General features: G+C 35.6%; 1 protein-coding gene and 1 long non-coding RNA gene across 2 annotated transcripts; one reads left to right on the top strand and one right to left on the bottom strand.

The window, feature by feature from the left end:
* The first annotated feature begins 30,719 nt into the window (after positions 1 to 30,719).
* On the top strand, positions 30,720 to 62,335 carry PI15 (peptidase inhibitor 15). The gene is made up of 6 exons (XM_045454844.1): positions 30,720 to 30,877; positions 31,434 to 31,738; positions 51,633 to 51,751; positions 52,780 to 52,912; positions 53,033 to 53,148; positions 56,302 to 62,335. The coding sequence occupies exons 2-6, from the start codon at positions 31,466 to 31,468 to the stop codon at positions 56,435 to 56,437; spliced, it is 777 nt and encodes a 258-aa protein (XP_045310800.1). The 5' UTR covers positions 30,720 to 30,877; positions 31,434 to 31,465; the 3' UTR covers positions 56,438 to 62,335.
* Positions 40,823 to 61,885, bottom strand: LOC123586035. Its single transcript, XR_006706560.1, has 2 exons — positions 61,783 to 61,885; positions 40,823 to 44,484 (listed from the first exon to the last, which is right to left on the bottom strand). It is a non-coding gene; the product is annotated as an uncharacterized LOC123586035 (long non-coding RNA).
* Positions 62,336 to 72,089: the final 9,754 nt, after the last annotated feature.

Genomic DNA, 72,089 nt, shown 5'->3' with positions numbered 1-72,089 from the left:
CAAGGGAAAAAAATCTTACATCTCCGTATTTAATCTTTGTGTTGATTGGCTATAGGCCATTAGAATAGACTCAGAGAAGCATGTGATTTCTAGGTACAAATTTTGAGCTTGTACACTGAATTTAAATTACGGAGATTACAGAGAGAACAAAAGCCATCACCTCGAAAATAATGAGAGATTCAGGTCTCCAAAGCATAGATGAAATATAGAACGTTAGAAAAATTCATAAAGAGGCTTATAATACAAAGCAAACATGGAGATATCAATTTTCTTGGCAAATATTTTACTTTGTTTATGGGCCAACCCTTATCAAACCATTCCACAAGTCTTGGGGAAAAAAAAAAAAAAAACAAACCTGTGCCAACATAGTCCTTTCAAATGTGGAAAGCTGAACAAAACCTTTAACCCTTTGTTACTAAAATGACAAGGAGCTTTCACACTTCCTGGATGATGCAGTGTGTTCTAAAACTGAAACAGACCAGATCAAATTCCTGTTGAAAAAGATAATTCCTAAATGACATTTGCACTGCTACTAGAGGTTAGTGGCCAGCTCATAACCTTTATCCAAATCCCATCTTGGTGATGTTACCATCACACTAATTACTTAAAATCAAATCACTATTGTGGACACTTAAATCATGATTCCATGACAAACTAGTGAAGAAAATAGTTCTTCATACTTGTTAAATAAAAGAATACAGTTTTTGTTTTGACAGAAAATAGCAGAGAGATTCACTATAATTGAGCAACACAAATTGTATTATTACAATCTAATTGATTGGTCCAGTGGGAGAGAAAAAAGACAATTTCACAAAGCAATAGAATTGATGGTTTTAAAATGCAACTGACTTGCTTATTAATAGATTAACTAAATAAACTTTTTTTCCTCTTTCATGGTAAGAATGGTGTGTAAAACTAAAGACTGTGATATAGGGAGAAACAAGGAACAACGTTAAGAAAAAAACAGCACTTAACCAATGAAATAATGCTGTTCTTCTGGTATCCAGCTGATCAACCACCTTTTGCTTTGGAATCATACTAGTGGTGAGCATATTGAAGTCATGACAGGGGTTGGGAAAGAAATAAAAATGCTCATGTGGAAACTACCAGGAAAGTTTTTGTATCTTTTTGGGTTATTTTAACCAGGATAACCCTTACAGTTATCTCTTTAGATAAATCTGGGACAGTTAACAAAAACAACATCAATAATAATATTGAGCTCCTGCTTTGAACTTAGTTTCCTGCTAGGTGGTTTACACATTAAATTTTATCCTAATAATAATTTAGGTGAGCACCATTACCCAAATTTTACAGATGAGGAAGGTAAGGCTAAGAAGCTTAAATAGTTTGCTCAAGGTCAACAATTAGTAAGTAATGGAGCTAAGTCTCTCAATACCAGATCATCTCATGATGCAAACTACACTACCTTGTATATATATACATACAGTTTTATGAACATAATGTTCTAAAGACAGGTGAACACTGTAGCTCTGATGCTAACTTACCACACAATCTTTTATATCTTTGGCTTTTGATTCCTTCAAGTTCTCAAAATTGGAACAACTTGTCACCAAATAATATTCAAACTATTTGAGATTGTTGGCTTAGAATAGCTGTCAAATCAGAGGACAAATCAAGGCCAATGGAAAAACATTCCTCAAGAGGAAGACCAATTTCTAAAAGCTGAGAAAAGTAGTCAAGGAGCATGTGCATGCGTCTCTATCCATGGCAGAAATTTTTGAATAGTGACAAAAAAGATATCTATGTTTCATTTGCTTTGCTCTTCATTGTTTAGTATAAACAAAGTGGAGCTTGATGACAAAGGTCTTTCTGGCTCTACCCTTTTTCCCTTTCTCTGCCAAATTTTTAGAGAAACCCATATCTTGGAAACCATTCAGTGAAACTCAGGGGTCCTACATGAAAATAAATGGACAGTCACTAAATGTATTCAAGGAAGGTCCTTGAATGTATTTACTTACGATAATGCTTTCTAAAGCATTAGAAACGAACTCTTTACACCGAGACCACCAAGGCACTCTGTTTTCTAAAGGCAAGCAGTCTTGACATTTGTCTTTATTTCCCTATTCTCAGTTGAGATGAGATCCAGACACTCGGGGGCTTGGGAAAATACCATGTGTGGTTTGTTTAAATACATTCTCCTCCAGGATTCTGTTGCCAGCCTGTAGAGCTGCCCCCTTTCTTCCCCCCAGCTCTACCCCTTCCCATGCATGCACCCTGTGGCCAGAGAGCCAAACACTATGAGCCAAAAGTATTTCAATAGAAATACCAGGAAAATGTTGTTGCTAGTGGCATGGAAAGAGCAAACAGAATGAAGGCCAACTTTATGGTAATCTCAAATCTAGACCTCTGAAGAAGGAAGGTGTAAGCACAGCTGAGTACAGTAGGAAGAACATTCCTGCTTTCCAACAGGAAAAGTGTAAGGTAATGTCTCTTTTCACATTTTTAAAATGAAATATGTCACATTTCATATTTTTAAAATGAATACTTCTGAAGCAACATATCAGAAATTATATTGTCATGAATAAGTACATGAACATTTTAAATTTTGTCCAAAAAATAGTTACTATTTGCCTGTTTATATGTGAGGTATTATTATATATATAAAGAGGCCACTTCTTTGTTTCTACTGTATAGAGATATTATAGTGTCTCTGAGTACACATGTGACTTTTCTATTAGATACAGCCTGATTTGAAACAAGGGAGGGCCCATTCCACTTGTTGTTTCCATAACCCAAAACATTTTCATCAGTTTACAAAGCCTCAGATTCCAGGGACTTACGATCAAGTAGGAGAATTATATATTTGTGCTGCTAAGCATGAAACTGGTTATGAAATATTGGACCATGTTAGTGGTGTGGCTCGTCTGTGATGTAACAGTTCATGTGTGGCTGCTCTGTTGCGGGTGATGGGGGATCAGGAAATGTTCAGAAGGAAGTCATGCTTACTTGGGCACTCAGAGAAACAGCTGAGATGTCCACAGTTACAGGAAACAAGAATAAGAGCCTGAAATAAGGAGGGAGTACAGGAAATGGAAAATGAACACTGTTCTGTGAGATGAATCGTCATGAAGTTCGATTCTGAGCATGATTTGAAGTAGCATGATAGAGTGGAAAACAACAAACAATAAATCAGTGTAAGAGTCAGATGGATATAGTTTCTGAGCCTGGCATTGATTCTTACCAGGAGGGTACTATCTTAGGTATGTTGCTTACCCTTTGTGCGATTGACATCTCTGGCTGTATATGAGCCGATTTACTCCGTTAATTTATTATATCCCCACTGCCTTCACTATTGCTTCTCATTGAGAAAGAAAGCCAAACAAATATTTGGTGAATGGACTGTCTTCAAAGGAACAAAAATTAAATAAAAGAACACAGAAATTCCAAGTATATAATATGCCCTCAATAAATATTCCTTCTGTAGCTTTCTCTTTTCTTTTTCCTGTTCAGAAAACTTTATTGTTTTAGCATGGCATAATCTAGCTTTCTTTACCTTTCCAAATGCATTTCCCATATTTTTATATAAAAAGCTTACATTTCCACTAAGTATATCAGGTATGTTTACACTTACCTGTATATTATCCATGCTTGAATTAATTTAAACTATTCCCTTTTCCCATATTTTCTTTGCCCTCATCTCCATATGTCTAAAAACTTGCTCATCTTTCAAGGTCCAGCCAGCTGAGACGTTAGCATCACAAAGAATTTCCTGATCCTTGAGAACCAGATCGGTCCTTTCTTTCTCTGAAATTCCTTAACAATGTAAATTTTCCTTTGTGGTGTGTAATATTTACGAACCTAAAATATAAAGAAAACACTGGCTAATTCTGGTGGAAGATTTTAGAATGTATAGGAAAACTTTGGTTTGCGAGCATAATTCATTCCAGAAACAAGCTTGTAACCCAAAGCACTTGTATATCAAAGCAAATTTCACCATAACAGAAACTCAGATGATTTGTTCCACAACCCAAAAATATTCATATAAAAATGGTTACCATACTGTAATATAATACAAAATAGTAAAGAAAATACAAAATATAAGGAAAAATAAACAAATTAACCTGCGCTTACCTTTGAAAACCTTCGTGGCTGGTGTGAGGGAGATAAGAGAGAGGAGGGGTATTGTGTAGGATGACTTGCACTATCACTAATGGATGGAATCACTGCTATCTATTGGCCCAATGGAATCCTTTTTTCATGCAACTTTAACAAGGAACCTATGAAGGGACCTAGAATGAAGCAAAGCATTCCTAAATCTTACTCTTGTATGGAAAAGCAAAGGACTGTCCATAGGTGCTTTGAAGTGACAAAAAAAACCACTAGTGCCAGTTATGGGCACCTTCCAACATTCTGAGAAATCACTGATTTTTGCCAAACACCGCTGCCTGAGACCGAGCATCTGAGCATGGGAGATGATCACCCACAATCTCACAGCAAGAGAGAGAGAGAGAGAGAGAAGAACCATCATTGAAGAACATTCGATGTCACATACTATTCATATTGCAAGATATCACCCATTTATCAAGTTGAAATTTATTATAAATGTTTGCTCATTTTGCAGAACTCAGAAAAATTACTCACAATCCAAGATTTTACTGTATTCTCAATCTACTATGGATCAAGGAGCCGAAATTGACATAAAATCAATCCGGTCTACTGGGGTAGGAGGCTAGCAAACCCAATAACCACCAGGGCCCAAGGTGTCTTCACTTCCTAAGGAGAATGAGCTTGTTAAGAGCACAAGACAGGAACTGTGCCCTGTGTCACAAGCGGAGTGGAAAGAAGTCATCCAGAATCCCAAGATTCAGAGACAGAGTTGGCAACTAGAATTCACCATTGTGGGCAGCAAGATCTAATTTCAAGACCCATTAGATTTGGAATGTAAGTTCTTATGTATGTAATGCCCCACTCTGGAATGTGTCTGGGTCCATAAACAGAACTGAAAAATAGAGCCTACTGAGGGAAACTGGCTAGGCAAAAGTAAGGGAAACATGTCAGGGGCTAGCAATGAAGAGAAGAGAGGGAAGAGGGCACAGAGTCTTAGGAAGATCAAAGATAAGGAAACATGTGTAACAGACTCCCATCACCCAAAACTAAAAGTCCACAACTTCTTGAAACTAAAAAGTTGGAGAACTGCTTTTGATCCTATATTCCTCTGCTTTATTATTTAAATAAAATATTCTTTGCTATGAATGCAAACAGAAAAGCCAGGTCTTTCCCCCAGTATTGTTATAATCATTTTTAAGCACAATATTAGGAGATAGAATAAAATAAACAATGTTTTTTGAACAGATGTTTTTTGCTACTCTGCCTGGGAACAGCTGATATATATGAGGGTCTAGTCTAAGACCCAGTTCAAAAATAATATTTTATTTGGAACAAGTACTCTTATGATTTACACCTAACATTGCCCTTAACTCTGACTAAAAGCCAAATTTCAGCAACCAAAAGAAAACTAGTGTAATTTCCTGGTTCTGAGGAGCATTGAAAAGCTTACAAGGACACTAATTTAGGATCCAAGAGAACTTTCCCATCTTGTCATCAGATGTCTGTGGGTTGATAAACTCTGGTTGTGACTCTTTAAAATCTACAAAGTTTCCCATGTACATTGCTAATCCACTTAGGATAAGTAACTGAGCTAAAAGAATACATCATTTATCTCCCTTCATGAATCCTTTGTGCATTTTCAGTAATTCTCAGAAGAAGTTGAGCAAGCTAGATTTTGAAAATATTAAACAATTCCTCGCTTTTCTTGATTCCTTATTTTTTTCTGATTCCTTGAGTTTTCATGTACTCTCCTGGAATTCTAGAATCTGTTTTCTATGCTTTATGCTGTTTTCTATCACTTTTCTTTGTTTTTTCCTCTCTGAATTCCTTTCCTAATTTCAGGACTTGCTCTTTGAAAGCTTCTGCAACCACCATTTCATTAATTTTTCACATTCAACTCAGATACATGAAGCTACTTACTGAATACATTTTTCTATGAGATAATCTGAGCTCTTTATTTGGGCTTACCCTGTTCAGGAAGAAATATTAATTGCAATTAATTGCATAAGAAATAAAAATGAGAAAATAAACCTTTTCTCACTGTATTATTATTAACTTACTGTAAATTATTTTTGTACTATTCACTGTTCAGATTAGCTATGCTACATCTCACTTCTATTATGTAAATATTTCAGAATTAAATAGATTGCATATATTTATTTACCCTCAAAATAAGAAAATAGATGATACTCCCTTCAGGAAAAAATGATGTTCATTATAAACTGTTTCCTGAGTCATATGTATTTAAGGAAAATATTTCTCAGAGAATTCCTAATGTTGCTGAGTTGACTTTGGAATAGGAAGAAGTATGCCCTTCCCCCAAGTGTTTTCAGAATGCTGTGTCAGAAGAGGAAAGAAGCAAGTCAACTAAAGGGAAAAAGTGGGGAAGAGACTCAGGGGAAAGAGTTGGAAGAGACAGACACAGGACACATCTTAATGCTCATGTAACGTAATGATGATATCACATATGGGTCTAGATTAGTACAACATCAGTTTAAGCAAGTGTAGAATTAGTCTTCTCTCCAGTATTTCATTATGGTTTTTGTTTTGTTCTACGAGTTGTATTATCTGGTTATTCTGTGAAAATGGTTTTAAAAGTAAGGAAATATTTATTGATCAATCACTTGTTTTCTTATAGTCACTTATTCCTATAGTCTCTGAATTATATTTTTTAAATTCAATTTGATTTTCTTAACAAAATCCACAGAAAAGAACTCATGAATTGATTAACTTGACATATCTAAACAACTGTGATAAGCTTGATTATTTTGCTGTTTTGTTAGTGAATTTCTGAGCTAAGTTTTGTGGCCTGGTCATTATGTTTGCTTTTTAGACACTCATCTCACTACTCTTACAGATTATGTTGAATATAATGACCATTAATCCTTTAAAAGACCTTATGTTTCATTTAGACCATGTTGTAAAGTTGGTGCAATTATTCCTTGCAAATTGTAAATGTTTGGCCTTAATATTTTATTTCTAAACCCCTGAAGAATTATTCTTACACAGAAATTTTTGGATCTAAATTAATTGCAAATGTTCCTAGTGCCTCATCATTTATTTATATTTTTTGAAAGCTGGCAATAATTATTTACAAATAAGTAATTGTCCTTTGACCAATAGGACCAGTTTTCTGAGGCAACCAACATACTGTGATCCTGCCATTGTCTCTGTGATCACAAACAAACAAACAAAACCCAGTTGGGAGATGCAGCTTCCCAATAGCAGAGAGTTAGAATAAGTGGTGGCCAGAGTTCTAAAGATGGTTTGGAATACATTTGCAGGCAAGTTTCTCATACTTATCTAAAACATATCAAAACAGTCTCTCTGTTTGGCCTCAAAAAAAAGACCTAGCCATCTAAAAAAGTTTTGAATTTATACACAATCCAGCAGAGGGGAATCAGAAAAAGCACTGGACTTGGAGTCAAAGGAATTTGGCTGGAATCCCAGCTTCAAATTTATTAGCTTATTTAATTGTTGACAAGCTAATTCACCTTTTGAAACCTTAGTATATTGGCATTTATATTTAGGATAATATTTCTTGCTTTAAATTTGATTTTCAGAATGTTTCTTGTATAAGCTTAGCATTATTGGATGCTCAGTATATGGTAGATCAAACTTAGTCTGATGCTGAATTGACACAGTGGAAATATCCAGTAAGACTGATAATAGTAATAGGTAATCTCATTTTGTATGTACTATGATTCTTTGAGTCATCTGGAATATTAAATTTCATAAAAATAAACATACCCCAAATTATTTTTATTCCAAAATTAATATTATTCATGTTTGATTTGTACAATTAAAGATAGTCAACATTGGTTTGATCTTTATCTAAATCCGTGGGCTTTGGAAAGAGGACTAATTACCTCTATTGTTTTAAACCTTTCCATTACCTTTTCCAGAATTCTAGAAGCTTTAAGTAATTTTTGTTTCTTATATCTATGTTGTTGACAGAGAAAATGGACCAGTACTACTAATAAGATAATTATATGAGATCATAAAGTGAGAATCATGATTTTTCACATTGCTAACATGAGATAGCATTGGGGCAGTCTTATTTACTGAAACAGAAACGAAGAAAGAGTCATTTTAAAAGACCAGACCTACATAAGAAGCAAATGGGAAAATCGTACTAACATGATATCTATTCAACTATTTGCATTTTCCTCTTCACATGTTTCCTCCTGCTGTTCCTTCTTAGTCTCAAACATTCAATATCACTGCTTTGTACTAAAAGAATAATAATTGTAAGGAAGCCAATTAATCAACCTCCAAATACAGTTCAACGTTATTATTCTCTGCCCTCCTTCCTTTCACTAATTTCCTATTTCCTCTAATTTTTCAATAATAAATACACAGAACTTTCTATGCTGCACTGACTTTTACAGTATATGTTTCTTTCATATTCTCTTTATTTTCATATATGTCCATTCCTTAGGGCCACTCAACTTTGGGTCTTCATTGGTTTACTCTTTTTCCAAAACTGACTGAACCATTTGCTATAATTACTATGCTAGGCAGTATCAAAGACAACAAGATTAAGAATATGTGGTTTCATCAATTTTATTTAGTATGGTGGGGAAATTAAGACAAATTACCCAGATAACCATGTGTATTTGTCAGGATTCTTCAGAGAAATAAAACCAATAGTGTATGCGTGTGTGTGTGTGTGTGTGTGTGTGTGTATACACTTAGCACTTGGTTACATATTTCTATGTATTACTGCATTATTATTTCATGTTTGTTAGCTTTGCTCCTCTTAAATACAATGTCTACGTATCACACTTAATAATACACATAAATATTTAATAAAAGTCTTGATTAACTGGTAAAAATTCTCACTCTACTTTTTCAATATAAAATATCATGGACTTTTCCAAAGATAATTTCAGACTTTTGGACTGTGGTACTTGTGTTATTTTAAACTTTTTAGTATTCTGCTCCCAAAATATAATACTTTAGCGGGAAATGACCTACAGTATCTGTGTATATAGCTCATGAGTCAGGGAAGGCATGAGGTAATTTCCCAGTGGAGGGAAAGCAAGACTAAATATCCACATCTGGGATTTAGTTAGTAAATGAAAGAAGAAAGGTGGGAAAAAAACTGCCACACCTTATACATTCTGCTTTCTCTCCAAGTTGTCCGGAAGAAATGGAGTGGTACAGGTACACATATTCCTCACTGTTGGGAAACATCAAAAGTGTTTATCTTCTATTTTGTATCCTAAAAAAATTCTAAATGAACAATTTTATAAGATGAATCAAGGGCCACCTGGGTGGCTCAGTTGGTTAAAGTCTGACTTTGGCTCAGGTCATGATCTCATAGCTGGTGAGTTCAAGCCCCACTTCAGACTCTGTGCTGACAGCTTAGAGCCTGGAGCCTGCTTCTGGTTCTGTCTATCTGTCTGTCTGTCTGTCTCTCTCTCTGCCCCTCCCCTGCTCACTCTCTGTCTCTCAAAAATAAATAAAAAAATATTTTAAAAATTTAAGATGAATCAAAAGTATAAGCTATGCAAAAAAAAAAATGATCATGAAATCCTACTACTGATTAGGCTTATGGAATTAGGTTGAGGATTTTCCATTTAAATTGAAGGAGGTAATTAGCATGTGAGCTTGAGTTGCTTGGGCACTTACTGCATCATGAAAACCATTTCTGCTAATAAGCTTGCTAAAATCTCAGATGAGCCTTCGTGCTCCAACGAAGAACTGTCTACTAAATTATCTACACAGATTTCAAACATAGTCTTCCTTTCTCTGTTAAAAGTATATGCTGGGGTTTTTAAAGTTTGTTCTAGGATATTCATATTTTGTTTTAAGAATAAGCAATATTTTGGTTATCTCCATTGTTAACTCTCTAGTTTGATAATTAAAGAACTATTGCCATTAGACACCCTTTAAAATTTATAAATATGAAGTAATATGACCTACCAAATATTCAGTGAGCAGATTTTCCTGTTCCCACCCTGTAATGAAGCAGCAATGTAAATTAGTTTAATTACATTAGCACATGGTACATTTCTGCATTAGTACATAGTACATTCCAACATACATGGAACATATAATCCTCCTTTGTAATTATGTGGTGGGTATGTGTGAGTTGGTTAGAATATATTTTAGCCTGTAATAGTAAAAAATAAAATGAAGTCGGTTTGGGATTGGGTAGAGATTAACAGTCTGTTGGTAAGTAAGGGGTATGACCTATTCATTCTAAGTATCAAGAACTCTTCAGATTGCTTCCTTAAAGGTCCATGTCACATTTCTGACATCTTTTGCATTCATTTCAAAGTAAAGATAATTACTGTTGTCCCTGCACCAGACCTGGGCTTTTCCTATAGATTCTTGACAGTCACTTAGGTTAATCTTGTTACCCCAAATCACAAAATAAAATATCTTACAGTCTTTAACATGTACTTGATTTAGGAATTATTTTCTTTGGTTGCCTGAATCCTGGAAACTTTGAATATCATCTACACTAAAGTTAAGAAGGCAGCAGTCAGATCCTCTTTAACAGTGTTCTTGGGCTTCTGAATCCTTTTGGTCAGCTTTGTCCCAATCCACATAGGAAGAAATGCCCTTAAGGAATCTACTCCTGAAATCATTGTTGCACTATATGCTAACTAACTGGGATGTAAATTAAAAAACTAAACTAAAATAAAATAAATTTTTAAAAAATAACAGAATCTAAAGAAAGAAAGAAAGAAAGAAAGAAAGAAAGAAAGAAAGGCCCATCCACTTTTCAATCTCTATTTTAAAAATTCATATTTACTTTGTGGAACATCCACATATAAAATTTATTCATTACATATATACTCATAACACAAATCATACTACCTCCATGCACTCCATGGAAAATGACTTGAAAATGCTGTAACTTCTCAACCATTGTTTATCACAAGATCTTAACTCCAGAACCATACTGAACACATCCATTGCTTTTTAATCCCTTCTTGTGGATCTGAGATTCCATCAGGTACTATTTCCTTTTATCTTGAAGAACTTCCTTTAGTACCGCTCATAATGTAGGTTTATTGGTGTTGGATTTTCTTAAGACTCTTCGATCTGAAAATGTCTTTACTTCCTCCTTCATATTTGAAGAATGATTTTACTAGATATAGAATTCTGGGTTGATAAATTTTATTCCCAGCACTTTAAAGATGTCATTTCTTATCTTTTGGTCTGTTAATATTGTCATTTTCCACTTTAAGTCTTTTTTTCCCCTTTCTGACTGCTTTTAAGATTTTTCTTCTTGTCTTTGCTTTTCATCACTTGATAATATGACTAAGTGTGGTTCTCTTTATATTGATCCTTCTTGGGGTCCTTTGAGGTTGGAGTTTTTTAAGTTCACATTCTCACCATTTAGGTGCCCTCCTGTGGATAATCAGTCAAAAAATGCTTTCCAGATTTAGCCAAAAAATTTTAGCTTTCTACCAATAAATAATAGTAACAATGAAAATAATAATAATTTTAAGTCACTGAATAGGTAGGACTTCATATTTCTCAGGCTGGACACAGTGCTATCCACAGCTCAATCCAAGGTTGTTAGCTTTATTTTCATAGCAACACTTTTGTTTCCCAGATTTTGAGGTCTTTACAACATGAACCATTGTCACAAAATGGGATGTCAGAGATTAAGATTTTTGACATGCAAAAATCTTGTTCCTGTTAATGACAAGACTCAAAACGTGACTCTGGGAAGGTGGGGTTGTAGAATAGGAAATGAAGGTGAAAGCTGCTAAGGTCACAGAGTAGAGATACTAGATTTAGTGAAGATACTTTACAAAATAAAAATACCAGGATGACTGTTCTGTGAAATGATAGACTTCCTTAGGATAATATCAGAAACTTGAATGGAAAGAAAGGCAATACATCAAATAGCAATTTCTCCATGACTGAGATGAGTTACCAAGAGGTCAGAACATAACAGTGATGAAGGGAGAAGCCAAGTATTTTTTAGTTTTTGAATCAAATACACTTTTATCACTAGTTTTCAACAATTTAATTCTTAATTTATGTATTCAAAGTATTTTTTGGAAATCCTTTAAGAGTGACCTACTTTTCTATTTTTGCCTCCTTCTATCTGCCTTTTCTTTTGTCCTGTGATGATTCCTGTTGTGGTCTTCTACACTCCGCAGAATTGCAATTTTAACCTGATTTTATATTAAATAGGATGGATCTGCTGAGAATTTATGTGTGAACTTCATATCCATTTCTTTTTTTTAATGTTTATTTATTTATTTTTGAGAGAGAGAGAGAGAGAGAGAGAGAGAGAGAGAGAGAGAGAACATGAGCAAGGGAGGGGCAGAGAGAGAGAAAGAGAGAGAATCCCAAGCAGGCTCCGTGCTGTTAGCATAGAGCTCAATGTGGGGCTCGATCTCACAAATAGAGAGATCATGACCTGAGCCAAAATCAAGAGTCAGACACTTAACCAACTGAGCCAGTCAGGTGCCCCTCCAATTCTAACCCAATAATCTGCCTAATACTTTCTGTATACTGATAGTATAGTAATCGTTTCTTTTCATCTGATTGCATCCCGTTCCAGATTCTAAATTAGAACAACAATTACCAATTTATTGCTCACTAGTTATCATTTTTATTCCATCCATCTGGGTCATAAACATGCTATCTTCCCTGTAAGGAATGTCCCCTTTAACCTATCCCTAAATCTTCTCTAATTCCTTAACCTTAACTGCATGTGAATTAACCTCCTTCCTAAAATATTCCTGAACTAAACTTCAGCATCTATGACATTAGACAAATTCTAGTTACTGAAATTAATCGAGTTTCCTCTTAGCACCTTGATCTGTCATTTTCTCAGGTCCCACTGTTTTGTCTAAATCTGCTATTTCTTTGGCATACATGACTTGAGGTTGTGTGTCAAGTTTTCTTCTGTTCCTTTATCATCCAGCACATACTTGATGCCATCTTATCATTCATACCCCATCTAAAGATAAAAATGGAACAAACCTTCAAGTACCTGTGTTATTGATTGTTTCCCATTTTTTAACATTATTGAGCATGCATTGCATGCAGCTTTTTTTATATTATGGAGGGAGACTTAACTGAATTGGGTAATGATGTTTGTTTGCCTCTGTTTTCCCAAGTGAAAAGAGATGGAATAATTCCTAAGATAATTTCCACTCTTACATATAATTACTTAAGGTGACTGCAAAGCAAATTTCCTCACTTTTTCTCTGAAAGTATAATAATTTGTCATTTACTCTTAGTTTCAAGTAAACAGACACAACAGCACCAGCTAAGCAATTATTGTTTTGATATCACTGTCTTCCTAATTTCATTATTGCCTGGAGTAATTTTATCTCTTACTTTCTTTTTGTCTAACCTCATACATGTTTCTAATACAAAAATGTAAAATGTAGAATAAAAATTTTTACACCCTAAAAATTGACACTTAACAATTGTTAGTAAAAGTTGAATTAGTGGTATTTAAGAATGGTTAGGGATCTCTGTTTCCCTATGTTCAAAAAAGATCTTGACTGTCATACATCATCTTTATATACCCAAAGAAAAAAATGCCCCTTCAAGTCCCCTTTCCCCCTTTTTAGTTTTGCTTTTTCATTACTTCAAAACTAGTCTGGGGGCGCCTGGGTGGCGCAGTCGGTTAAGCGTCCGACTTCAGCCAGGTCACGATCTCGCAGTCCGGGAGTTCGAGCCCCGCGTCAGGCTCTGGGCTGATGGCTCGGAGCCTGGAGCCTGTTTCCGATTCTGTGTCTCCCTCTCTCTCTGCCCCTCCCCCGTTCATGCTCTGTCTCTCTCTGTCCCAAAAATAAATAAACGTTGAAAAAAAAAATAAAAAAAAAAAAAACTAGTCTGGAAGCACTATACGTAGAAGAGCATATACAAGCAAAAAGAAGACAACTTTATAGTTATCATTGCTGACAAAGTCCCTCTGGTTGCATTTCCAGATGTGCATAACCATCAACACAACCCCATCTGGCTAAAATCTTATTAGAGATCATTTTTGACATGAGACCCAATCTCAGCCAGAAGAACTGATTTGGGACACTTCCAGGGATTATCTTGTCATTTGAATATTGAGGAAGGAGAGGCTGGATGACCCAAGACTCTGGAGTTCCTTACAATCCTAGAGCTCACAGTCTCAGAGTTTTTGGCTCAGATCCTCTGCCAGAGTGCAGTTGTGGTTCTCTGAGAGATGGGGTCATTGTTATTATTCTTCCAGTCTCCAAGGCAAAATACATCGTATGACCAGCTATGTAGGTAATGCCAAAAACCACCTGGAAAAGACCCACTGTTGTCACAGGGCCACGTTGAAATGTGAATCATAGAAACTGCTGACCACTACAAAACCATGGCAATTTTGTTTTTTACCCTTCACCAGATGATGGTTAACTAAAAGAACCAAAGAGAAGGCATTTAGAGGAAGAATTCAACTTGCTAAAAGTGACATTTATTTTCTTCTTACTTACTATGGCCCACATGATGTTATTCTAACTGACCTATTTAGAAACACTTAAGAGTAATATAACAAGCAGTTGGTGGAGGATTGGCAATTTTCTTAAGCTGGTTCATGCGTCACTCTGCTTTTGTTTGTCCAGCTGCCAGTATAAATTATGATCTGTTGAAGTGGATCTTGCTTGGCACCCTCTGGAGTTGGCCCGAACATTTGGATAGTCATATGTATCTCTTTCTGAACAAGTGCATCATTCAATGGACTCATGTAGCTCGAATGATGCACAGATACTCTGTGAGCACAAAGGTCATCAGCATTGGTGGGAAAATGGAACAAGGAGAAAGACCAAAGGACAGTTGAGTCTGTCCTGTTCTAAATGTTACTCAATGTGCTAGGACAGTGTGACACCAAGACTTTATTGGTGTGTCCAGCCATCTGGGTTTTCCCAGACATCCTAACTGAATCATTTTATTGCCGAGACAGCCCACATGCTCTACAAATTCCTGTTTACTCTCTTCTTCAGTTCCTTCTTCCAGCTTTCTCAATCCGAACCTTCTCCAGGATTTGACATTTGTTCCTATGGCACCTAGTCTGAACACCTCACAATGAGGCCGAGAAAGGCACTAATGAGCAGTGTGGGAAACTGGCCCCTCAGTTATAGTTGTTTCCTTCGAGTCTCCTTATTCTCTCTTTCCTTACATTAAATTCCACACATTAAATTTAAATTTAAATTCTATTACTCTCTTTATGATTATCTTCTCAACTGGATACCACTTAAAGCAAATTAGAATATTGTAAGAACATGTTTCCTTTTTCTTTTTGTTAACAATCTGGACATTCTCCTTCCTTTCCTCTCTTGCCCTCCACCTCCTCCGTCCCACAGATTACTTCCTCCCTCTTCCTAGAGTTTTTGGACATAGGCAGAGACACCCTAAATGTGCTGTGGAATGTGTGTATGTGTGTGTGTTCACACACGTGCGTTTGTGTGTGTGTGTGTGTGTGTGTGTGTATGTATGGATTTTTGTGTTAAATGCTTTCCATATGTCATTTGTTTTTATTCTCACAACAACTGTGTGGGGTAGATAATTATCCCTTCTTTAAAGAGAAGAGAGTTTGGGCTTAAGAAAAGTTGGGTAATTTGCTGACAATCAGAGGACTGTGAAGTATTGGTGCAGGATGTGTGCTAGAGGGCAGGTGCATGTTTTCAGAGTACGTGCTCTCATCTGCCCTGCTATTTTGTTTCTTATTTTTCTTCCTGAAGTTTATGAAAAACTTATGGTAAATGTGAAGCTTATGCTTGTACAAGTTTCGGGTATTTTAGGGCTAGGAAGTGATAAGAAGGAAGAAGACTCGGGGCGTATCTTATGGATTAATTCCCACCATTTTCCAGGAAAGAAAAATATAACTTTTTGTGTTACAGCGTTTTTCAACTTTTGAGTACCACTCGTTACTTTTCAGATCCTTGGGAGGTTGGCTGGAAGATGTGGCCCTCTGCCAACAACACAAACTTGGAGGAGTTGAAGGACCACATGGCTGACGTTACAGGGAGTATGTACACATCAAAACGTTGTTTAATAAACATCTGAAAATTGCAAGAAAAGTGGGTATTACAGGATGACTTTCCCACCACAATGTTGTGAAATTGTTCTCTTTGCTTTAGTTCCTGTTAGTCAGAGATAAAGATTGTATGTAGTGGTTTGTGTACGACAATTTCACTTCCAATGTTCAAGGGTAGTCATTTTTTTAAAAGATAACTTTTAAGTGTTTAAAGGTTTATATGAATCACAATTCAAACTTTTTTTATATAGTTTTCTTTCACTTATAGTCTGATCTGTACTTGTCATTAAGGTAAGATGTGTTCTTTTTGAGTTTTAGGTGTGCAAATAACTTACCAGCCAAAAAGTAGTTATTGAGTTAATATTATGTGCTAACTACTTTTCTAGGCACTGTGAAGCTACAGAAATTATAATCCTTGTCCAAAAGAAATTTATGATCATGCGGCAGTTAGAAGATTAATTCTACACATGATAGAGAAGGAATAATAAAGCATATAATCAAATACAGAATAAAATGGTATTAGTTCCAGGTGCGATAAATGTTGGTTTATACTTCCTCATTTGTCTCCAAAGGATTTGAGACAAAGGATTTGAGACAATTTGTAGAAGTAATCTGGAAAACCTATAGAGAAGACTTGTAGAGGTAAAGAGGAAGTGAGTTTATGCCACTAAAGACACACCCTGAGCCAAGTCACCAAGGTTGTGATAGGCATCCTCTCATATGGAGGCAACTGACCTGACTAGCCTAGTATTCATGGGAAATAGGAAGCGATAGCACGACAGAGAAAGAAGGATTTATATTTGTGGACTAAGAGTCTTTTGGAACTTCAAACAGAGGAATAATAAGATGTAAGGGTGTTTATGAAATTCTGGTAAATGGGTTATATAGGCTTTAGAAAAAAACTGAAGTCAGGTAGTTAGTTGAGCATTTATTTGAGCATCCCATACCATGATTGCCTAAGATGGAGTAATCAAAGTCTAAATGGATAGAGATAAATAAATAGATATTTCAAGGGGGAATTGGTAGGTTTGGGCTAAATTATATACTAGGAATAGGTGACCAGTAGTGACATGAATAGAGACAGAGAAGTTGAAAGAAAATATTTTGTAAAGTATATAATAATTATTCTGGTATTGTGGAGTATGAAATTAGTAGAAAGCAGTGTAGAGTATGAAGTCACAGTGTGAGTGAGAGGTGCAGTCTGAACACAAAGATGTCTGGACAGCTTTCTTGATGAGATATTGTGACATGATTGAGGACCCAAGGCCAGAGACTGAAGGCATACCAAACTTACAAGGTAAAGGTGGAGGGAGGAAGAGTGGACTAACGTGTTAGAAAACAATATCCAAAAATTGTTCTAAAATTAGCAGGTCATGTATAAATTTTCAGTCAGGAAACGGTAAACAAGTAGAGACAAAATACTGAAATCCTGGAAAGGGAAGAGGGAATAATTGTGGACATGTCTCACTTCTACCATTATCCATCCCTTCCAGAAATGTAAGACTTTAAAGTCACAAGTTTGAAGATTTAACTTTTGAGAGAAGGGGTAGTTCTTATTCTAAATACGGGGTGGGTGGGGGGATACTAAGTTAGAGGATAGGCATACGCATAAAAAAATCTTGAGAGATAGAAATGAGGATAAATTTGTCCATTCTGTCCATTTTTATTGTACTGTCCATTATTATTGTACTGGGTAGTGTGCCAGCCCAGTGAGAGTTCAGAGATGAACAAGAGAGAGTCTTCTCTTTACCTTATTACTTTCTGAAGGAGATAAGTACAACATTAACTAACAAGTCTAGCTATATAAATAAGTACAATCTGCTTCTAAATATAGTGCTCATAGTTCTCAGACCAGCAGTATTACCATGACCTGAGAATATATTAGAAAAGCAAATTCTTGACCCTACTCCCATCCTGGACCAGCAATCTGTGTTTTTTTGTTTTTGTTTTTGTTTTTACTTCATTTATTTACTTTGACAGAGAGAGACCTGGGGGGGGGGGGGAGGGTGCAGAGAGGGAGAGAGAGGGAGAGAGAATCCCAAGCAGGCTCTGTGCTGACACAGAGCCTTACATACTAGGGCTAGAACCCACCAATTGCGTGATCATGACCTGAGCCAAAATAAAGAGTTGGATGCTTAAACAACTGAGCCACCTAGGCACCCCCAGCAACCTGTGTTTTTACCTGCCCTCAAGATGATTCTGATAATGCTAATATTTGAGAGCCTCTTGTCTAAGAGAATTAGGAAGGTAAGGTGAATTAGAGGCTGGGAGTGGGTTGGTTGGGATTTGGTAGGTCCATGAGGCAGACCATCAGCCTTTCAAGGGGTATATCTGATAGGGATATAAGTGAATTGGTAGGGATAAAAGATTAAAAAGTCACTTTTAGGTATCATAAATTAGTGTTACCATTGGCCTTTTGTACACATTCACCTTGCATTTGTTGCCCATTTCATTAAAGACTCTAAATGTGGGCATTGACATCAGAGAAAGGGCATGGAGTTCTACCACAGTAGATAGTGGTAAGATTAAGTGGTAAGTAGAGTCTTGAAATTTCTTCAAAACATGTGTTATGATCAGTAACTACAGGTGCGTGGAATACCAGCTCTGCACAATGACACCTTCAAATTAGTCAAGGCCTCTATTTTCTGTAATATTAGACTGTATAGCTTATATAATATTATAAGTAAATATAATATATTATATATAAATATATAATATATTATATTTACTTATTTTGATATAATCTTTAAATGCAGATAAATGAGGGTGAAACATGATGTGTGTGATTATAGTTGAAAGACAGCCAACATAATTCCTTCTTGTCCTCTTTGTCTTAATCATTTCTTCATCTCCTTCCTTTGATTTTCTTCTTTTTGCTTCTTAACACCTGTCATTTTCCAAATACTGTTCTCTGACCTACTTCTCTCTTTACCAAAACTACTTTAACTAGTACAATTTCAAGGATTTCATTTGCATCCCCATTTTGAAGAGTATATTTATTTCTAGTCTTCTCAGAATATTTTTGGAAGTCCAGGGCCATTTCTTATAATCACAGTCTACTAAATTTTATGGAATTTAGTCTTTGTTTACTTCCAAATGCACACACTTTTATCTAACCACCCATCCATACCTAGAAACATATACCTTAGGCCTCAAATGAGAGATTGTACATTCTGGTGTTGCTTTGTTTTCCCCTAGATTTCTCCACTACTTTTTCTCATTTATATAACTTTCTCAAACTTTACACCTGCTCCCTTGACTGGACTAAGATAAGTTACTTATTCACATATTAAGTAATTCTCTAGTGTTGATTGGTTTCTGGACAGAACTTGACCTGCAAGTATGTTCTGTGTCCTGTGCTCATCTGGCCCAACATAATAAATCCTGACCATTACCCAATTCCCAGTACCGTGTCTCTAACTCCACAGCTTGATATTTCCAAGTGGATATCATTTCAAACTCAACACATGCAAATTAAGCTTCCTCTTTTATTACTCAAATGGGATTTTCTTCCCAAATTGTTAGTAAGAGTGTTCCCCCCCCCCCCGACCCAAGCTTCTAGGCTTAAAACTTTTGAGGATTGAAACTTTTATTAATGATCCACTTATGAAACCCTATTCTTTGGCTACATATAATCACTTTGTCCCATAAAATTACTCTGTTATTTTTGTCTCTGTGCCTAATTTCTACCTATTCCCCTTATGTAGAAGGCTCTGTCTTCATCTCTATCAATTTTATTTTTAGCCATATTTTATATTCAGCTTAATTTTTATACCTTGATAAGAAATCCCCAATTAACCTGATATTGGCTATTTATCTTCCATTTAAATATTTCTGGATGACTTTCTTCTATTACTTAGTACATGAACTTATTTATTTATTTATTTTTAGTTTCAAGTTTTTATTTGAATTCCAGTTAGTTAACATACAGTGTAATATTAGTTTCAGGTGTAGAATTTAGTGATTCATCACTTACATACAACACCCAGTGCTCATCACAAGTGCCCTTCTTAATACTCAGTACTCATTTAGCACATCCCTCTGCCCACCTCCCTTCCAACAACCCTCAGTTTGTTCTCTATAGATAAGATTCATTTTTATGGTTCGCCTCTCTCTCCTTTTTTTCCCCTATGTTCATTTGTTTTATTTCTTAAATTCCATATATAAGTGAAATCATATGGTATTTGTCTTTCTCTGACTTATTTCATTTAGCATAATACTCACTAGCTCCATTCATGTCATTGCAAATGGCAAGATTTCATTCTTTGTTATGAGTGAGTTATAACCACATCTGTATCTATATCTATATCTATACCTATATCTATATCTATATCTATATCTATATCTATATCTATATCTATCTACTTATAAAATCACATCTTCTTTATCCATTTATCAGTCAATGGACACTTGGGCTGTTTCCATAATTTGGCTATTGTTAATAATGCTGCTATAAACATTGGTGCATGTGCCCCTGAGAATCAGTATTTTTTGTATCCTTTGGGTAAATATCTAGTACTGTAATTGCTGGGTCATTTCTATTAGTGGTAGTTCAATTTCTAACTTTTTGAGGAACCTCCATATTGTTTTCCAGAGTGGCTGCACTAGTTTGCATTCCCATGGACAGGGTTCTCCTTTCTCTGCATCCTTGCCAACATCTGTTGTTTCCTATGTTGGTAACTTCAGCCACTCTGACAGGTATGAGGTGATATCTCATTGTAGTTTTAATTTGTAGTTCTCTGATGATGAGTGATGTTGTGCATGAACGTATTTAATTACAAGTTATCTTCTGCAATTTTCCCATAACATATATAAGACCCTAAGAATGCAGGGTGATTGATTTCTTCTCATTATTTCTGTTGTGAACTTTAGTGCTCAACAGAGGATTAAAAATTGAGTAAACAATTCATAATTGTTTAATAATTGATAATTTATTTATATAAACCTCACTTTCCTCCAAAATGATGGCATACTATAGCAACCAAGAGATCAGACTTTGCCCTCAGAAAGATGTAGCTTTGTGGGGTGCCAGGGTGGCTCAGTCAGTTAAGTGTCCAACTTCAGCTCAGCTCATGATCTGGCAGTTCATTGGTTCGAACCCCATGTTGGGCTCTGTGCCGACACCTCAGAGCCTGGAGCCTGCTTCGGATTCTGTGTCTCCTTCTCTCTCTGTTCCTCCCCTGCTCACGCTCTGTCTCTCTCTCTCTCTCTCTCTCTCTCAAAAATAAATAAAGATTTAAAAAATTTAAAAAGTAAATAAAATAAAGATAATAATTTAAAATGATGGCTGGCAAAAATACAAACAGACCAGGAATATAAAACCATATGAATACATAGATATACAATCCTAGGGCCAACAATGGGCGCTGAAATGGACTGTCAGTTTCTGTTAACCACAGCAGAAACGGAAACACAATCAATTACAAGGTTTGAAATGGACATAAAGGAAAAACTTACAAAGTCTGGTGGAGAAATAAAGTTTTTCCTATTATGTATAAGAAATAAATTTTTCATGCTGAGACTTCTGGTGGAAACACTAAATGATGTGACTGACAACACACTTCACAATATCCCTGGAATTACTGAGATGGCACCATTCCTCTTGAAGTTAGCATTCTTACACTTGAGACATACTCCCAATGCTCAGGTCAGGTGAAGCATCATTGCAGCAGGCTGAAAGAAATGTAGTCCAAAAGTGTGGCTCTCTGTTAACATTTAGCTTAATCCAGAGATAACATCTAGACGATCCAGATAGGTTCTCCAAACAACCCTATGTAAACATCTATAAAGTATTTGAAAGTTTACATATCACAGTGCAAGATTGTTCCAAAAACAATTTAGCTCTATTCTTTTCCCTAATCTTCTCCCAAAGCCCTCACTGCTAGGTTGTCGGATTTAGGGGCAAATATATCCTTAAATTTGCCAAAACGAGGAATTTCAGACACACAGATTAACTCAATCTTTTTGGGGTAAGTACTACTTAGTTCAGGGTTTCTCCTCCATTCAGGGTTTCTCCTCCATTCTTCTAGTCATGAGGACACTGGGGGTAGATGAAATCTATAGAGCTTTTTAATTCTGTGTCTGTTTTTATGTCCTCTGGATGCTAATTAGTCAAAGTCAAATTAGTGTCAAAGTTCCCTGCACTGCCTGGTAGCTAGGCCTTATGTTAACATCTGCTCTTAAAATTGTAGTGAAACTTGAGCCTATCACTTAGAATGGAGTCCAATGGCCCTCCCTTGATGTTTTGCTCTCATTTCAGCTCTCATTGGTCCTCAGAATTTCAATCTGGTTGTTCTTTCACACTCTTGGTTTGGGTTTTACATCTCCACCTGCGGCCTCTGTTACAAGGTTACCTCATTCTTTGTTGTCCCTCTTCTGTTCCCCAAACTCTCCACCCCTGGACATGCAGGAAATTGCTTTCTGTGATACTTGTGATCAGAGGGAGATTTGCCATATACCATATTTGCTCTTCTCTCTGGCAAATATGCCGTTCTATCCATGCCACTACTCCATTCAGTGGGAATGGCATACTGGCATGGGGCACTCTGCAATGTACTTTCCTTGTAAAAGCCCATATTAGAAGTGAGTCAAAGCCTTTCTACGTTTGGCCTCCTGCTCTGTATGAAGTATCTACCTTTTGCCATCCATGCTTTATCTCCAAGGATTGCAACCTGGATTTATAGCTGTAGTGCTTATCTTCCTGTTTCCCTTCTTCTGTTCTCTGGAACAAGAAATGCTTTCTTTTTATTCCTTTTCTGTCTATAAAATACTTCTCTTATGTGCTAGCCTCCTCATGCTTGATATATCATTAACCTGTTTCTTTCCTTGGAGCCATAGTGGCAGGCAGGCTTTGTGGGAACATGATTTGAGGGAAGAATAATAGCTATTTCAGCTTATCATTTTTGGAATATTAACCCATTATGTATAATTTTACTCAGCATAATTTGTCATAACTGTTGACTACCAGATAGTTGGAGGTTATATCAAATGTCTCAAATGGTACATATTTAATTCTTTTCCTGTCACCCTTCACTAGAGCTGCCCAACTGCACGTTTCTAATCATGTTCTGTGTGAATGACAAATGAAGTACTTTGCCATACATAATCTGACTAATGACTCCACACAGCCTAATATAACCACCCCATATGTTCATTTCTAAATTTTTACTGGGCAGCTAATGAGACTTTCCCACAAAGTTTATCCAGACCTTCTTCATAGTGAGTGAAAGGACCAAAGAGAATTGATGACTCTGGCTGGAGTGCAGATGGCTTTTGGAAAGCCCAAGTTTTTCCTGGCTGTGTGCTGAGGTCTTGGATTAGGAAAAGGCCATGCTGATATTGCATTTGTTTATTTATCAAATTTAACAAACATCTTTTGAATGCCCACTATAGGAAAAGTCTGAAATTATGCCATGAATAAGTACATTAAAATCTCTCAGTCTACTTGACCACAACATGAACCTCTTGGATTTTATTTTGATATATTCTTGGCACAGGGAAAATAAATATCTTATCTTTGGGTCATTGTACAGTTCTTTGTTTCTAGCATCAACTTCCTAAACATTAGGGGGTGGAGATGTACGGTTTTTTTTATTGACTAGAATAGAACTTGAGGGCTTTTTGTCTCTGTGTGATAACCATACAATTTCTGGATGATCCTAACATCTGAGTCTGTTTTCCCTTCACTAAATAACCAACACACATACCCCAACTCAAACCATCTGCCTATAAAGTACTTTGGATTCTTCACGTGTTTCACCAGATATAACTAATATTTCATGCCAGGATTTACCACTGTAACTATATCTTTTATCTATTCACCATGAATGTGATTTTTGTATATCTCCTGGAGCCAGATGTTTACAAATTTAACTATACAATCTTTCATACCAATTAAAGTCTGATGTATCTACAAGCCTCTTAGTGGAAAATAACACAGGTCTCCAGCTGGCTATTTCGCAGACACCAACACAAACACGCTAGCTGTTTGAAGAGTTCCTTCATGCTTGTCCTCCTTCAGGGCTGTCAAAGTCCATAAATTTATAAAGTCTAGTTAAGCTATGAGATTCTCCTTTATCCACCAGACACATTGGTCTTGAGATTATTACCCAAGATTTCTGAAGGATGTCTCAGGGAGGTAGAGAAAAATATGTGCCTGTTTTAAGGATTGATCAGAAAACTGAAAGAGCGCCTTTGTCTTTTACTGACCTTAAAGAAACCATAGATCATGGTGTTCCATACACTTTGTTTTAAAGCATTAAGAGAATCCCTGAGATGAGTTAAAGCCCACCCCTTATCCAGAACCATGAAATATCCACGGTAGCAACTGCTACATACATATTCATTCAGGGCCTCATTTACTCCATGAATTATATAAAAAGATGAAAGCATAGCCTCAAATTCAGTAGGACAGAAAAGGTGGACAAGGACCCTCTAAAACAGCAGGGTTGTTCTAGGAGTGCAGTCATTGAGTTATTAAGATAAGAGGCTCTTGTCAGTTAGAAGCTCCTGTAACAGAATCAATCCCAGTGTGGTTTCTCTTTTATCTAAATCTCTTCTTTTGTCATGTGTTTATTAGCTCAGTGAACATATTTAATCTGCACTGTTGACCAAATTAATTTTTATTAATAAATTAATTTATTTGTAAATAAACAGCATTCCATAGTACATAGGATTATGTATAGCATGTAGTATTCTATAATTATACTTCTTTTTCCTCCTACAGTGTTTTATAAACACACTCTCAGCATGTTTAAAAAGTATTATAAAGCCCATCAATTTCAGTTATTTTTCCTTGGAAACACTCTCTATTGGGGCTTTTTGTGGTTTTTTTCCAATCTAGACTGGTTGCTCTCCAGATTATATAAAGCTTGTGTTCTGATACTTCCCTTCACCAATATGATGAGAATTTCCTTTTTTTAATTCTCATGTAGAACCAATTTCTTGGAGTACGTATCTAATACCTTTATTTATTCTTTTGTTTATTTGTAGCAAATTCTTTAATAGATTCTCCTTTTTTGGATGAATGGTAAATTTTGAAGATCTTAGATGAATAAGAAACAATTTTGCTCTGCTCTTATATTAAATATTCATTTAACAATTCTTCTTTATTATTTTGTATTATTTATTTTATTTTTTAATGTTTATTTATTTTGAGAAAGAGAGAGAGCACGAAAGCAGGGGAGGGGCAGAGGGAGAGAGAGAGAGCGAGAGAGAGAGAGAGAGAGAGAGGGAGAGAGAGAATCCTAAGTGGTTCCATGCTCAGTGTGGAGCCGAACACATAGCTCAATCTCACGAACTGTGAGATCATGACCTGAGCCAAAACCAAGAGTTAGATGCTTAATCGACTGGGCCACCCAGGCACCCCTATTTGTTTATTTTAAAATCAAGTTTTGTCAGGAACTTAAAAGACTGCTTTGGTTTTCAGAACTATTTCCAATGAGAAAGTTCAAATTTGGTCACACTTAATATTGTTAATTTTTATGCTTTTAAAGTGCAGAAAATCTAAAAGGTTTTTTTTTGTTTGTTTGTTTTGGGTGTGGTTTTGTTTGTTTTACTTGAAGAAAAATAAACACACAGAAGTTGGAATAATCACACAAATATCATTATGATACATTTAGTTCCTAATCACTTTTTGTAAGAAAGATTAAAAAAAAGAGATAATGGTGAATTAAAATACAGATACTTGAATCTGGCTTCACAATATCATGTAATATAACAAAATAAATTATAACTATATATATTTTATAGAATTTATCAACTATTTTAGAAATGTAGTATTTTGGTATTATATCTATATATAGTATTATTTAGAGAGCTCAAATTTTGAGAATATTTTGTAGGTTTATTCTGCACATTTTCTGAATCTAATAAATTCATGATCCTCTATGACATTATAAATGGACATACATATTAAACACCAAAATTCTATCATTCTTACAAGCCTCCACCCTTCATCAGTTGCCCCCAAATACATTTTAGATTGATTAGTAATTATTAATGGTTAAATTGGTGAAAAAAGTTTGCAAAGATCACCTAGACATCTTTAAATATTGATGACTCCAGAATGTTATTGAGATTTGTCATTAAGCAAGAAAAAAATTTGTTAAAGAGAAGTTAATACACAATTTATGCAATGTTTTCTTACTGTTTACTAAACTCTTTTTATGATAACATAAAATTACCTGTAATAATTTCATTATCCAAGACAAGAAGGTTGTTACCCTACCTAAATAATGAACCACGCATGGGCTTGTGAACTTATTGATTCTAACAGGAAAAAGAAAGTGGTTAATTGTAGTTGGGGTATAAAGCTGGGGTACAGAAATAGAAAGGAATGGTTTGAGCCAGTAAGGTTTACAAAGTAAATTGATTTATATTCTCAAGGCCCTTGCAAGGCAGGTGAAAGCAATTGAACTTGACTCTATGGCCAATGGGCAGCCAACAGAGAGTTACATGTACATGAGTGACATTATTCTATTTGCTTTTTAAGAAGGTAACCAAAAACAACGTGCCTGCTGAATGAGAGGAGAGACACTGGAAAATCCTAGGAAAAGATAATGGGATTAACTTTAAGAAATCATAATAATGATTTGGAGAGAGAGAGACAGAGAGAGAGAGAGAGACAGAGAGAGAGGGAGAGACAAACCAAGAAACAGACTCTTAACTATAGAGAACAAACTGGTGATTACCAGATGTGAGGAGGGCGGGGGGGGGGGGGGGTGGATTAAACAGGTGTGGAGACTAAGGAGTCCTGTGGTCATGATGATCACCAGGTGATGTATGGACGTGTTGAAACACTATATTGTACATCTGAAACTAATATAACACTGAATGTTAATTAAACTGTATTAAAATAAAAACCACTAACTAAAGAAATAAAATTGAACAGTAGAGAAATGAAAAAAAGTAGTCATAAAAATGATATTTAAAAGGGAGTGGATTGGTGAGATATTCCAGAGATAAAATCTACAACTGATGGTGGCCAAGGGTGATGGGGTAAGTGTTTGGGTGATGGAGAGTGGGAGATACAGGCTTCTAGTTATGGAATGAATAAATCACGGGAATAAAAGTCACAGCTAAGGAATATAGTGATATTGTAAGAGTGATAATGTAATGGGACAGATGGTAACTACACTTGTGCTGAATGTAGCAAATGTATAAATCTGTCAAATCACTAAGTTGTACACCTGAAACAAATGTAACACTGTGTGTCAGTGATGCTCAATTAAAAATATATGCACATGTTTTACAAAGTTAGTGTATGTATGAAGCAAGGTGAGAAAGAGTGAGGCACAAAGGATGATTTGGACTTCTGTCCTGGGGGTGACAGAATACAATTATACTTTCTATTTATATAGCATGTCACAATTTACAAAGCACTTTCATGTATGCTGCATTCCATTGTTTCAACCATCTGTGATAAATTAATATGAATTAAATTACAAATAAGGTTTATACAACAATCTTAAAAGGCTCTGACCACTACTAAGTAATTTCTTTGGGAGATACTATATGCAGGTACCTTTCCCAGTAACCTTTCTTCCTTAGAAAGTAGAAGTTGACTTGTGTTCCCCATTTCGAAGATACTTGTGTACACCTATATTGTCTTTGATTCTCCCCATGTTACTAGAGGAATGGATTTTTACAATGTCTTATTTAATAGGCATATAGTTGGGTCTCTGAAAAAAAAGTGATTTAGATAGTACTTCTCAAGCCTTCAAAACGCATATGAATCATCAGAGAATCCTAATAAAATGCAATCTGATTCAGGGGATGAGGGTCTGAAATTCTGCATTTCTTAAGGCTCCCTGCGATATCTATGTTACTAGTCCATAGAACAAATTTTGATTAGAAAGGATTTAGACCAAAGCCACGCATACATTTGTACAGACACACAGACACAAAGACACACATAGACACACACGGAGTGCCTTTGATTAAGCAGGTGTGCCATTCTGGGATATTTGTATCTTATTTCACTTCAAAAGTCACAATCATTTTCTCACAGGTTTCAAGACAGACAAAAATTGCTACTAATTGTATACATTATATGTGTGTTTTTGTGTTTTTCAGGAATGTAGCTACATTCCATTTCTGTCGCTGTTGGCAAGGATTCTCCTAAAGGTCTCTCAACACGTTAGTGGTCTTTTTAAAGAAGAGATCTCATAAAGAACCACCTCATTGTTAGTTGTTCATTAATAGTTCTCTTATTGGCAACTTGGATGTATGCCTCTTAATTTTGCAAGTATTTTAAAATTAAAATTACTTCCAAAGCATTTCAAATACTCCTGGCAATAACGTCTGCTTGGAAGCAGAATTTCTAATTCTCCTCCCACAGGTCTTTTCTTTTATGGTTCCATAGCCTTGTGGGTTTCCTTAATAGTCTGAAATTCCACAATATAATCCATGTGTGTTGAAAGACATCTGAAATCATCGACATGCCTCAGGGTCTCAGGATTGAGCAACTATCAGCTCTGTCCTCATGTAATTGGACTCTAAGAGGTCATCTCCCATTTAGGTCCAACTCAGAAATTCCTTCTCTCTCTTTCTCCTCCTCTATCCCTGTACTTCCTCTTAGAGAAAACCCATTTATGGTTCAGACACATTTCTTAAGGAATGCATTTTGATCTCCATGGAAGCCTCTCAAGTCAAACTTCAAGAGATATTACCTTTTTGTGTACATGACAGAGAGGTAACCTTGAAGGCAATGGTTGATTTTTATGAGATTCTAAGCAACAGCTCAGCCATCCTGAAGAAAGGCTCATCTGCTCCTTGGGCAATAGAATCCTTTAGTCCTATATATGCTGGACAGCTATATGAGATATATTGAAAGGTATAGGTTAATCAGTGCTAGCACTAAAGTCTCAAAAGTCCTAGGATCTTTGAATGGATGGCCCCAGAGAGTATGTTGCCCAACTTCCTATTTAGTTCAGGAATCCTTAACACTGTGTCTTTGAGATTCATTCAAGGTGCCATGCATGAGTACCTTCTGAAGGGGTAAGACACTAGCTGGACAGCTCCATTTGTTGGATATCTGTAACTGTGAGCAGCCACATGCATTGTCTCAAGCTACTCTAATTTTTGTTATTATTCCTGCTTACCTCCTGTGCTTATATATTCTTGCCTTTTCAATTCTACAGTGTTAATTAATTTCTGTTTACAGCTTTCAGTATTGCACCTTAAGCTCTCCTAAAATGACTTCACTTTAGGTAGGAGCTTAATACTTGCTAAAATATAGTGAAACTTGAACTTTGATACATGTTAACATTTAAGACTGCATCTCATCACTGTACTTTGAAATTCAGAGAAACTTCTGGCTTCAAATGCCTTACTGTTCTCTTCAGGAATTTGATGACGTCAATCTCGCCATAGGATATGTACCTTTTCCTCCCATTTTTGGCTGCACCAATGAAGAGTTAAACAATATGCATCAGGCCACACATACTGCTGAAGACCCAACTGGGAATATAGCCCAGGAAACTTGGCTCCCAGTACGGTGTGTTTCTAACCACATGACCATCATTTCTGATGACTGTAAATTCACATAGTACTCTTCCTGCCGAAATATGCAGAAGACAATCACATTGGCAAACTGGACAAGTCAGTGCAGGTTAAGTAAGTTCCTAAACTGAATAGTGTGTATTTTCCAGGATTCCTGTTGCCACTGACTATGAATCGTCCACATTTTACTAGTGATACCATGACACATGGCAGTTTTGAGGGTCCTTCCATTGCAGATTGCCCTAATATTCACATTCTTGGCACTTGTCTTGCTGGACACGGCTTTTACTCCAATGCCATCTTTCTGAGAAGGAACTTCTAACTGTTGTCAGCCAGTTGCTGCTGTTAAATTCTTCATTGCTTCTGTGCTATGCCCTCCACTATGCTTCCTGAGAGGCTGAACCCCACTCTGCTTAGATTTCAACTATATGTTTTTAAACCTGAAACAGATGTGATCTTGGCTGCTGTCATTTTGTTAGGAGCTTCTCTATTTGCATTATATACAAGGCAGGTAAAAGGCAGGCAATTTGCTGCCTCACTCTATGGAGAAAGAAAAAGGGGAGAGAGGGTGAAACAAAACAAAGGGAGAGAATAAATACATAAACTGGAAGAATAAAGCCACATGGAGACAGAAAGTACAACCACTTGAGCATCTATTATCCTAATATCATATGCTATAGTTTGGCTACTACTGATCTGCCTGGCATTCCTCTTGAATCATATTTGTGGCCACCCAGATTAATGATGTGAGCTGATCTCTTGATTTAATATCAGCTTGCTCTTTTCAGCTCCCATGTCATTTACTGTCTTAAAAAAAAAATGTACTGCTTGTTACTCAGCCGTCTCTGTTTTCAAGAACTCAGTCTTCTTTTATTTTTTTTTCTCTCCTTTTTTATGGGAACCAGGAACTAGAAAGCATTTAATGAGGAAAATTAACCACTCACAGAAAAGGTAGAAGCCCAGAGAAAAAGGGGTTTGTCTTTTATGGTTTCTACTTTGTAAGCTGTGGGTGTGACTCAATTTCCTCACCACCCACATAAAAAGGTTGCCACCCAATCACTGTTTTTTCTATCCCAAACCCCTCCCCTTTGATTTTGGCTAGGAGAGACCCTAAGAAAGACTGCCCTTTCTGGAAGTTGCAGACTGTGACATATAAAAGCTGTTAGCTGCTCCTGCAGCCAGCAGCATTCAAACCTTGCAGAGTTTTGCTCTCTGAGTTTGTAATAAGACACACTCTTACAAGAGTTCATGCTACAACCTAGCAAAGAACTTTAAATTTTTGGAAGAACAGTATATTCATTTTGGCATTGTGCAGAGGTAAGCTCTTTAGCTCGACAAGTTTATTTTGCATGCATTGATTTTATACTAGCTCACATTTTTATTTTTATTTTTTAGAAATGAGATTGGCTTATTATAGCTTTTTTGGTATGTATTCTATCACCTGGTGTCCATATATGTCTGGGACACATTATCAGCACATTCTCTGTTGTTAACTGTGATGCATTTTTCCTTCTCACTCTCAAGAGTAATCTCAATTCCTAAAGAGTTCCCTCTGAATATGTGCAGTAATGCATTATGTGGTACAGGCATTTGGGGCAAGCGGTTCACATTCATTGTAGGGTTTGTAGTCACACTGCTTATTTTTCTCTAGCTATAGGCAGTTTCTCTTAGGTATCTGACTCATAACACCAAGTAAAATGTATAACGACTACTATATAGGTTGTTTCCTAGGCTTGAGTTCAACATTTGTTTGAATTTTTCAGAGAAAGTCAAATAAATGCTCCCAAGTGATGACTTTGTAAATTCATACCCACTGGACCCCCCCTTTTTTTTTTCTTTTCATAGACCCTAACTCTATCTTTCTGCTTTAAAGCAAACTCGGTGGCCTCTTCTCCACCCCTCAAAATGATAGCAATCTCTGCAGTCAGCAGCGCACTCCTGTTCTCCCTTCTCTGTGAAGCAACTGCAGTCGTCTTACTCAATTCCACTGACTCATCCCCGCCAACCAATAATTTCACTGATATTGAAGCAGCACTAAAAGCACAACTAGATTCTGCGGATATCCCTAAAGCCAGGCGGAAGCGCTACATTTCGCAGAATGACATGATCGCCATTCTTGATTACCATAATCAAGTTCGGGGGAAAGTGTTCCCACCAGCTGCGAACATGGAATATATGGTAAGAGGAGTTTGTTTCCTTCAAGTTCTGGGTGAGGACGCTGTATTTCGATTGTTCGTTGAAGAATCTAAACAGTGGTTACGTGTAAAGGGATATGGAGCCCTGTACACATTTTAACTTAGGTTCTTATGTGCATAGTAAGCTTAAGTTTTGTTCCATCATGGAATTAAAGGAGGTAGGTGGGGGGGGGGCAGTTCTCATTTTCTTTTGTGAGTCCCATAACCACTAATGAATCAGGTCTTATATAAGAAACAAAGATAAAGAGCGGGGTATGTTGACTGACCACATTTGAAAGGTACACTTTTTAAAGAAGACTCACATGGGATTTTTCTGTGCTTTGTTTATCTAACAATCATATTTATAAGCTCAAACATTTCTTGAAACTAACTTTTTTAAATTACAGGTTTTGTGTCCATGATTTGTCCTCTGGGTAGGTGTCTTTTCCCTTTCTTGGACAAAGCTCTTCCTGACACGGATCTATTTGTATTTTCAGAGAACACGCTGACTTTTTCCTCTTTGTGATTTAGTGCCTTGTTGTTCAGATAACAGTGAAGCCAGCACACTTGCACACTGTTCCAACTTGCCATGAACACATTCTTTGCTCTTTTAAAAATAGGCACGCTGTGTTTAAATCATCCTGCTTAGGAAGTAAAAAACAAAACAAAACCCTTGAGTTGGTATTGAAAGGATAGATGTCTCTTTAAAGTTACTTTATTTTTTGTTTCGAATTATGCAAGGTTATGGTTTAAAGTTCAGCACCTTCTGAGAGCACAGCTTGGAGACTGTTTAAGGCAATGAAGATCACCAGTCTGGTATTTCTCAGTTGGGGTCGAGGGTGGGGGTGGTACCACAAAAAACCTTTTGTAAGTGCTCACCCAAAAATTTAGTATTTCTATCAGATTCTAAATTCACCTTTTATTTAAACAAGCTTTTTAAGTTTGACTAATTGTAGATGTCAGTTACAGGAAAAATAAAGACTTGCCAAATATAAGAGAGTCATAGTTCATAGAAGTACAATTTAGACTCCCTGAAAATGCAGTTTCTTAGGATTTTTTAAAGGAAGAGGAAAAGAGGATATAATCAGTTCTGGTGTTATGAATGGCAATATAGTCTCATGACTAAGAATATGGGCTTTGGAATCTAAATGCTTAGGTTCACACCTCAGTCCTGAAATATAACATGCATGAATTTGTTATTGCATTTTCATCACCTTTAATATGAGGATACATGTAGTATCTGCCACTTTGGGTTGTTATCAGGAAGGTATGAGTTGAGGGGTTGAGCAATTAGACCAGAGCCTAGAACAAAATAGACTTCAATAAACATTAGCACTTTCTAGAAGGTGATACACCGATGTAGCAAAAAGAACAAATACGTTTTTTATTTAGCATAAATTGTGAGAGCAATGTGCATGAGATTCTACGTGAGATCAGAAAAGCTTAGTATGTAGACTGTGAGTTTAGGAAAGATTTCCTCTGCCAATCACATGGCTATGCAGACCAAAGTAGGACCAAGGCCACTGAAGTGCTTTAGAGGCAAGATCCTCTGAGTTCAAACCCTAACTCTGCTGCCTACTTTGTGACTTCCCGCAAGTTACACAATGTGTGTGAGACTCAATTTCCTTATTTTTAAAATGGGAATAATCATGTAGATAATAACCAGGGCACCTGGGTAGCTCAGTCAGTTAAGCTTGTAACTTCGGCTCAGGTCATGGTCTCATGGTTCTTGAGTTCGAGCCCCACGTCGGGCTGTGTGCTGACAGCTCAGAGCCTGGGGCCTGCCTCTGATTCTGTGTCTCCCTCTCTGTCCCCCTCCTCTACTCATGCTCTGTCTCTCTCTTTCTCTCTCAAAAACAAATAAACATTAAAAAATTTTGAATAAAAAAATAATAATATAGATAATAACCAACCAATATATAATACAATTCATTATTTTAATGATAGTGAAGGCACAGGGCTCATCATGAGTAACATTGGGGTACAACACAGTATAAATGGTTGAAAAAAAGCCACATTTTTCTGGTTATATTTTCCCCCGCTGGTCAAGAATTAATTCATTCCGAATGCGTTTATTTTTTTTTTTTCTACATGCCAACGAGTTGGCTAATTGTTTTTGTAGATGATCTCATTTGATAGCTCACATTCTCCCTATGAGGTTAAGATTGTGATCTTTATTTTTACAAATAAAATCACTTCGACCTAGAAAAGTTAATGAGTAGGCCAAGGTGGTATTGATAGTGAATGGTATTAATAGAGTTAGAATTTAAATCTGTGTAATTTCAAAGCTGATGCCTGTGTTAGGAAGCCTCTTTTCATTTGCTAGGTTTTTATGTTCCATTGGGGGAAACTCCTAGAGGTGTCAGGATATCTTTCCTCCTTTAAAAATACCACCTGAAATCTTATAATATGCATATTCTTTTCTATTAATATTTCTCTAATATGGGAGCTATAATATGATTTGTTTTGTAAGACCCAGATACAGTGCTGGTTGTATCAGTAGATGGATGCTTTATAAATCCTCTTTCACTTAGTCAAGTTAATGAGAAGCAGTAATTAGCACAATAAATCCTATAAAATGAAATGACTGTCTCAAATTGTCATGTAAATACTGCATACACTTCATTTGCCCATGTATTTATTTAATTAATATTTATTGAGCATTTATTCTATGTCAGGCACTATTGTAAACACTGGGGTACATTCATGAATAAAATGTATCTGGTTCCCCTGGGTGGAAAACCAGAGAAAAAAGAAGATAAATAAATAAACTATATGGTACATTAGAAGGTGATAAGTTTGAAGAGAGAAATAAAGCAGGTTGTAGGCAGGTTGTAAAATTGAATAGGGTGGCCAGGGAAGGGCTGGAAGAAGTAAGGGAGTCAGGCACACTGATAGGTGAGGGAAGAGCTTCCCAGGTAGAAGGAAGAGCCAAGGAGAAGGCCCTGAGGTAGGGCAAAATTGATTAGTTCAGTTAGAAAAAAAAATGTGCTCAATTTAATGAAATTGTGGGTTAGAAGGATGGTTTGACTAAATTGAACCATTGAAATAATTCATGTGGATCCCTCATGAAGACTCAGAGAAACACTGAGGGAAGTACAATGTAATTGGCAGCTTGGAGTTGGGAGCAGAAACTGTTAAGTGCCTAACCTCTGGGCCAGGTGAAAAATACAGATCTCAATTTAACACTACTACCTTCATTTTAACATGTTCGACATTGATTTAGATTGTGAGCAGTCTGAAAGTGAGCTTAGTTCCTAACCTCTACTAGGTACCTTGAAAATTTAGGATTCTTAGCTCACTAGGACCACCAACTGTGTCTTCAGATTATCCTCATCAGTGAGTGATAGCAGCCATGGGAGCCTCATAGAAGAGGGTATTCAGCTCAGGGCTTTTTCTTTTCTTTTTTATTTACTTTGGGAGAGAGAGTGTGCATATGTGCAAGATGGGGAGGGACTGTGAGGGGAGAGAGAGAGAGAGAGAGAGAGGGAGAGAGAGAATCCCAAGCAGGTTCCACACTGCCAGTGGGGAGCCCAACCCAGGGCTCAAACTCACCAACCGTGAGATCATGACCTGAGTCAAAATCCAGAGTCAGACACTTACCCAATGAAGCCACACAGGTGCCCCAGCCCAGGGCTTTCTTTAACTGTGTGGCCTGATTTGGGTCCCTTTTACCCACAACTTTTTTCTCTGAACCTTTTTCCCATGCTGCCTCTCTCCCTCTATCTCCTCCTTAGGTTATTCCATGATCTACAGCTCTGCCCTTCAAGTCTTAGAATGCTGTGTCTTTTATATATATATATTACCCTCACAACTATATTTGATTTCTCCTTCTTTTAACTTCTTTAAATAACCATTTATGTCTGTTATTCTGCTATTATCAAAATTGAACTCAGTCTATGCTTATTTGTAGAGATCTTGCAAACTTTGCTTTCAAGCCATGTTTATTCACCTTCATATCTCCATGTTTTAAGCAAATTCTTGAGTATAGCAGTGATCAACATTTATTTGATGACTTTAGTTGAAATGTCTATGAATTGTTACATGTTTATAAGTAGCATCAATTTTGGTATTACATATTTTAATGAAAGTATTCTCATCACATATGATATTTTATCACATGAACCTGAAGTTTAAATAAAAGGTTTTTCCTAAATTTTAAAAAAGCCCCTTAAAATTAAATGATTTTATCATCTTTTAAGTACTTGGTTATATCAGTGTACCCTTGACAAAATAAAGTAGAAGCAATTTGAACTCTGAGTGTTGACATTCATGTTATAGTTGTATAATATTTTCTTTGGATATTTGGCCAGATTTTAGTAAAAAAAAACACATATTGAAAAATTTTATTTTCTAAACATAGTATCTTTTTTTAAAAAAAATATTGATAGGGCTTAAGATATGCAAGTCAAACTTCTTTACTCTTGGCCTCTGTTCCACAATTAGTTTATTGACAAATTTCCAGAGCTCCTTGGACACCAGCTGTTTTTCATTCTTCTAAGGGCAGCTTAAACCATGACTCTAAACCACAAACCACACTAGTTTCTTAGAATAAGAATTATCCCTAAAAGAATGAAATTGCAAGACTCACACATGGAGTAAAATTTGTAAGATATTCCTTGAATTCAAGTCAATTGAACAAATTGATTTTAAAAATGATGAGGTCCCTCCATGAGAGGATAAGATCCACCGATAACAGAATCTTTGTCTTTAAAATATAAACAAAACCATACAAAAAAACAACACAGGAAAGAAAACACTAAGTATATAATTCAGTGTAATACGCTGCTGCATAAGATTGATGTAATAAATGAGGTACAGAAAAATACCATGGAGAAATCAAAGAAAGAAGTGATAATCCCTGTTGGCAAAATCATGAAAAGGCTCCTTGAGGGAGGAACATTTGAGATAGATGCTCAGGAAGGGGCAGGCTTGGCTGTTATAGTAGGTAAAGTAACACATGAACAAAATCACCAGGAACAAAAGAGTATAATGTGTTAGCCATACTTTTGAGGAGTTTGAGAAGAGACTGATCATTTCTTCATACAAAAGTAATTAGAGAGACTATAGAGGTCTTGGAGCAGGGTCAGAGGTGCATTTTAGAAAGATGGCCCTATCAGTTGATGGAGTTTAGACTGCCAGTGAAGTTGACTGGGGAATAGGCAACCACTGGGTTAGGAGTGCCATCCCTTTAGGCCAGGTGAAGAGAAGTCAGACACCTGCACCTGCAGAGCGACAGGTATGAACAGCTAACTGAAGCACGGTGCTTGAGATAGCAGTCTTCATAGACAGTATACAGTGATGGCAAGGCAGGTGAGGGACAGTGAAAAGACAATGATGGATATGTACTGAACAACTTAAAGCTGAAAAAGTGTAATATAATTTCACTATGTTGATAATATGGGCCATTTCATTTGTTTGGTGTCTGTAAATATCTGCAGAGCTAAGAGAATAAGGCTTCCTAGACTTTTCTGGAAAAGAGAAAAATACTAGTTACCAAGTCACAGCAGGTAGTAAACTATCAGAAAGCATAACTGCAATGAATGAATGGAGAATAGATTAATCCATCCTTGAAACAGCCAATAAACTATTTGCCCACAATAATTTATGACTCAGGAATGATGAAAAATGCTGATTTTGTTCATTTGGGCTTCATGGGAAGAGAATGGAGATAATGTTAAACTCCTTATTTTTTCTTTATTCAATAGTTGACCAAACACTTATGATGTCTATCCATGTCTTTTTTTTTTTTTTTTTTTAATGAAACCATATATTGTCCCAGATGGTGCATTTCCTCTCATTTGGGAAGGATAACTCAATTTTCTTGTTGTAAACATGAGAAATTTGATGTGTCTAACCTAAATCTTTTCAATGACTGCTTTTATGACTACTAGAAAGCCTCCTGAGACCCGTTGCCAGCCAGCGGTGAACTGAGAAAGACTGCTGACAGGAAGGCATTTCTCCAGCACATTTGGAACGCCACATTCCTGTTCTCGTAGATGTAGAGCCTTTTAAGTGTCTTGGCTTCCAATCGACACTGGGCACATTTTGTAGGAATTTTCTTCCAAGGTGCATGTTGCTTAATATTACTTACTTCGTGTTACTTATATATGAATGTTCAGCTATTCATGTATGGAGTCAGCTGAAGGTTAAGAACATTTTCCTTGCAACCATTTTAAATACAGCCTCTAAAGTGCAAATGTAAATGTTAACACACTTCATGAACAACTTTTAACATTTTCTGGGCACCCAATGTAAAGAATGCATGGCTATGGTGATCTGATGGGCAAGAGTCATTCATTATTCAATCACTCATTCCACAGTATTTATTTACTCATGTGCTGGCACTGTGCTAGGAGATTCAATGGGGAGTGAAGAGACACTCTTTTATAGGAAGAGCTGTGAGCAGACAAGTGAGTGGAAAAGCAGCGAGTTGAGTGCTGAAGTAGAAAAAATACAGGGTGCTTTGGGATTACATGAGACATACTTTGCCCTGACTTGGACTCGAGGTATAGAGGCAGAGAAGGTGTGGTAGGTGTGGTAAGGTGCTCTAAGAAGGTAAATGGTACACTGAAGGCAAGGATAAAGAGTCAATGTGGCTTGGATATAGTGTATAAAAGAAAAAGTGGTGTTTGATAAGGCTGAAAAAGGCATGCAAAAACTTGTTTAGTTTTATTTTAAAATTAAGGGAAGTTATTGAAGGTTTTAATCAGGGAAGTTATATACTTAATTTGCATTTCATAAAGGTCTTTCTGGCTACAAGGTGAGGAAGGGATTAGAAAGTAAAGGCAGGGTGCATAGTCCAGAGGCTGTTCTAATAGTCTGGATAAGAGATAACTGAACACTGACATTTAAGCCCATAGGGATATGACAAAGTGAATTCAGAGATCAAATCAATAGAAGTAAGTTATTTACATTATGGGAGAGATTGAAGATGTATATGATGAAGCAGTGAAGAGGGTTACCTCTGTTTTTTACCAGGACAACAGGGTTTCTCTGGATTTTGGAGAACTCAAAATCAAAATCAGATTTCAGGTAGTTATGAAGTGGCTGCAGATTTATTTTCCAAGGTATGCGTCTATAATGATTGAAAAAAGTAGTTAGTATATGGGAGGGAACATTCCTCCACTATAAAAATGTTTGGATAGGAATATGCTTTGGTAATCAACATAGACTACTTTGCATAATAGGGGTAGGAGAGTGTCATGGAGACAGCGTGGATGGATGATTTTATGTCTGGGAATCTACTCAAGAATTTTTGCAAGAAGGTTTCATGTACCTTTTTTTTTTTTTTTTTTTAACAAGTACTGAGGCTTAAATCAACACAAATCTAAATCCATTTCAGGGGCCTGGGTAGCACCAAGCCCATCTAGTCTTTTTGACACATTCAGGATAAGATATTTTTGGAAACTACTCAGAGGACTTCAGGAAAATAGAAGTTGACTAGTCTGACTGGTCTGATGTCCTGAACTTAGCATATCTAAAAGGCATGTAATAGTAAGTGGCCATTAAATAGTTATGAACTTGGGATATTTAATTGCCAACAAGAATTTCTAAAGAATGTTGTAGGAAGAGGGTAGGGAAAAATCAAGATTAACAGCTTAAAGTGGTCAAGGAAAATGTTTGGCATAAAGTACATCAATGGGGATTGAATCTTTCCAGTCTGTGCTACCCATAGTGTCTAAAATCAGGTACCAAGCATTTTTTTTTTTTGACATCAATATGGAACAATGCCCAACAAGTTGGGGTTTTAGACTAAACTTTTCATGACTCTTAAAATTTCACACCATATACTCCAAACTGAAACACTCGAGAAATGTTGCTTAAGGACACAATATTTTTTCTCCTAAAAAGTGCATCAAATTCATGTTTCATAATTTCATTAAATATGAACATTCTACCAAATTGGTCTCTGCATTCCAGAGAGATCATGTTTTCAGCAGGCAGTAGGTAGGCGGAAAGGCATTTGAATTCTTCTAACGATGTGGGCAATGGCAAGACTTGGGATTTGCATGTGTATCACAGGATAGTTTAACAATCAAGAAATCAGTTTTTAGATTATTGTAACACTGAGCTGGTGAAAAAACTTAACCATGCATGAAAATGTCTTCCTGGCTCACAATTCCAGTATTAAATGGTAGGTGATGGGTATTACATTTCCCTGGGAAGGAGAATTCTTGCCAGAATCCATGAACAAATGATGTTAAAATTTAAAGATTGAACATATGTAAGAGAGGGATTTACACAGGGGCATTAATAAGTTTTAAGACATCTAAAATGTTCTCTAAGTTTTATCTTTCACTGCCTGATGTTATTTCCCCTGGAAGCAAACTCATTATCTACATACAATTTTGTTTCTGATTATTTGGTTGCTTAAGGGTCTATCTGTTTTCACTTTATCTGATTGCCTGCTTTGTTGAGATTAAAGCTTGGTCTCTTAAACTTTAGGCTGCCAGATAACATGATCAAAAGTGCACCTCATGCTGCTTCTGGTTTTAGGTGGCTTTCTAGTTAACTTGAGATTACAACCATTCCAGGGCCTGAACCTCCAATGATAATGTTTACCATTAAGCACACCCTTGTCCTCCTAGGGCTGTGCTCAATACTCTTCAGTCACAATCCTGTCTAATCCTTAGAAAAGTCTTGAGAGATGAGGACAATTTTTCTCATTTAGAAACAGGACTTGGAACTTGGAAAGCAGTGAGTAAATTCCCCCAGGTCCCAAAGCAGGTAAATCAAAATGGTGTGAACACCATTCTAGATGACAACAAAGCCCCTGCTTTGAAAGACCATATGATACACACTCCTTTTCATGTGTTCCCCTCCCACTGTTGAGACCATTGGCTGGGGAATTTCCCTACATGCGTTTTATTTGAGGACCTCACTGAATATTAGAAAGTATTTCTTCATGTGGAATCAAATCTTACTCCCAGTATTCTTTCTCTCCCCTTGGCAACCATATAGGAAAACTCTGTATTATGATAGTGCCTCAAGTCTTTGAGAGCCATGAACATTTATGTCTGGGACTCTTGATCTTAAATCACTTAGCTCTTTCTTAGCCTTCAGCCCTTGTATTAAGTACCTCTTGTATGCAGAGTATTCCAACATAGCCTATCAAGAAGGTTGTACAAAGACACTTGCTTTCTGAAAATACTGGAAAAGGTACAATACTGTATTATTAAATAAATGGAAAATCAGTATACTCCCCACACACTTTTTACCACACATACACAGATGAATGGTGCCCATTAAAGTCTCAGGAAATGGAAGCAATGTGGCTCTGAGCAAGGCGTTCCTGTATGTGCATGCTCTTCTGATAATTAGATGCCTAGAATTCATGTGACCTGTCAAGTGTAGAGTACCAATGACAAATCACTCTCCATTTATTCTACTTCTGTGGATGCATCCTAAAGTTAGGTTGGCAGAATCAGTGGGCACCTTCTCCTCTGATTCGTGTAATATTCTTGTATTCTCATAAATTGCATGTAGGTCGGATGTATATTTTAAATACAGATTCAGTGTCATTATAATGCAAAGTGTTTGCCTTATTTTTAAAATTTTTATCTTTTTTTTCAAGATTTTGGATTTTCAGAAAGTTCTGTATATGTTTTTCCCATATGTTATTTGTGATATCTTAGTTAATAAAGACATTTAAAGTTTCCATGATTTCTAAAAAAGCACTGTAAATACCTCTGTTATCTCTGTTATTCATATCCGTGTAGCCATAGAATACATGTTCCTTTCTACTGAAATTGTCAGTCTCAGAGTGAATGATGTTGGCTTATTTGTATAGCAACATACACGACCATATCTCTACCTCTCTCACCAATAGTTCTATTTTCTGTGAACACAGAGAACAAACATCCTCATAGAGTTTACCACTCAGTGTCTGTGACAGTGAGACATTTTTTTCTGATAAAATGCTATTTTTAATTTTATTTAAACTTCAATCAGTAATAGGGCAGAGTTGAGAGGAAGGATACTGATGTAAATGCTTATATGTGACAATTAACAGATGTTAACCATTAGAAGTATCCCTTTCTTACTGAAAGTCCCATGTGGTATGGCAGGACAAGGAGGTGAGTAGGGATGGGAGAGGGGAGGGGAGGCCCAGAGTTCTCTGCAGTCAAAATGACTCTCCACCAGATAAAGCTTTACACAATTATTTCTAACCAGAAGAGAACAGAACTATTTTTGCAAGCACACATTCAAGCTCTCCGGTCTTAACATTTTGATGTGATAGGTCTGGGATTGGGCTAGGCATCTATCTTCTCAAAAGCTCCCCAGGAGATCCTGGAGTAATTTCCCAGGTGAGAAATTTCTTAAATCATGGTTTAGGACACAAAAGTGAGCTGAAGAAAACATTACGTGGCTCAAATATCCACTTATTTGTCAAGAAACTATATATTGAAAGGATTAATCGGCTAAGCAAAAAGAAGAATTATCCTAAGTATAATTCTATATTATTGCAAAATTTCACTTGAAAGTATTCACCACCTGCTTTCAAAACCAAACATCATGTGGACACTGTGGATCTAGAACATGAAACAAGGTTCACTTGAGAATATGGTTGATTGGCTAAGGAAACTTTAAAAGAAGCAAACTTTTAAGTAGCACATGATTCTTTTGGAGCATTTTAATATGATGCATTATATACATTACATATATGTATAATGTATTACCTAATAATGTATTTATGTGATGCATTACAATTTGCAATTATTCATTTATGTATTTGGTAGTGTTTTTGTTACCTGTCTCTTCCCTAAACTTTAAGATAGAGTCCATGTCAGGCCTGCTGACTGCTGAACCCACAATACCTAGTGCCTCCCAGTGAATATTAATTTACTGGCTGCCTAGATGAATGCATTACCTAGGATCTTATTGGTTAATCTAGAAATTTGTATTTCTTGCATTTTTCATTGTTGAGGATAAAATAGCAGTCCTTGTGTGGTAAGTCTGTTGTAGGAGTTTTGGGGCAAAGGTGGCTCCTGGGTCACTCTTCCCTGCCAGTGTCCATGGATATTAGGAGGGAAGATGCCACATCTATGTAAACATAATTATACCTTACTCAGAGTTCATAAGCTGTAGTCTCAACAACCATTCTAATTAGTGAGCATATTAAAAAAATTATTTGCCAAATGTTAAAGTTGATACATTTCACATATACATCAGGATTTCTAGATTATCCTGCGGAGTGAAAAGTTCTAGAGATATTGAGCCCACTTCATACTTGTCAGCAATTGGTTAGAGAGGAGTAGCCTCTTTGGATGGGATAAATTTGCTCATTTCTAAGTCTTTCTCTCTCTCTTTTTCTCCCAGAAAACTATCTGGGAGATAAATTTGCTCATTTCTAAGTCTTTCTCTCTCTCTTTTTCTCCCAGAAAACTAACTATCCAGAGGTCCAGCAGCAACAGTACTTTTCCATCTTATACCCAACACTACTTGATTCATTTTCCTTATTAGCCCATCCCCCCAACACAGTCATTTGAGAGTGACTATATTTATACAGAGCTCTAATGTCTTCAAAGCACTTGAGTCAAGTACAGTTTCACAGTGCAGATTTAGCCATGCATAGATTTAAAGCACTGAAACTTTCTTTCCTAACCACCAATCATATTTAAGTACTCTTACTCAAATCTGAATACGTATCTTTTATCCATACCCTCATTAATGCATATATTAAGGCTTCGTACCTGTGAAGCCCTGCCTCAGTTAGGAGTCTCTTCCAATAACCTAGATAACATATGGTAGTGGCTTTGACTGAGGTGGTAGCAATAGTGGTGGTGATCAGTGGTTATATTCTGAATATGCAGTATTTTGAAGGTAGGGTCAACAAGATTTGGGGAGGAGCAGATAAGATAATGAAGCAAAGAAAGAGTAGAGATGACTACTTAGATTTTTTGGCCTGAGCGACTACAAGAGCAGTCGGTAAATTTCTTCTGTGAAGGAATGAATAGTAAATATGGCAAATGTTGCAACTGCTCAGCTCTACTTTTGTAGCATAGCAATAGCCATAGACAATATATCAACAGGCTCTGGGACAGATCTGGTGACCCCTGAATTAGAAGATGGGCAATGCCTTTCACTAGTAGAAGGAATACTACAGGAGTAGCTGGTTAGGGGTAGGGAGTGGGGTAGGGTTGTGAATATCTGGAGCTCAGTTTGGGATATGCTAAATAGAAGGCTTAAAGTGGGTAGATGGATTGTTAGTTTGGAATTCAACTGATGATCTAGAGATAAAATTTGGAACAACACCGCCAGCATAAAAATGGTATTTCAATTTGTGAGACTAGATGAGATTACCTAAATGATGAATATAGATGAAACAAAGGAGGGGGAGAAAAAAGAAAAGAAATGGACGAGGCCTGAGTCCTAAGAACCCTCCCGTAAGTAGAGGTTGGAGAGATGAGGAAGAATCAGCAAACATATGGAGAAGCAGCAACAGAGGCAAGTGTGGGGTCATGAAACCAAGACATGGAGGTGTGTCCAGGAAGAGCAGGTGTCAGTCATTTCAAAAGCTACGAATAGGGGCGCCTGGGTGGCGCAGTCAGTTAAGCGTCCGACTTCAGCCAGGTCACGATCTCGTGGTCCAGGAGTTCGAGCCCCGCGTCGGGCTCTGTGCTGACAGCTCAGAGCCTGGAGCCTGTTTCCGATTCTGTGTCTCCCTCTCTCTCTGCCCCTCCCCCGTTCATGCTCTGTCTCTCTCTGTCCCAAAAATAAATGAATAAACGTTGAAAAAAAAAAAAGCTACGAATAAAGAAAGATGGTGACCAGGAAATGACCACTAATGACATTGATAAGAGCAGGGTGGTGTGGAGGTGGGGTGGGGAGTCTGCCTGTGTGAAATCAAGAGAGAAGGGTGGGAGAAAAATTGGTAATTCTCAGTTAAGACAGGGAATTTCACTGTAAAAGGAAGGAGAGAATGATGCAGTAATTGGAAGATGAAAAGGGGTCAAAAGAGGCCCTTTTGTTTGTTGTTAAGAACTTTATGTCATTGGCAATGATTCCCATTAAAAACCAGTGCACTTTACATCATCATCTTATATGAATTTTCCTTTCCCACCTACATGAAAGGTAGCACTCACCTTACCTGAGGGAAATCTTCATTATCTTCTTTTAAGCATTGAAAAAATGCTTAGGACCTCACTTTGATATTTTGTGATATAATGTGTTCCCATATTTTGTAGTTATTTTTGAGGCTTGAGGGGATTTTGTTTTTATCATGTTCCTTTAACTATCTATTTCTCCAATAAAGTAGAATCAGTTTTGTATTATTTCATTAGTCTAATGCCAAAAATTTCCCATAGGAAAGCCTTTTCTCTTCCTGTGCCCTACCCCTCCCCAAACATCCCATCCCTCTCCAGCCTTACCAAAACAAATTCCTACCTTCCTGTCTGATTTAACCCTGGGCCTTATGTGTTCAGCTCCCGGTTTCCTTAACTGGCCATTTCATTAGGCATTTCTACCTAATAGAGATAAACCCACCAATTTCAAAAGCCCATGAAGTGTTTTAAAAGCTTTTGTCTGTCCTTGGAGGAAATAATTTTGTCATCACTTAATGTCTTTTTAATGGTTCTTTCTCACTTTTGTAAGTCAGTACTCCTTTTCCAATTTGACTAACTCAGGAGAAGACCAAAAAGTCCTAGCTAACTTATCTTTTTGAAACCTCAACACTTGTCTATCTAAATGGACTTTACTTTGTATCAGAATACACAAGAAATGGCCACACAATGCTCTAAAAAATACATGTCCAAGGGACATGTCAAACTGTCTCCAATGGCATTGTTATCACAGCATCCATGACAATAGCCAACTTAGAAATGTATCTCTGAAAACTCAAAGTGTGATATTTTTATTTTTAGCATTTTATGTCTTTGAAGATGGTTTCCATAAGCAGGATAGATTTTTCAAGAGGTCACTTTTGTTTTCAAAATTAATATTCCTGGTTCCTCCTTAATTTAGCTGCAATTTATAAATCTTTTGTTCTATTCATAAATCTAGCATTTTTACAACATTTGTTTAATGTTTATTACCAACAGATTTAATTAACTAAATTTCCTAAACTGCACTTACACATTTAATATATTTGACTTTTAAAAGTATTTCAGTTGTTTTATTGAAAATAATTTTCATATACTGAAGTGTCTTCAAAGTCTAAAATAAAGTGACTCTTCAGCTCTATATTTTGCAATACTCCTTTAAAAATTTAACAAGATTTTTTAATAATTTCCAACTCAAAATCACTAAGTAATTACTCATTTATATATTTAATGTTGCAATTACAAAGCTAACCTCTTGTTTTAATGAGCACATTTTCTTCACTACCACTAATAATATTAAGTTCACATAGGTTCCTTAGTCAGAAATTCTTTTCTAACACTTTGATTCTTTCAAACACTTCTATATTTAAATCTTATGTGTGGAATTAAAAGATATTACCCATCAAAAAAAAAACACTATGTCATCCCAAACAATGTTGGGGATGTATTCCCAAGTAATTTCTAGGGTTGCCTTCCATTCGGACGACATTTCTTGTTGTCCAAGCTATTGACTGGGATTTAAGATGGGTGCTTCAGATGTCAGTGTGCTTCCTGACTCTGGCTGTCACTGTGCTATGGATACCAAAACTTACAGAAATAGCTGGCAAAACAACCTCATCCTTGGACTGGACCACATCACTCTTCAATTCTGTCTGCTTATGAAAGTCAGCAAACTTCTCCCACACTGCAACATTCTTTGATTTGATTTTGTATTTCTTCAGCTCAGGCTCTAAAGACCACCGAACTTGATGAGAATCTGCATTCTTTTCACATCCCTTCTATTTCTTGGAGCCACAACTCTTCTAGATATTTAAATGACATCAGGTTGAATTTTGGATATCTCTCATAGCTTAGTCCAACTACGATTTCCACAGACAGGATGCTAATATTTACAAGTAGAGTACCTCATGGTGAACCTTTTAGTATAAAGTAAATCAATCCATTTATAAGCTGGCCAACTAAATGGCTCTAACAAGAAATGGAAGAATCTAACAACAAGAAATGGGGCACTGGGGCATACCTACAAGCATATGTGTGTTTTAAGCAATCTTTATTTTGTGAACTATCTAACTGAGTCAATATCTAAGTTCTACTGGGTCTTGTAAATGTTTTTGGGTGTCCATGCATAATAGGTCTAATTTTTGCCTCATGTTTAGGAGGCAAGATCAAATTGTACGTGTTTACAGCTAAATTTTCTGTGACTGCATCTTACCTATTTAAGAAGGACAAAAACTAGAAATACAGAATGTTCAAGCTCATTGAATAAGAGCTAAGTATCAGATATTTAGCTTTTCCATAAAGGTAACAAGTAGTATGCTGCATATTTACTAGGCATTCCATAGGGTGTTAAGTAAGTGCACATGTGTGCCCTTTTCTGTTGCTGTATTTGTAGGATATAATATTAAAATTATTTCAAATAAATGCTACACATACTCAGAAAAAGTCAGAAGATAGATTGTCCATCAAGCATCCAGAAAGCTATGTTAAGTTAAATGCTTAAGTAATTTACATGTTCATTTCCTGAACTTTTGTTTCTTTCACATGGTTACACTGGCCACATTGCACATTGCACATTCATTGCAATTTAGAGCTTCTGGATAGGAAAAATAGATCATATTGGACCATTCCCTATAGCCCCCAACTTTTTGTTGAAATTTCCTATTGTTATTAAGTAAAGTTATCATTGCTTGCTATTTTCAAACCTCCTAGACCTCTCATCATATTAACAAAGTTAAATACTACTGGAGGGGCGGCTGGGTGGCGCAGTCGGTTGAGCGTCCGACTTCAGCCAGGTCACGATCTCGCGGTCCGTGAGTTCGAGCCCCGCGTCGGGCTCTGGGCTGATGGCTCAGAGCCTGGAGCCTGTTTCCGATTCTGTGTCTCCCTCTCTCTCTGCCCCTCCCCCGTTCATGCTCTGTCTCTCTCTGTACCAAAAATAAATAAAAACGTTGAAAAAAAATTAAAAAAAAATAAATACTACTGGATATTAAGGGGATAAATAATATACCCATTTTCTCCTGGAAGTTGTAACCAATGGAGAAAGACAGATGGCAAATGCAGATCTTAACTTTCCCATAGATGTGACGGATGTAATTCCTAAATTTCAGAGCTCCCTAATCAAGCTGGATCTTCCCCTTCTCTATGGGATGGCTGTGAGTCTTGCCTGAGGACAAAGAGGCAAGAAAGAGTATATAGCACCTTTGACTTCCCCTGCAGTAGGTATCAAAGGGACAGTGGACCATGTCTCCCACAGGAAGTCAAAATGACCAGCTTTCTGTGGGGGACCTAGCCAATGCCCAACATGCCCTCTAGCATCTTCCTTCAGGAATATAGAGACAGGCAGAAATCCCTCCCATCAGTTCCTTAAAAGTAAATACACAGAGAGAAAGAAAGTGACTATCCCTCCTCCATTAACTATCTTCTCCAAAATTTTCATTGTAATATTTGTACATAGAAAGTCATGCATAAAAATGTAGACATCAGTAATGCTAAATACATTGTCTTCTTATCAAAATCCTTTATCATGGTTAACAAAGTATGTTCATGTAAGATATTTTTCAGGCATGACTTTTTGGTTTATCTTTTGACATACACAATTTTAAGTTTTAAAGTATATTAATGAGCATAAAGATAGAATTATATATGCTAAATTACTTTTAAATTTGTAACAGCCTTAATTAGTTTGGTTATTTTGAAAGGAATCTAGTTTTATTCTCTCTGTGGAACAGAACAGGTTAGCACTGAGCAAGCGGTAGGCCACTTTGATGCTGAGGCTACTTAGGTATATTAAATCATGAGAAGAGAAGATGAAAGGTACCCTAGAAATGACCCCATCCAATCTTATTTCACAAATGAGTTAAGCGGGAGAAAGAATAATTGACATGTCTTCAGTCACAGACGATCTTAGCAGTAGAATTGGGGTTAGAATAAAAGATTTTTGATTTTCAGGTCAGTGTTATTTGTGCCATGCTGGGCTGATATTTTAGGACGAGACTATAATTCAGTGTTTTTAGCAGTTATTGATCTGAGTGCACATTGTAGTTCAAAATGTAAATAATATTTAGATGCATTGTTTTCCCAAGTGATTACAATTAATTAGGAACCCATCAGGGGACATAATTTTTTGGTGCTACTCCATCTGGAATTCCTTTGTAAATTAATTATGCTATTATGTACTTCAGTGAACTGTAACCCATACTTAATAAATCAATATTTCATTGAAAAAAACATGAAAAGAATAAATACTAGATAAATCCATTATCAGTCAAACAAATGGCTTTTAAAAGTTCATTTCAGTCCTAGAATATTAAGACTTTCATTATAAATGTTTTTCGTATTGTTGATACACTTTGCCCAGATTTTTACAGATAAAACAAAGGAGAAGTTTGAAGTAATAATTTATAATATTTATGTCTGAGCTAAGTAACTGAAAACAGTAGTACAAAATCTCATGATAGAAAGAGTGGTTTCCATATTTGATACTGTATGTAACATTGAATACTGACTGATTAAATGGCATTGTGTAATGTTTTGCCACATTTAATTTAATCCTCAAAATTGGCAGATGTAGTCTGGATAACTGAGGAAAGTGTATCTTGCTATAACTCCTTCAGTAATCTTTCCTTTATACGGACAAAGGAGATGTGGCTGTTGCCACCATAGAACTACTCCAGATCCTTTCTAAATAATTCTGATTTTATACAAACTTTGTAAGTTTATTTTAACGTAATTCTAGATGAGTTTATGTAAGATGGCTTTGTTTTCCTAATTTAAAACATCTTTTGAGAACCAACAAATTTCTGTTGAAGGTGACTGCCATGGCCTCATGGGACAAAAGTATTTCTAGAAGAGTTCATCCATTATTTTAATTTTTGCATGTTTTATTTCAAAGTCACTAAAATAATTTCTCTTCACTTAAATACATTGTTATATTAAATAAATATATGTATCCCATTACCCTTGTGGAAAATTAAGGCTTTCAGTGTTATAAGTTTAGCAGATTTGTGAGTTTGCTTAAAAGCTTTATAACTCACAGTGAACTCATGGCCATCAACCCGAATGTAGGTGAGTCTTGGTTAGCTCCGTCCAACCTGATAGAGGAGAAAGTCACCAAAAGAATGATAAAATAAAGGAGACTATGAAAAATAGCACAACGATCAGCGGGACATCGATACACTTTCATATGGGGAGTTCCATGTGAATTTGAGTAATTATAAAATTGTCACTTTTTGTGTAATTTCTAACCTTCTAAAATATACTACTAACCACTCACTAGTCACAATTTGAATAACTTTTTTTTTTCAGATAGAATAATATGTAAATATTTAAATGATTTAGGAAATAATGTCATGATACAAACTATAAAATTCAATTAAAATCATTCATTACAAAGGAAAAACACTTCACTAAATGACATTTCACTAGGGAAAAATTTTGAAAGCATTTTTTTTCTATATTGATTTATAAGAATTACAAATGTTCTCTTTTTCTGTTTTTGTACCTTGTAACTTGTTATAAAACAGATTACCATTTCAGGGATGCCTGAGTGGCTAAGTTGGTTGAGTGTCCAACTCTTTATTTATTTTTTTTAAGTTTATTTATTTTTTAGAGTGTGCAAGAGAGCAAGCAAGAGTGGGGGAGGGGCAGAGAGAGAGAGAGAGAGAGAGAGAGAGAGAGAGAGAATACCAAGAAGGCTCCCCGCTGCCATTGCAGAGCCTGACACAGGGCTCCATCTCATATAGAGAGAGTCTATGGCTCCATCTCATAGAGTCTATGACTCCACCTCATAGAGTCTATGGCTCACTCTTGATTTCGGCTCAGGTCATGATCTCACGGAGGTGAGATGAGCCCCATGTTGGGCTCCCTGCTGGATGTGGAGCCAGCTAAGACTCTCTCTCTCCCTCTCTGTCCCTTCCCCACTCGTGTGCACACACTCTCTCACAAAGATATGTATTATCATTTTAGAGTTGATTTATCATTGGCAGGTCCACAGATGCTTGGCTTAACTTCCCCATACAGCTTTAAAGATGAAAATGTCAATCCATATGGTAATTAATATAAATGTATATTAAATCTAAGGCTTATTTAAATTTTATCCCACAATTCTTTTCAAAGAATAAGCTATACATCAATAACACCCTCATCATCAATTTAAACGCCTTCATTTTTTGAGAAAAATTACTTTTTTCTTAATTTATTTCATTGGACCATCATATGCTATATTTTCATAGCAGTCCTATGTAGCATAGTCAAATTATTTTTTTATCATAGTTTGTTTCCAGTTCATACCAACTAAAATTTACTTCTCATATTATTATATTATTTCTACTACCAAAGACTCAAATGATATAAAATATGAAGGCTCCTTGGGAATTATTATACTATCATATGGTTTGACCCTTAAAAATTACAGTACAATATTAGACATTATTAATTTTGGTAAATTGATTTGAATAAATAATTGGATGATATTAGCTTTTAAGGTATATTAATCACATGGCTCCTTGTTGCTGTGAAGATGACCTCTAGGAAAATCAATGGACTATGGTGGACTACAATTTCGGTAGTCAGTATGAAGTGTCCCCAGTTACAACCAGATAGGGTATTTTTGTTCACCTATTCTTTACTAAAACTGATGTTTGTACTTAGGATTTGGAGGATGCCATTATATGATTATATTGCATTACAGAATTTTGAATATCAATGGCCTCAATTTGCTTCCTTTTATTTAAAATAGTCTAAAGAACCAGAATTGAAAGGACTTTAGGAGGTAGTAGTACCACTTCTTCCTTTTACTTTTTGTCAGTTACTAGCAAAACTGGTAAAATGGAAGGTTTTTTTTTTTCCCCTTCACAGGTTTGGGATGAAAATCTTGCAAAATCTGCAGAGGCTTGGGCAGCTACTTGCATTTGGGACCATGGACCTTCTTACTTACTGAGATTTTTGGGCCAAAATCTGTCGGTACGAACTGGAAGGTAGGAAGCAGTTTCACTGATACAGTTCATCCACATGGTTTATTACTTATGAATCCCAAGGGGTAGTGACACCAATTTCAAGTAATATCAGCAAATATTTATTGAGTGCTCATTATGTGTCAAGCAATGATGCTTGGCCTATGACTGTTTCAGATGTCTTCAAGGATTATTTATTTGGTTTAAAGGGCCTAATGAGACCAGTTTCCTATTTCACCTTTGGAACACCATTCCTTGGCTGTACTCTTCACTTACCTCACACAGTCTTTGAAAGGATTAGATGTGTGCTATATCCTATATCCTCAAGAAAAGTTTTGACTGTGGCAGAAGCCATTTTTGTGTTTATGCAACTTTCCCATGATTGCATATATCTGTATGTGTATGCCTGTGTGTGTTATACAAAATATTTATATTTACATGTGTGTGTGTGTGTATATATATATATATATATATATATATATATATACACATGCAAGTATTTGCAGCTATGAGAAAGGCTGTCCCCAATGAGAGGATAACTTTTCCACCACTGTGGAAAGCCATCATCCAACATTTCAAAGACCCATTCTCTTCCATATAGAGGAGAAAAATCAGGTGCGCTATTATTACAATGAAAGTAATTCAAGTTTAAGGGGAAAAAAACCACACTAAGTTCTAGTATCACAACTACATTTGCATATCTAATTTTTAATTATATATATGATTCTGGTGGGAGAAATTTTTGATATAGATAAAACAAGATAAAGATGAAGATTCTTGAAATATTTGTACTTCGTTTTTTGAAACAATCAGACGTACTCTTAAGTGAGTATGGGCTCACCTGCTTTGGTCCCGGGTATTTTCATGCTTGGCCCTACTTGGAGGAATAGAGGATTCTGCTAGGTGGTGATGGTAATTATGAGGCATGGATTTCCTCTTCACTCAGCATGAATAATCAGTAAAAAAAAATAATTAACTTATAATTTAACATGAGTCCACTTTATATTACCACTACTGTATTCTAAGTTGTTATTGTTTTTCTTGATATCTAGATATCGCTCTATTCTCCAGCTGGTCAAGCCATGGTATGATGAAGTGAAAGATTATGCTTTTCCATATCCTCAGGATTGCAACCCCAGATGTCCTATGAGATGTTTTGGCCCCATGTGCACACATTATACGCAGGTTATTTCAATTGTCTTGTTAAGTTTTGATTCATAGTTTTAAAAACGCTCTTGCTGTTTTGGGGAATATGCCTTTTCTTAGCTTTAACTTCAGTAATGACATATTGGTTTATTTTTGCAGATGGTCTGGGCCACCTCCAATCGGATAGGATGTGCAATTCATACTTGCCAAAACATGAATGTTTGGGGAGCTGTATGGCGACGCGCAGTTTACCTGGTGTGCAACTATGCCCCAAAGTGAGTACTAGGCTGGATTCTACTTCCTGGAACCTTTAATGATGTTAAATATCTCCAGTCAGATAATTGTTTTAATATGAATAAGACTTAACTACAATAGCCTCTAATTCTCAAATCTCCCTTCACCACAGTATATCTGAAAAATACTGAGATGAACGATTATTTTTCACAAAGACTGGTATTTGGGGCTAAAATTGTAGGCAAAGTAATTTGAGGTATGGAGATTCACTAAATTCCCTTCACCATCTTTTTTTAGTGATGATAACTGTAAAATAAACACTATACTTCCAGGCTTTCGATAGCTCTATAAAAGTTATCAGAAAAGAATCTCATAGGGACTTTATCAACACTGCAATATTCCCATCTATCAGTACTAGAATGTTGGCTTATTTTTTTAACTGGGAAAGCAAAAGAAAGCTCTTCTTCCTTCTTTCTTTTAAGAATAAAACTAAAAGTTACAGTTTACTAATTTTATAGATGGCTAAGGAGTCATTTGTTACTGGAAGGGAAAATTTAAATGCTATGACTTCTTTTTAAATGAAAGCTTTATCATGATTTAAGTTTCAATATTGAAAGTTTAAAATTTTTTCATTAGTTCTATCTTATGGAATACATAAAAATGTATAGTGAAAATTGATCAAGGATTATAAAATATAGTCATATTTATAAATATTCTTTACAAGATGAGAATAAATAAGCCTTTGTTAACATTTGATAAAATGCCTTCTTGATAACAATAATTCTTCAGATGATAAAATGTTCCAGTATTTATACATGAGTCTGTTCTCATTTGGAGTAAATACCAAAATGTGCAAAGGATTTATGACACTCTTGGTGTCTTCCAAAGTAAGTTCCAAACAAAGATTTTCTCTGACTTTGCCAATATGGGGAGGGAATGAGAAAACGTTTCACAAATAACTGCATTACTCATTTATATGGTAGTATGCCAGTTGCAGTGTTTTTGCAAAGTTAGAAAAATAGTGATTTTCCCCATGGTCCCCCTTCACAATTATTAGAATAATAAGGGTTGGAAAGTAAAATGTGTCTGCATTACCAAAAGCATTAAAATTGTGCATTTGCTGGATATTTTCAGTTTCACACTTTATATTTTCCTATTAATCCTTTACCCTTCTTCCTGACATAAATAGGCCAAGTAGTGCTCATATGGTAAAAGAGATTTGTGTTTCAATTGTTTGACTGTTCTGTTTTTAGAATTTTCTAGTATTACTGATGAGATATCTGATTGTTTTATGGGTACAAGAGATTAATATATTGTGTTAATATGCTTTATTTGTTATAAATAAGAACCACTATTTTGAAACCTAGGCAATGAAGAAAGTTGTAAATTCCTAATATTTGAGTGTGAATTTTCCAATGCCAATATAAAGTTATCTCATGCCTGTTTTTGGGGGGTGGGGGAAAGAGAGAGAGAGAGAGAGAGAGAGGGAGAGAGAGTTGGAGTGAGAGAAGGAGACAGGGAGGGAGAATTTAATTAGATGGAATAGGAAACAAAAAATAAAAGGATGAATAATATACGTTTATTAGTTGACTGATTTACTATTGAATGTAATTATCCTCTATTTGGTAAAAATCTGTGATTTATATAAAAGTTTGTAATGTAATATGTAATACTTTTTACATGCAATATAATTATATTTCTAAGTTTATGCTACCAAAAATATGTGCTATATAATTTCCAAAAGGTATGTATAATAAAGAGAAAGATATGAAATCAAAAAAGCATATGCTTGGTCCATATACATTTATAGCTTTGGGTAAAGATACAGAGGGAAATAAGATTATGAATATAAAATAGGAGAGATTAGGATAGAAGGGCGAGCTACACTCATAAGAGCACGAGCTTCTTGAGTGTTTCTGGGTAAGCATGTGACATTGTCAAAATTATACTCGAGGAAGCTTATCCAGAGGGCAGAGTATAGAAAGAACTAAACGGAGGTGGACACTCTTGGAATCTGATGACATTCTGTAATATGAATAGCTAATCAGCATGTTTTTTATATTTATAGATAAATTTCCCTCTATAAATATTTCATAGATCAAAGCCTGAATTTTTAAATGACTGATTTCAGCAGATAGTTTATGTAGGTACACTTTAAGGGTCACTGCTTGATCTTCTTTAGGTCTTAAAGAAGATAAGACCCACCTGTTTCATATTTTAGCCTCTTACCTACTGTTGTCTTATCTTCAACCCTGATTTTTACTATTGACAGGCAACCAAATTTTCTCCTGACCATTCAATTTCCTTCAAATTGCTGGCTATCTTGCTATTTCTTAGTACTCTAGGTACCATGCTACTGAAAATAAATCTATTATTTTCTTCATAAATGAACAGTAAGGCATTATGGCTATTTTTAACTGTCATGAGTGATGACTTTAATGTATTACTATTATCATGGCTATCAATACAGATAAAAATATTGATAACACAAAACAATTTAGTCTGTTTAGTCTTATCAAAAAACAAACTGTATTACTAAGAACGAAAGCTATGAGTTTACACATGACAAAAGATTTTGAAATCACCTTTAATTGATTCTCTGAGCCCTTAATCTCTTACCATGAGAATGGAGTTTTCTGTATCTCATTTTATAAATGTTGAGAACTTAAAATGTTTTACAACTTTAGAAACGAATCTTGTGAACCTCTATTTTTTGTGCTTATGACAACTTCATGCTCACCTCATCATTTCTAAGCCTCCCAGAAAATACTAAGTACATGTATATATTATCATCCTTAACATTAGTGGGAGTTTTAAAAATGGGAGTATGTCCTGCCAATGTGCTCTAGAAGGCAGTTAGTTATAGGACAGAGACAGATGTGGTGACTGAATAAGCATCGAGCCTTGCTTGACATTAATTATGTCACTATTCATTGTAGTGCTTTACTTCTAGTCTGTAAATTAAGATAATATTAATTTTTGCAGAGAGAAAGATTTAAAAAGTGAGATTTAGAGAATAATACATTGCTGTATAAATAAGAAATGGATACAATTTTCAGTGCCTTCCTAAACTGATTAAACTTCTCAAAAAAGATCATTACATGTCAATACATGTGGTCATGTGCTTAAGGACAATCAAATTGTTCTAAATGGGCATTAATATAGCACTTATATGTTTTTTTTCTTCTTTCTAGGGGCAATTGGATTGGAGAAGCACCATATAAAGTAGGGGTACCATGTTCAGCTTGCCCTCCAAGTTATGGAGGATCTTGTACTGACAATCTTTGTTTTCCAGGAGTAACATCAAACTACCTATACTGGTTTAAATAAGCTTATCTTTTCCTTCAGGAAATAGAATGGTTTCTGGGAATAGGCATATATATATATTGAGTTTTGCACATAGTATACATATTTTATAATAATCTTGTTTTCCTTTTATTATTCATTGTATAAATTTGTGTTTGTCTAGTATGTTTGCTTCATCTTGAAGTAATCAAAACATCCATTTCTATCTTCTGATCTCTAAGCCCAAATTAAAATATTGTAGATATAGTATTGACATAGTTGATGCATCCAATCCCAAAACTTGCTTTCCAAGGAATTATGTTATGTTTGTAAGGAATAAAATATATACTTGACTTATATGTGTGCGTGTATATAGATACATATATACACATATGTATATTTATATACATGCACACACATATAATAGATTATGTAATGCAGACAATAACGTGATTCAGTAGTTAACTTGAGGGAAATTTTTAAAAACACTATTCTGAAATATATATGAGGTGGTGGGACATCTTCAGCACCCATTTCTATAATTCCTACAAAGTGATAAATTGCAAATAATACTCAGTGATATCTGGACATAATAATTTAATTGATCACCCAAGATTTCATTCTGGAGGTATATTTTGTCTTATTTGGGTTCACCAAAGGATATGCTCAACTTATGTAAGTGTCAAATCATGCTTTTTGTTTAATCACTTTTATTGAATCAGTAATCATGTGTCGAGTGCTTACTGTGTGCAAGGCACTCTGCTCGTTATGTTCTGAAAATGCAAAGATAACGAGATACAGTTCCTGCCTTCAAGAAGCTCACAAAAATATTCAGAAAATAATGCAGTTTAATGATTTTGCTATAAATTTACAGTTTTTTTTAAATTGATTTTAATGTAAGTTTGAGGAAGTAGATACCACCGTGCTCACCTGTTGGGGGAATAGGTGATAAGACACCCTCTATAATATGTGAGGCTTCTGATTAGCATGAAAATGTAGCTACAATGCTTGGAACTAAAAGAGGCAGGACAAGAATTAACTGCCCAGGGATTACTGTATTAGAGTAAATAGTTGTGACTTTGGAAGACAGAAAACAAAACGCGAAAAAAATTCTGAGAAAGCCCAAGAGAATTAAGGTATGAAAAGTCACAGAAATACAGTTACTGCACAAAAAAATATAGGCGGAGAGCTTCAGAAGGGCCTATCCTGAGAATGTAGCATATCTTGAGGCCCGTCAGCAGAGGGTAAAGGATGCCAGAAAAAAAAACAAAAACAAAAACAAAAACAAAAACAAAAACTGGAGAGATGCCAGGACACTTCTGTCTCTTTATGTCATTATTTGGTGAGAATCAATCCAATCACCATGAGCCTTTGAGCATCACATTAAAGATCCTGCACGCACACCATAGTTATGGCTTTGCAGAGTAGCCCTCTTCAGATGGTTCGCTAAGGACTACTTACCAAATCTTATTTCTATGTCTGTGAAGAAGAATAATTTTCAGTCCTCCATTAAGTTTGATTGTGGAAGTCCAATCAAAGTCACTATGAAAATTTCACTCATAAGATTTTGGAAATGCGGTGTTTCCTCATTCAGGAAACCGCTTTAGAGAGAAAAAGTCAACATCTGGGTTAAGACACTTATATTAATTTCATGTGTGTGGTGGGGGTGAGTGAGTGAGAGAGACAGGGAGAGAAAGAGATTCAAGTTATGTAAAGCTTCCATAGAGTTACAGAGTAAGCAAACAGCGTTAGTTCCAGAGTGCAAATAACAGAAGGAAGCTACTTGTTTAAAATTCTCTACACATTTGCAGTTTCTTAGGGTGGATGCACTGAAAGATGAGTTAATTAAATCCATTCAATGAGGGAAAAATCCACCATCTGGAGTTTAGGTTTACATGATGACAAACAATTGGCCTGATTCCTTTTACAAATTGAATGTGGTGACCAAATGTTTTCATATCATAATATTCTGCTTTTGTGGGCACGTATATAGATTTTACTAAACATAAATATGTTTGGAGACTAAAAAGGAGAACAGAAGTAGTTGTAAGACTCGGCCCCCAGTCTAACTTTTATCTAACTAAGGGCAATTGGAGCAAAAAGTAATTAGTGGGATGTTTACTTGATTTATCTAGGAAGTATTTTCATCCTTCATTTTCCTATATTAGTTCTACGGAAGTAGCAAAAGTACTATTAAACAAAGAAGACTGTTCTTAGTTCCAGTTCTGTTGCTGGACTACTTGTGTGGCTTGGTTTCTCAGTTCTGAAAAAGAATAATGATATTTGCTACACATTTCACAGAGATTCCTAGGAGGCTAAAATTACCATATTAATAGAAATTAATGAATATGAAAAGCATCATTAACATTATGAAACTTATTTGGGATAAAATTAAGTCTTATGAGCTTCTCTTTGGCAGAAATTTTGTCTGATTCTTTGTGTTCATCCCAGTTTCTTATATAGTGGCTATAATACAGTAAGTGTTTAATGAATGTGTCTACAAATATATTTTTAGAATTAACTAAAAAGTCTAGAATTGCAACAGTGTAGAGGAGTCCCACCTTTCCATGTTTTATTAAAACAAAAAAAAAATGTCTTAAATACAAAGCTCTGAATGCATCAAAAATCCAGATAAATCATCAAACATACCAGATGAAGACTAGGGTCTCTGCATGTATAACTCATACCACAGTCCTTTCCAAATCACAACTAGAGCTAGACATTTATTTATAATTTAACTACTCAGCTGAAAATATAACGGGTATTTTTGTTATGCTATCTGTACTTTTTAAAGATAGTAATATAAAGTAGCCATGTGAAATGTTTCATTTTCCAGGCTAAAGCAAATGAAAATTTGCTGGTGTCAACACCATGTGTCATATTTTTCACAGCATTCAACCGTGGTGCTAAGAGAGCTATTTCTCGCTGTAATTCCCAGGGGCAGAAAGAGTCTGGGTAGAAGATATTTCTTAAGAGCAGCTTTGAATAGTCAATATTGAGGTTTTCATTTGAAATGATTTCATTCAAAAGAAGTCGCATCCTACATATTCTATGTCCTACATATTCTACGTATTCTTCTGATCCTCTATGGTATAGATTTTTTATCACCCTTTATTCAGTAAAAAAGTAAAAAAATTTCTGTCACAATATAGATTTTTTTTTGGCTTTCATGTCATCAGAAGACTGGAAAATGACAATTTTAGCTGTTACTCTGATGGATTTCTTTATAGAATTGTATTTGAGGACTTGTGTAGGCACAGTCTTAATGTCCCTGGTGAGGACAGATCACCTTTTCAATCTGCTTTTCTAATGTGGTGGGAACAGTTTTTATTATTATCATTTTTGTTTCTGTTCAGTAGCCTAAGCATTGGGACTTCTGTGGTCCTTGAGGGGATCCCTACTGGCTTCGTTTGGCTGTGGCGCCATAATGTTCCCTTGAAACCTTTGTGGAAATGTTCCTTTGGAAGCTCCGTGCAACTTCAGCACAGAGCTGACCAAACACTAAGGCAAGTTCAACTACTACAATTTATTCCGACTATTTGAATTGAAACAACATTCATTTTTCTCATTAACACATGTGTTAAATCAACTTATAACATTCACCTAAGCAAATCTAATACACAGTTAGGCCAGTTGAAGTCTTTTGTGAAATGCTTATGAAATGAATATAGAAGCTAAACAGATCATTTGAATGTGTCCAGGAAGGAAAGTAATGCTCAGCCTGTGGTATATGTTCTCCCCCTTGTATAACATCATTCCTTATGTTCCTCAGTATCATAGGATGCAAATCTAGACATAAATGGAAGCTTTTACCTACCAAAGTGTTTAGGGAGAGTAAAGTTAGATTTCTATCAATGTCTAACAGTATATTTGACCATATATATATATATATATATATATATATATATATATATATATATTTTTTTTTTTTTTTTTTTGTATCGTCATTATATGTGTGGGGAAAGGCATATTTAAACCCATGCAAAATGACTTTTTAAAAGTTATGTCATGATATAATTTTGACTTATGAGAAGTCAATCAAAACCTTAGGAAGTTTAACAATTCACTCATTAATGGTGCTGAAAATCTGTTAAACCACCATATCCTTACTACAATTTTGAGATTTCTTTTTAGTTAAAGTTTTTATTAAGTGTGAACTAGCAATATCGATTCTGGTGCTAAATATATGGTGCTAAATGAATTGTTAGTGTTAATAGCTTCAGTAATACTCTTTCTATTCATTGTTAAAAGTATTATCCATTTAATTCCTGATTCAGATATATTAATAAAATCCTGTTACCCATAAATAGGCCAGTGAACTCTTTTTTGTCTGACAGTCCAACATTATTTAGATTTTACAGAATTTAAATACATATCTTTAGAGGTTATCAATTTTCTTTTTAAGGCCTTTTTTAGCTTGGCCACATCCAAGTCCAAATACCACCTGAAGGTTAGATCACACCTACATCAACCATGCTGTAGGCACTGGCGCCCTCTGGTGATTATGAAAATAAATTTTTGATGGCTGCTTGGCCTGCAAGAAAAAGCCAGTGTTTTGTTCAAAAAAATTTGAAGTTGCACAGTTATTAGAATTCTTGGATACTTCTTAAATCTGACAGCATTTGAAAATCCTTGCCTTTATTGACATAATTTTCTAAGAGGATAAAAGAGAATATATCTTGGCATTCACTTTCCTAAATAATGTTTTTTATTATTTTAGTTCTGAGGTGCTTATCGAAGTGTTTTTTTTTTTTTAACTAAGTATTGCTAAAGTATATTTTTCATTTAGTTTACATCATAAATACAATTAGAATTAAAATTAACAAAATTATAAGTGTGTCTCATTTCAGAAGTGTTTATTTTTATTTGGCATAGTACATAAGATTGAAAGGAGATGTGTTAAAATAATTAGATTATCTCTCCATTTTTACTTGTTGGTCTAAAATTTGATAGTGTTCTTTGGTCATAGTATTTAGCTAATGATAAAATTGTATTATTCCCTTCAAAGTCCTTGTAGTCTAACAAATGTACATAAAAGCTTAGAAGTTTATCACCTGATATAATTAATGAAGACAAAATTCTTAGGTAAACTTCTGGTTGAGGTATGTCATTGACATTATATGTGTGTATCACATAATTGTGATGATCTGTTTTGACGGAAATATTTCTTAAACTATGTTAGTACAACCAAATGAGATATATTTTGAAGCAGTTTTCCATGTTAGTATTTTCAAACTTATTTTAAAGCAAGAGAATACTTTTTATGATCTCAATTATATATAAAACTCTAACATATGCTACACATAAAATGAACCTGCTTATACCCAAGCCTTCCCCAGTGCCTGGGAAGTTTCTTCTGAGAGGCCTAGGATTCCATCAGTTAGAAAAACATGAATCTAAAATATCCAATTCCCCCCCACCCATTTTTCTCTAATATAATCAGTTAATTAAAGCAAGAAAAAATTTGAGGCACTTAATTATTTCAATGATTCTTTTAAATACCCACTTCACTTTGCACATGTTAGAAGTTTCTGGTTTGATGAAGAATTAAATGCTGACTTTAACTGGTGCTTGGATATAGATCGTGGGATCTTGTGTTTTGTTATTTGACAAACAGAATTCTGATATAGTAGTTTGAGAATTGGAGACAATTGTGGTGCACATATGAAAATAATGCATTTTTAAAGCATCTAAATGTTTCAAACATGTACATAATCCTAAAATATACTATATCGTTTTAAAATTTTTAAAAGATTAATTTGGATGTTTTATTCACTTCCTAACACTGTGGCAGTGAAAGGTGCTCTGATGTTGTGATATAATGTCATGAATGTGTGCATACATAAAACCTGTGTAAACCTCTGTTCTTATAAAGCATAACAACTGTAGCTTTGTGAGCTCTGCTGTACTTTTATTCTTTCAATAAAATATTATAATTAATAATTTTGTTTTAAAAGTATATCTAATTATTTTATTTTCAATAGAGTTTTTAAAATAAATCTAGAACTAGATGGCATGATAATTTTGGTAAGGTATTAGGAACTACTTTTCTAAAGCAACAATGATTATACCTTTAATGCATCACTGAAATACACCAAAAATCTTCTATTTTTCTTTTTTCCCCTTTCTTCTTTTCCCTGCTTAGTTCTTTCCTTCTTCCTTTCTTTTCCTTTTTTTCCAAAAAATAGTTGGAAGTAAAATACAAAAGACATTTCCATGGAGGGAGAAGAAAAGAACAATATATCAAGAAGTTCTGGCTGAGGGAAATTGCAGCAGTTGAACATAAATATTTTTATGCTCCCCACACAGAAGGCCTGAAGAGAAACCATAGATGTTCCAGAAAGGCACACCTCAGGCCACTAGCTGGCCCAAGGATAGTGATTCCCAGGGTGGCTCTGCCTTGTAGAAGGGTGATTCCTTTCACTCTGGTGAGATGTAGATCCAATTGGCCAGTTCACTGAGAAGGGTTTGAATCTAAGACTTCAAATTTCTCCTTACCATGTGTGATATTGTGATTTATTATAAGAAATACATATTTGGTCTTCCTCTGGTTTTTGGCTCACATCTGCCAAATCCTTGGAATTTCCTAACTGTTGAAGGAGAGTGACAAAAGTGTGTTTTGTTATGTTAATGAAGTTACATTTGGAAAACAATTAAGAATGGGCACTGGTTGTGAATGGAGCCAACCATGTGATTAGAGGGTGGGAAACTTTGGTCCCACTCTTTGACCTTTGTGGAGAGGGGGACTGTAAGTTGAATCAACAGCCAATGGTCAATGATGTAATTAACCATGCCTATCTGTTGTAGCCTCCAGAAAAACAAACAAAAAGACAAAAAAACAAAAAACAAAAACACCAGGATTCTGAGAAGCTTTCAGGTTGGTGAACACGTGGAGGTGCTAGGAGAGTGGCACACCATGAGAGGGAATGGAAGAATGGAAGTTCTTGCCCTTTCCACATTCCTTGCCCTATGCATCTCATCCATCTGTCTGTTCCTGAGTTATATCCTTTTGTTGCAGGATTTTTTACCACAATACCTGAGGTTCATTGTCTCGCAGCTTCAGGAGAATGAAGAGGTAGATACAAAATGAGCAGCAGGAAAAAATTTATTAGAGTATAAAATTAGAAAGGAAGAATGGTAGGAAAGCTCTCTCCACAGAGAGGGGACATTGGAAAATGAATGCCTGAGGACTATAAGCAAGGGTCACTGTTTTATAAGGCTCTGGTCAGCCCTCCCCCATCCCTTCCTCCATGTTCCTTCTCAGGTTCTACCCTTATTGGCTTGACAGCTCTAGGCCCCGGGTTGTCCGTTCCTGATTGGCTTATTTCCATTGTATGAGGGGTGGTCTATGGCCAGACTTAGGTCTTTTGTAAAATTCCTGAGGGGAAACCTGAGGGGGAATAGGTAGGATCTGTTACATTCTTAAGAGAAACCTTATTCCTGGGGGGGTTTGCTGTGGTCAGACACTCCCAGCATTGTTCCAAACTTGGCATTTTTCCCCACCCAGGGACCTCAGTCCCTAATCTTTCCTTCTCTGCCTACTGAGTCCTATCTTCTCTTATCATACTTTTATAATAAACTGGTAATCTAGTAAGTAAATTTCTCTGAGTTCTATGAACTGCTCTAGCAAATTAATTAAGCACAAGGAGGAAGTGGTGGGAACCTCTTATTTATAGCCAGTTGCTTAGAAGTGCAGGTACTAACCTGGACTTGCACTGGCATCTGAACTACAAGGAGGGAGTCATGGGAATCCCAGTCTATAGCTGGGTGGGTTGGAAGCATAGGGCTCCCAGCTGGCATCTGAAGTTGGAGGGGGGCGGGGGGCAATCTTGTAGGACTGAACCTTCACCTGTGGGATCCGATGCTACCTCCTGCTAGACAGTGTCAGAATTGAGTTGAATTCCTGCATACCCTGCCGGTGCCTGAGAATTGACTGGTGATGTATGGGAAGCCTCCTACCCCCTAACACACATACATTGGCATTGGTACTATAACCAATTTACGATAATTCACCCAAGACAAGAAAGCCTCACTAACCTAAGCCTTTTCAGAGGGTCTCCCCAGGAGTCTTGTGGCTTTCTGTCAATTGCTTCTCTTTCTCCTGCTGGTCCTGACTGTTTACTTCACTCTGTCATCTTTTAAGCCTCCAGTTTCCCATCCACATATTTGGAAAGTTACATGGCTGAATAGTACATCCACATAAGGGAATACTATGCAAATAAAAAACAGAATGAGAAAAATCTCTGTATACTGGTAGACAGTTGTCTTCCAGGATATGATACTAAATGAAAAGGCATGGTACACAATTATAAAACTAGAATATTGCCCTTGTAAGAAATATTAGCAGAAACAATACACTTAAATACACATGCAGTTATAATATACATTTGTTCTTATTTGCAAAAATGGAGGTAGAATTATAAATTAAGAAGAATAAAAATGATTACCTATGGGAATAAGAAGGGAACAGGACAGAGAGGACAAAAACATATCAAATAACTTTGAAACACAATAAGCATGTATCTTTTTTTATTTTTTTAATATTTATTCATTTTTGAGAGAGACAGAGACAGACAGACAGACAGCGGGGGGGGGGGGGAAGGGGGGAGGGGCAAAGAGAGAGGGAGACACAGAATCTGAACTAGGCTCCAGGCTCTGAGCTGTCAGCACAGAGCCCCGACGTGGGGCTCAAACTCATGAATCATGAGATCATGACCTGAGCCAAACTTGGACGCTTAACGGATTAAGCAACCCAGGAACCACACAATGAGTGTATATCTTTAGCAGAATATATTGTAAAGACAGAGCTGCAAAGAAGCACTTAACTTTATTCAGTAGTCCATCCATAGTAGTATTAGTGGGGAACTGAGGGAGAAAAATGCAAATAAGGAATTAGGGTACTTTTTTTTTCAGTTTTTCAATGTAAGAGAAAAGAAGTATACTTTCCAAAAAGTTAAAAAACACTAAAATGTTAAATAAGAATTTGAAATATTAAATATGAATTATTAACTCAAGGCATCTTCTTTTTGAAAATTAATATATTTTTAGTTTTGAATGGTAAAAAGCCCTAGATGCTATATGGCAATCCAATAACAATAAGTGCCATTTGCTGCACAGATTGTTGTCTCTGACACCATTCACCACTAGACGTAATGCTTGGCATCAGCTCAACTTTCATTGGCCTAATCCAAGTCGCCATAGTTTCTCACATAGATTAATGGTGTCCAATGTGGGGTTTGTGCTCCCAGAGTGTGCACAAGAAGAACCATTAAGGAAAGTACTTAAAAAACACAAGAACTTCTATCAAGAACTTCTATTTGTATTTAATTTTACCTAGGAAAAAAAATATTGTTAAGATTTTCTACAGGCTAATGGGGTAGACAGCATCCCCTTACCCAGGTCCACACATATAAAGGTTGCATGTCTTCTGAGGAAAGTGGGGTGACCTGAAGGAATAAGGAGCTGTCCAAGGCAGCATTGCCATGCTCCTTATCTGGTTATTTGCTCTCAGGGCCTTTCAGTGCATTTTAGTGAGTCAGATAGAGAATTATCTAATTTTGAGATCTAACTTTTACTGAACATTAATAAATGTTCTTGGAAAATTCCTGCAGAACCAATATTCAGAATAATTTACTAATGAAAGCCCAAGTTAACCCTAAGGAAGTTCAACTGTTGTAACTACCACGCTTATGATAATAGGCTTTCTGTCAACCGCACAATGATGTAAAAATATTGATGATCCAATCACACATGGCAGACTGGCCAAAGAATTAAAATTTTCCAAACCTACTTGGAATGGTGATGATGCTATTAAATATTCATTAATAATGAACATTTGCCTTGATATATTAGCTGGTGACAGCGAAGCTTTATGATTAGCAAACATTTTTAAATCAACATAAATGTAAATTTGTGCTTTATGGGATCTATATCCTTAGAGAATCTCTGCTAACAGAATTAATTTACCACAGAACCAGTTACCCAAGCCTGTTTTTCCAGAAAACCAATTATCTTTCATCTAAGTTACCTTTTTTTTAATCTGTAGCTGAAATCAGAATTAAATTAATATCCTTTTGGGAACATGTCCATGTAGTATGAATAGTCAACTTATGATAGAGATTGCCTAGAGAAACATTTTTATGTTTACCCCTGATTTCACCCTTATATGGGAAAGAATGAGGCAAAGAATGCTAGTTCTGAGAGAACAGCACCAAATTCTTCAGCTTTTTCCTGCACTATTTGTACTTAAAAATGAGAGTAGGCTACAGAAAAAGAGAAAGAAGCAATAAGTAAAAAGAAGTATGTCAACATCTGCATTTGCTCAGTAATGCCATGTGAATCAAATAGGACAATCTGGAAATAACAGAATTAATTGTGTGTGAAACCTGGGTCTTTTCCCCAAAGCACTTAGGGAGTTCTTGTACACAAAACACCGAGATAGTGAGAATTCTATTTTGACTGGATTCATGAACTGAAGCCATAAAACCAATTTGAAGAAGAAACACGTTCAAATAGAAAAAAAAAAAAAAAGTATCAAAGGTATCAGCACCTGGGTGGTTCGGTTGGTTGAGCCACCAACTCTTGATTTTGGCTTAAGTCATGATCCCAGTGTCCTGGGATTGAGCCCCCTGCTTGGATCCACACTGAGCATGGAGCCTGCTTAAAGATTCTCTTTCTCTCTCCCTCTGCTCCTCTGCCCCTCTCCCCAACTGTTACAGGGTACTTTAGATGGTGGCAGTCAAAAAAGGTCTCCCTGAAGAGGTGAAATTGGAACTGACTGGGAAGATCCGTGATCTATTTATTGAAAAGAGCGAGTACTTATTTTCTTCACTCTGTTGGGTTCAAGGCACTCTTCATTCTGTTTTGTTTTTATTTCTTTGTTTTTAATTCTTCTCCTTGGGTTCTGTACTCTCTTTGACCTCTATTGTCTTTGGTACTTTTTTGTGGTTCAAGTGAGGAATAAGTAGGTTCTTAAATATGATGTGGAACTGAATTTATGGCACATCTTATTGCTAAATCAGTCTTTCTGAGGCCAACCCTGACACGTAACATCCCTGTTCACATACTTTCCTTTGCTTCTTGCCCCCATAGAATAAATGCAAACATTTCCTTACAGTTGACCTCCCCTATGCGGAGATGACAGTTTTTGTTGATAGCTTTTTCCTGCTGTGCTTCATACACATTTCCTATAGATGAACTAACCTAAACTTCTCAACATCTCTGTCTAGTCTTGTATCGTTAACATTTTCTGGATGCTTGTGTGTGTGTATGTATGTGTGTGCCCTCCATGACATACGTCCTTCTCACATAGCTTTAATACCTCCTCTGGCAATCTTAGGATTCAAGCTTGTCCTTACAAGCTTGTTCTCTTTAAGCACCAATAGCACTGAACTGCATCTCAATACTGCAATTACCTCTTAGCCTCCCTTATTGCATATTCAAAAATATTCCAAAACTCTTATTTTATTATGCTACAAGGCCTATGGTAGGGTCATCTTTGTATCACAAAGTATTAGCACAGAATAGCCTTTCACTACTTAGATAATTAACGCTTTTTATGTAAGACTGTGGTTAAGGTGCTACATTATTTTTGCTATAGTCCCATATCTGCAGATATACATGAGTAACCTACAGATGCCACTCTTGTAACTATCTGTAGGAGCATACTTCTGTTAAAAAACTCACAGCAACTTAGAAGAATTTAATCATAGGACATTTAGTATTTCTCTTCTGTTCTTATATTAAATATAGAAGCAATGATCAATACATGTTAATAAAATCTATGCCAAGAATATGCAAATGATTTTAAGATCCCCAGCCATTGACAAAATAATGTAATTCACTCCACAGGTGGACAAGCAAGTGGATGGTGATTTTCCTGAAGATATTTGATGTTGTAGTTGAAGAGAAACACTGACTAAGAGTTTGAATAATTGATATAGAGTTGTAAATATTAAATAATGGTTTAGTGTTATACTTTATGCTTAATTAAAAGTAATTTCAAAGGTGAATCTACTGTAGGCATTTTATACTTACTAAAAATTTAGAAATCAATTACAATGTAAGCATTGATCTCCTTATCCAGTAAATTCAATGATATGGGGGAAAACATAACTTTACAATTTTAATAAGTAGCTCTTAATTGTAAATACTATTCAGGGAATTTAGCTTTTTTATTTTATTTATTTATTTTTAAATAATTTTTTTTTAAATATTTATTTATTTTTGAGAGAGAGAGAGAGTGGGGGAGGGTCAGAGAGAAAGGGAGACAGAATCTGAAACAGGCTCCAGGCTCTGAGTTGTCAGCACAAACCCACAAACCACAAGATCATGACTTGAGCTGAAGTCAAATGCTTAGATGACTGAGCCAATCAGGCTCCCCTATTCAGGGCATTTTAAAGCACGTATTCAATCGTCTAGTTTTAAAAATTTTTAAACAAGCAAAACACACAAACAAAAATACAAATAAATAATGACATAATAAAGTTATTTTTATGAATATGATTATATGATTAATAAAAATTATTTTTCATATGTTTGCATACACACACATTTGTGCATATTGGGAAAAAAAGGTCCATATTATTTGCATTCTGCTCATTTCTAGTGAAAGAGATAGGCAGAGTACGTTATTAAATGTGCTATAATGCAACATTCTAGGAAATAACACCTAGGGGAGACATAGGGTTTATGAGTAGGTATGGGACTGTCCAAAGACTTTCTGAAAGATCTGATATCTGAATTAAGTCCTCTCTCCCTATACCCCTGTTCTCTGATCCATAATCATAATGCAGGTTTTACATTCCTCTGATTTACTGAGATTTTTCCCAAAGTGATATGAGACATTTACCAAGAGATTAAAGAACCTCAATACATATCATATATGTATCATATATACATTACCTATATCATTCATATATGTGATATATATATGTATGTGTGTATATATATGTGTGTGTGTCTATATACTATATATATGTGATATGTGTGTGTGTGTGTATGTATGTATGTATATATATATATATATATATATATATATATATATATTACCTTAAGGACATCATAGTCAAATTGCTAAAAGTTAAAGACAATAAAAGATCTTAAAAACAACAGGAAGCAAAGGCCCATTGTCATTAATAGAGCAACAATAAGACAGATGGGTGACTTTCCAACAGAAACTCTAGAAGATGGAATGCAAAGGAATATTGTCTTTAAAGTATTGTATTAGAAGTAGAAAACCTCTAACTTAGAAGTCTATACCTATGGAAAATATCCTTCAAAAATGAAGATGAAATGAACAAAATTGCAGATCAAAAGACAACAAAGTTGAGAGAATTATTGTTGAATACCTGTATTTTCAGAAATACTAACGGGAGTTCTTTAAATACAATACAAGAAGGTAATCCTGGCTGGAAAATAAAACTACACGAAGAAATAAAAAGCATCAGAAAAGTAAATATTGGAATAAATGTAAATGAATGTTAACTGTTTAAAATACAATAATAATGTCTCATGTAGTTTATAATATATACAATAATATATATGCGACAATAATGTAATAATGCAAATAGTCTAGGGAAGGAAAACTTTCCTTTCTTTCATTCTTGGTTCTTTGGTTGGTCTAATAATTAAATTGATACCAGACAGATTGACAGGAGAAAAACAAATTTAATTTCATACATAGGGGAGCTCATTAAAATATGGAAATAAAAAACGTGGCCGAAGTAGGCAGCTTTCATATCATTTAAACAAAGAAACAATAAATTTGTGAAGAATTGACAAGACAGAAGGGTTTGGGCTTGGAGGAATAAATTAGTAAGAAGTAACAAGGCTTACAGCCTTCTTAGCCCTAAATTCGCTATCCTTGATCATAAGGGTGTCTCTTCCTCCTGAGACAGGGAAGGGACCTTTCACAAGGACATTTACTTACTAGTTTCAGGAAGACAAAGGAGGGTCACAGTGTCTTTCTTGCCCTGAATTTTGCTTAAGTAGCTTTTATTCAAAATAATCAATATACCAAATGGTATATTTGGATGTGGTGTATTCTGTTCCCTTTCAGGGATAGATAGAATTAAACTGTCCTAAGTTTCTTGAATTGAGGAAATGTAAGCAGTATCATGAGGAAATGATAGCAGTATTAATTTAAGTAATGAATTATGAAATCATATTTTAAACTCTAGAGCAATCATTTAAGGAATGATAAAAGATTATAAAAATAAGAGCCCAACATAAAAGGAAAATGGAAAGGCAGTGATTAATTGAAGGAGGTCAAGAAAGGAGGAATTCAACAAAGAAGAGTTGGACAAATAGGAAATAAATAGCTACATGTTTATTTTAAAATCCAATTATCTCAGTCTTTAATTACATTAAAGACTCATTATTCTTGATCCTATAGAAAGATATAAGAATTATAATTTTTTTTGCACCAAATAACATAGCTTCAATATCAAGAGATGACAGAATTAAAAGAAAAAGTAGATAATTCAGGAATCATGGGGGGAGGGAGGGCTTAACACATGTCTCAAGTGACAGAATCAGCACACAAAAATTAGGAAGGACATAGAAGGTCTGATCAACCAAGATTACTTATTTGCTACATACAGAAGATTTCATCCAACAACTGCAGAATAATGTTTTGTACGTGTGACCATTTACCAAATTGGACCATATGCTGAGCTAGAAAGCAAGAATTAGCAAATCTCAAAAGGCTGAAATAACACAGAGTATGTCCTTTTGTCTCAAGGGAATTAAATTAGGGGGGAAAAAAGATAAATATAAAGAGAACAATCCCGAATGTTTGGAAATTAAGGAGTTCGTCATGGGTCAAAGACTAAATCACATGGAAATTATAGGATTTTTTAAAACTGAATGATAATGAAACAATGACATAAAAACTTGGGGGCTGCAACAAAAACCAAAAAAGTGTTTAACTATAAAATTACAGCTCTAAATGCATGTAGCAGAAGAGAAGTCAAACTTTAATGACTTAAGCTTCTATCACAAGAAGCTAATAAAAACAGCAAAGTAAACTCAAAGATTGTAGAAGGAAAAAAAAAGTAAATGTAAGAGCAGAAATCAATGAAAAGAAAAACAGGTGTATGATAGGAAACACAGATAAATCAAAAAGAATTTTCTTTGCAAATATTAATAAATGTGATATATCCTTAATAAGACATATCAAGAATGAAAAACTAGAACCCACTATAAATCTTATAAGTATTAAAAAATAATAAAATATGTTATAAATGGCTTTATGCCAATGTATTTGAAAATTCTAGTAAAATAGACAAATTACTTGAAAAAAATCAACAAAACTACCATAAGAAGAAATGAAAAAGTTGCATAGCAGCATATTTATTAAATGGATTGAATCTGTAATTAAACATTTAATTCAATTAATGTTCCTTTGAAACATTCTTTCAAAGGACTCTTCAGGACTAGATGATTTCCCAAGTGAATTATGCTAAACATTTGAAAAAGAAATAATAGTAAAATTCCAAAGACTCTTCCAAAAAGTTGTAAAATGAGGGACACTTTCCAGTTTGTTTTATGTGGCCAGTATAACCTTTGATACATGAAGGTAATCAAGGACATTACATGAAAGAGTAACTACAGGCCAATACCTCTCAAGAAACAAAACACTAAAAACACTAGAATCCAGTAACATATGTAAAAGACAGTATATGTGGACATTATG

This window comes from Leopardus geoffroyi, chromosome C3 (assembly GCF_018350155.1).
Source record: "Leopardus geoffroyi isolate Oge1 chromosome C3, O.geoffroyi_Oge1_pat1.0, whole genome shotgun sequence".
Classification (NCBI taxonomy): Eukaryota; Metazoa; Chordata; class Mammalia; order Carnivora; family Felidae; genus Leopardus; species Leopardus geoffroyi.
The sequence above is the reverse complement of the archived record's forward strand: the minus strand, read 5'-3'. Positions and strand labels throughout refer to the sequence as shown.

Bases quoted from the DNA above. Each gene is read 5' to 3' on its own strand.
- PI15 (XM_045454844.1), top strand. From the start codon at position 31,466: ATGATAGCAATCTCTGCAGTCAGCAGCGCACTCCTGTTCTCCCTTCTC. The intron at 51,752-52,779 runs GTAGGAAGCAGT...CTTGATATCTAG, and splicing joins CTGTCGGTACGAACTGGAAG to ATATCGCTCTATTCTCCAGC. The intron at 52,913-53,032 runs GTTATTTCAATT...TTATTTTTGCAG, and splicing joins TGTGCACACATTATACGCAG to ATGGTCTGGGCCACCTCCAA.